The sequence below is a fragment of the Hipposideros armiger genome, unplaced genomic scaffold, assembly GCF_001890085.2.
Source record: "Hipposideros armiger isolate ML-2016 unplaced genomic scaffold, ASM189008v1 scaffold_312, whole genome shotgun sequence".
NCBI lineage: Eukaryota > Metazoa > Chordata > Mammalia > Chiroptera > Hipposideridae > Hipposideros > Hipposideros armiger.
Genome location: NW_017731662.1, coordinates 1,645,893 through 1,709,217, shown reverse-complemented (window position 1 = coordinate 1,709,217; position 63,325 = coordinate 1,645,893). Strand labels below are relative to the sequence as shown.

General features: G+C 37.4%; 1 protein-coding gene across 1 annotated transcript; it reads left to right on the top strand.

Annotated features, from left to right (window-relative positions):
- Positions 1–5,183: 5,183 nt before the first annotated feature.
- NAMPT (nicotinamide phosphoribosyltransferase) lies at positions 5,184–44,551 on the top strand. The gene is made up of 11 exons (XM_019660160.1): positions 5,184–5,413; positions 14,252–14,408; positions 15,878–15,981; positions 17,942–18,070; positions 24,767–24,925; positions 25,500–25,636; positions 29,584–29,809; positions 31,624–31,743; positions 36,264–36,404; positions 38,035–38,169; positions 41,521–44,551. The coding sequence occupies exons 1-11, from the start codon at positions 5,357–5,359 to the stop codon at positions 41,629–41,631; spliced, it is 1,476 nt and encodes a 491-aa protein (XP_019515705.1). The 5' UTR covers positions 5,184–5,356; the 3' UTR covers positions 41,632–44,551.
- Positions 44,552–63,325: the final 18,774 nt, after the last annotated feature.

The window sequence follows — 63,325 nt, the reverse complement described above, 5'->3', positions numbered from 1 at the left end:
TGATGACATTCAGGACATCAAGGGTAATACAATGACAGCTCTGATGGCCATTCCAGAAAAAGAGTTCCAAAATTGCTTTGAAGGGTGGACTAGGCGCTGGCATTGGTGCATAGGTTCCCAAGGGAAGTACTTCACGGGTGACCATAGTGATATTCAGCAATGAGGTATGTAGTACTTTTTCTAGGATGAGTTGCCTGACTTCATATGTGTTTACTAGGTGTTTATACATTCTTATCAAATTGAATCATAACGGGATTGATTCCTTTTACTGCTCCCTCCTCAATAGCAAGAAACTCCTTCTGGCATCAGAATTATATAAGCATTCAGCAACTTCAACAACTCTCCTTTCTCTGAGGAGGGTAAAATGGTGCTCATCTCCAAATCATATGAAGTAAGATGGGAACAACAAAACATGGAAATGGAAACATAAGAAAACAAAATTGGAAAAGAGGAGGAAATATTTTAAATTATTTCAATAAAACCAGTCTTTTATTATTGTCTTTTTGAAACATAACTTATATACAATAAAATTTATCAATTTTAAGCACAGAATTCCATGAATTTTGACAAATGTATACAGTTGTATAATCAATACCACATATATCATTTCCATCACCCAAAAAGTTTCCTCATGCCCCTTTATAGTCAATCTGCTTGCCTTAACCCCAGCCTCTGATAATCACTGATCTTTCTTTCCTTATAGAATTTCTAGAATTTTATATAAAAAAATCATACAGTATGTAGCCTTTCATGTTTGACTTCTTAAAAAAAACAGTCTTATGTCACGGATTTGAAAACAGCTTATAGGTTAGGAAATTCAAGGAAAGTAGTAAGGTTCATCAGCCTAAGAGCCCACCTACTTTGGTTTCATCTTAAGTCATAATTACCCTCCCCCCAACAATTGAGTTTTATGTGCTAGTTATATTTTTCTCAAACTCATTAAAAATAATTATTGAAGTTAAAAATATTTATCAGGGCCGGCCGAGTGGCGCAATGGTTAAGAACTGGCTTAGGACGCCAGAGGGCCCCGGTTCGGATCCCACATATGAGGGCCAGTGACACTGCCATCTACAGCTAAGATGCTGAACAACAGCTCAACCTGGAGCTGGGCTGCCGTGAGTCGCCGGCGACGGCGTAGGCTGCAGCCCCTGTGGCAGTGGGTTGCCATGGGCTACCGTGTGTAGCCAGCAGCCAGCGTGAGCGGCCAGCAGCCGCAGTGAGCGGCCGTCCAGAAGCCGGCGACTGATCTGCCTCGCCCGGGAAGAGCGCAATGATGGTGCCAACTTGGGCCAGTGAAGCAATGTCCTCCACAACTAGACTGAAGAACAAAAGGACAGCAACTTGTCTCTTCCCCTTCCCCCAATTCCCCAGCACTGTTCCCATCCCCCAATTCCCCAATAAAAATCTTAAAAAAAAATATATATATATATATATATTTACCAGAATGCCACTAATATGCATGTCATATACCATCAGTGATAAGCAAGCCTCACTTAGGAAAACCCTGCATTAAAAGATCTTGACAACCTTTTATACTTCTAACAGTCTCATTCTCTCAGTCACTATTTTGGCCATGGAGTCTTAAACAAAGGGATCACCAGCAAAACTTTATAAGTAATTATAACAACCAAATCCCCACAAATAGCATCGTAACATGTGTATCCACATTTACTTTACTTCTAAAGATAAATTCAAACCTTTTCTTTTTGCTTTCTACCTTTATTTCCCATTTTATTTGGTTGAAATTTTAAAAATGTATGTTTAGATATAATGGAAACCAAAAATACAACTAATAAAAGTGGGAAAATTGAGACTTGTCATGCAGCATACAGAGATTGGGAAGACTTCTTGCAAGATATGAGATTTGAAGAGAATTTAACATCAGATAGATGATCAAGCCAGCGTTGCCCAGGAAAATAGTCAGGAGAGTGTAGCCCAGTCAGGCCATAAGGACACCATACAAAGTATACAAGAACATTTTGCAATGTACGTGTACTAATTCTTCCTATATGTGGGTTACAGTTACTTGGTCACTTTCATACTTTTAGACTAAGACTCAGCAGTTTTCTGTGTCTTTGGGTGATCGTAGAGGACTCAGCAGAGTGCTTCAGGTAGGGGGATCACTGGTAATCAGCTTCATGAAGAGCCTTGTCTTGCTGTAGATGAGGCCTTTTCCTTAGGAAATTAGAACTCTGGGAGGTCCGCAAAGGGCCATGGAAGTTTGAATAAGAAAAAGGTCTAACTTAATTAAGTAGTTCCCTTTTTATGTTTGTCTATGTGACAATTGCTTGGTAAGGCTAGAGGAAGTTATGAAGAGTGATGGATAGGATGGAGCATTGTCAGGTGTACAGGTAGGTGAGTGCTACACCTATTTCTCCAGAGTTTTTTACTGAGGTGAAATCAGGTCAGATTGGAATTCTAAGGCAACCTAGAAATAAGAAAGTGTGCCAAAGGATGTCTGGAAGCGTGTTTGGAAACAGGAATAGTGCAGTAACACCACCCACTTTGCCTGATCAAATGTATGGGTCGCAGGCCTTTCACAGCACTCTGTGGGATGTAAACAAGGAGCTGGATGCCCTGCTTAACCGGCTGTTTGGTAGGATTGATAGATTAATCCAGGGCTTTGAATAAAGTGAAGGGGCCTAGTCATTATCTGTCATGTTGTGGGGACTCATGAGAAACAGTTTCTCAGATTTTTTACATTGTACTAGATATACTATTTAAATACTAGCTGTTAAATTGTCTTTCAAGAGAGGTCATTTCAAAATGAAATCTTAACTTTGTATTTGATGATAACTTCATAGTTCTAAACCCTGATTAATTCAAAATTGGTCCTGCTTCAGCATGTAGTTACATACAGAGTATGCCTAATTCCATCTTAGGCATTTTGTGATTTTTCTACTGGTAACATGACTTCATTTTTCTTGTTTCCTCTGGAGATTGCTGTGAGAGTTTAAGTCACTAATATGTGTACAGGTCTTATGACTATTTCTACATTTAACAGGCCATGTCAATGTAATATTAACATTTTTACTTGCATTGATATTAAACTTTCTCACCTTAAAACTTCAAATTCAACTCAAATACTGCAATATCAAAGTATATTTTGCTTTTTAAAAAACAAAAATGCTACCATAAACAAAAGCCACTTTGTAATCAGAGTCCTTTTTTTCCCCTTCTGTATAAGGCAGCATAGAACAATGGTCAGTTATACATACATGGATTCCAGGAAGCTAAGCAAAAATAATCTGTCATTTAAGTAAAATAGGTTATGGAAATTTTAAATGAAGAAAAAAAGCACCAAATTGAGAGGGGAAAAAAGGATCATTTTCTTTTTCTGAGCTGCACTGCTTGAACTAAATTAACAAAATATCTCAAAATAAAATTTTAAAGTTATTTGATTTTAAAAGTAATTTTCCTCAGTAAACACAGGGTCAACCCCCAAAAAAAGTCTCTTTTGTTTTAAACCTTGTTGCTGAAAATAATTCTAAATGTATTATTATTTACTACCTAAATGAGTGTCTAGAGCTACCGCAACACTTCTGTGAATATTGACTGGATTGAATCTATCATGGATGGAGGCGATTATCAAGAATCTATACTGAGGGCCAACCCAGCGGCTCGTTGGTTAAGAGCTGGCTTTTGAGCGCAAGCTTTAAGCATCAGGGCGGCTGATTCAGATCCCACATTGGCCAGTGACGCTGCGCCCTCTACAGCTAAGATGGTGAACAACAGCTCAACCTGGAGCTGGGCTATCTTGAGTTGCCAGCAATGGTGTAGGCTGCAGTGCGACTGCAGTGGGCTGCCATAGGTTACCACCATGAGTGGCCGCTGGCTGCGGTCCAATGGCCTGCGACTGATGTGCCTCACCCGGGAAGAGTGCAATGATCATAATACCAACATGGGCCAGTGAAGCGACGTCCTCCACAACTAGACTGAAGAACAAAACGACAGCAACTTGTCTGTTCCCCTTCCCCTATTTCCCAATAAAATCTTTAAAAGAAAAAAAAGAATCTGTGCTGAATAAAAAACATAGTCTGGACCGAAGTTATTTTAATTAAAGTGTTACTTTTCTTGTGATGAATGTCTCTCAAGTCACAGCCCCTCCTCCCCCATAAATGAGACTTCCAATAACTTGCAAGACTGTCTAAAGTTCCTGTACCAGTTTTCATTAAACCGCTTTCTCTGGCTACTTGTATCTTGTAAAATCTAAATCTTAAAATTAAAAAAAAGCTGTTGACCACATGGACAAAGGGAATCTTAGTTTTACGCAAAAAACGCAACCGCGTGGGAGAACTGGGCAATCGGATAGTAACCATTTCGGTAAAGTCATCCGACGTCATTTCACTTTTTTCTGTATTTGGAGGTTGCCAACTCGATTCCCAGAATTTAAAGATTATAATCATGGTAAGTCAGTTTCGCACTCTGTCAAAGACTTGGGCTGTTGCCGTTTACTGCTCGGCAATATTAGATTCAATTAGGTCTTGTCTTCTCGTTATCTGTGAGGACTGAATTCAACCCCTGCCTTTCGGTGCAGGCTGTGTTCTCCTGGAAAGCCAAAACGTCCGTCAAAGGATCAAAGAGCTCGGTCACAGAGTTGAAGGAAAGCGGAGTGGACATGTCAGATGAAAGGGGCCCCTTAGACCTCATTCCTCACCCCAGGTCTTCAGATTTTAAAGAGATGGTTAGAAGAATCAGGAGGAACTAGAGGGATGGGGTCAAATGGCTCAATCCTTAATCCAAACTGGAGACAAAGGTAACTGCGCAAGGACAGGGAGACGGAGAGAGGGAGGCTCCTCAGGCCCCAACCGGGTGGCGTGACTTCAGGACTTGGAAAAAGGGGTGGGACTGGGTAGAACAGAAAGGTGCCCGGGGGGCTGGCGAACCGACTGATTGCAGGAGTGGCGAGGCTGGGAACGCCCCCTCCTGGCCCCGCCCCGCAGAGAAACGAAACCAAGGCGGGGGCCCCCGCAGCCTCTGGCTTCCCGGGGTGAGCGTCTCTAAGAGCGCGTGCCTCACGTCCTCCCCGCCCCGCCCCCTACGCTCTGCGCACGCGCGACCTCGCCCCGCCCCTCGCGTCCCCGCCGGGGTGATGGGGCGGGGGAGCCGAAGTGAGGAGGCTATTCGCATCTCCAGACTGCAAGCTCGCGAGCCGCCGCTAGCCGCTTCGCGTCACGACTCCCGGGTCCGCCCTCCTCAGGCCCCTCCTCCTCGCTCCGTTTCCCCCCTCCTCTCTCCCTCCCCCTCCGACCTAGCGTGGACTTAAGCAACGGAGCGCGGTGAAGCCCATTTTTCTCCTTCCTCGCAGTGACGGCTGGCAGCCCCTGGCACGCGGCCCCCCGCACTCTGGTCCGAGATGAATGCTGCGGCAGAAGCCGAGTTCAACATCCTCCTGGCTACCGACTCCTACAAGGTAGAGGCTTGGGGTGGGGGCAGGTGAGGAAGGAGGAGATGGCGCTTTCGGGGCGAGCGCGAGGTTGCGGGGCTGGGGGTGGCGGGTCTAGGGTTGTAGCGCGGGGCAACCCCCGAGGGAAGGCGCCGGTGGCTGCGCGGGGCAGGTGAAGCTGGCGCCGCAGTGGGGAGGAGGTGGATGGAGGAGGGATGGAGGGATGGACGGCAGGAGGCGGGGCCTGGCAGTGCGTGGTTGGGGGGCGCGGAGAGGGGCTGAGGCGAGGCGGGCCAAGCCGGCGCCGCCTGCCGCTGGTGCGCGGGCAGTCGGGGGCTCGGGGCTTTGGCCCACGCAGCGGGCCCAGGGTCGGGCCGCCTTGGGCGTCACCGGCCGAGCGCACGCCTCCCTCTGGAGTGCGGCCTTTTGGCCCCGGGCCGGGCTGGACTAGCCTAGGCGAGGGCTCGATCGAGGAGCGGGTCAGTTAGGTAACTGCCCCTAGGGCTCCGCTATGGAGGGACAGAGCTGGGTTTGAGAAGTGGGGTGTGCTCAGTTCTTGCTGGGCAGATAACGCCCCTTTTCGAGCAGGGTATGGATGAGGTCCTAGTAGGGGTGCCGGAGCAACTAACTACTTTCCTCTGCCTGTGGCCCGGGTACGGAAAAACACATCTGTCCCCGGTAGCCGTGCTGGATATCCCGTCCCACTCCACTGGGCTCCGTTGCAAACTGCTTTGCTCCTGGTGACCTCTTGCTCCTTATTGCAAAGACCAATCTGTCCATAGTCCATTTAGGGCCACTACAGGATTTCTGTGAAAAGGAAAGTGAAACACGAGGAGTTAAAGGAACTGTAGTTTTAACCCTGGAGAACTTAGCGAGAGAGAAATGGCACATTATGTTCATATGCGCACTGGACATTTGCACATATAGCTGCCCCGTTAATTTTATTTGAAACACACACATTAGTAAAGGAAAGAATGATTAGAAAAAATCCGGCAGTTCTTTCCCCTGGTTTCCAAATTATATGACATATGAATTATATGACTGTTCTTTGCTAAGCTTTGTTAGCCAAAAAAATGAAATGGCAGACCAGAAACCCCACTTGTGCAAAATAAATTTTAGGTTTTACTTCACCAACGTAATGGTTTGAAATACAATGGTGAAGCATAATATTCTCATGTCTTTGAGTTTTGTGATTTGTTTTTTGTTTATTTATTTACTTGCTTTTTCTTTCCTTAAATATTACAAGTATTTTGGAGAATCTCATTTTACTTAGGTTTTGTTTGTCCGTTTCTTCCCAGTTGGCTTAAGATTCTTAGAATAATTTAGATGGGTTATTATTTAAAATAGAACCAAGTTCCATTAATGAGTGGTCTTATAAATGGAATTTTAAAGTGGAAATCTACACTATTGCAAGTTCATGGTATTATCAGGTATGGTTTACTTGACCCTAAAACTTCCTCTGTGTTTTCTTAGTTCAATCATAGTGTTTTAATAATGATTAAACATTTTTAATAGTGATTTTTAAATGGTTTAATTCATAGTTTTTTCTTAACTAAATTTTTTTTCTTAACTAAAATCTTTAAAATAGTTTTCAAAAAAAAGTTTATATAGTAACTTATGATTTAATTAAAATGGGAAGTGCAGATGGATGTTGACTGGTCTAACTTTTAAAAACAAAATGGAATACAAGTTCCCTTAGTTTGTAGTTTCTCTAGCCATTATACATAAAGAATGTAAAATTGCTTTAACATTAGTTTCCTGGGATGCTTTAATTAGGAGAGTGAGTTACCTTCATGTTTTCTAAACTCCTAGCAGGACATACTTAACTGCACCATTAGAATTCACATCTACTTTTTATTCCTGTCTATTTTCAAGTCAGATTGGTATATTTACCCCCTTTCTATTGATAATACGAATTTTTTAGAAGATTTTCATCTTAGTAAGATTTTTCATTTTCCCCCCAAAAAATCCACTCAAGAGGATTCAGTCAGGTTGATATATCTTTATACCAGTGATTTACAGCTGTACAGTAGCTTGTGTTTCCCACACTGACATTTTAGTCTTTAAGTTTCATTTTTCTTATATTTTGTATTCCTTTTTTGCCTTTTTATCTTCTTGGGTAAAGAAGAGACAAATAATCTTGAGGTTAAAAGGAATGAAACATATTTGGAAATTACACGAGAATATTATATCCTTATCAGTACTTATAAACTATTGACCAATTAAAGTAGAGAACTAGTGGCTTTAGATGTGTTGGTAGAAGAGAGCAGACTATTGTTGGATGTCTTTCTAAAATTGAAGAAAGGATCGTTGGTTGTCTAAGGACTATAAAAAGGTTTTTTGCAAGTACATGGGATAGTGTCCAAGTGCATGACAGCATGTGGGTGTTTTGTTTTTACTTGTATCCTCTCCAGAGGGCTCGGCAATTTGGACCAAAGGAGGAGCATTTAAAATATATATCCCTTTTTGTAATCTTATGCTTTATTATACATAATAAGGAACTAGGACAACAGGTAAATACGGTTCCGTTTTCATCCTGGGTTATTGGTACAAATAGAAAGGACACTTAATCTTAAATATTAATCATCTTCAATCATTTTCAAAATGGCTTAAAGCAAAATTATCTACTGGATTGTATTTACAATGTGCTAAGCTAGCTAGGGAAAGGTGCATTTGCACTGGCCTTACCCATTGCAGTGCTTAAAAAGCATTTGGAATTTTTCGTAGAGGAGACAGGTCATTCTTTTCACTTATCTCTGGGATAGCCATTGATCAGTTTCCAAATAACAGTGGAGCATTAAAAGATATATTTCTGTTCCATTCTTCCTTTCTCTTCTACATAGATAATGTTTGTAACAAACTACAGCAGAGACTAGTTTTAACTAAATTTCTGAACATTTTACCTAATAACCGGTTAAAATGGAAGATGTTGCCAATTGAGCTGTAATTGAAAAAATATATAGTGCACAAGCAACTTATAGTCTAAGCCACATCACACATTAGTTATGAACTGTGCTGTCCAGTGTGGGTTGCTTCACAAAAGGTCATTTGTAAACTGGTTATCTAGAACTCAGCACATTTTTATCGTTTTGATAAATATTGGAGATCTATTAGGTATTCTAAAGACATGTCTCTTACAATTCAGGATGGGTGAAAGTTGATTTTAGAGAATTCATGAAAGGCTGTATAATTTCCGTATGGTGATTAGCACCCAAGGCAGCATTTTTTTTTTATTTTTTTTTTTTAGATTTTTATTGGGGAATTGGGGAGAGGAACAGCGCTGGGGAATCGGGGGAAGAGGAACAGATAAGTTGCTGTCCTTTTGTTCTTCAGTCTAATTGTGGAGGATGTTGCTTCACTGGCCCAAGGTGGCACCATCATTGCGCTCTTCCCAGGCGAGACATATCAGTCGCCGGCCTCTGGACGGCTGCTCATGGCTGCTGCTGGCCGCTCACGCTGGCTGCTGGCTACACACTGTAGCCCATGGCAACCCACTGCAGCAGGGGACTGCAGCCTATGCCGTCGCCAGGCGACCCATGGCAGCCCAGCCCCAGGTCGAGCTGCCGTTCACCATCTTAGCTGCAGAGGATAATGTCACTGGCCCTCATATGTGGGATCCGAACCGGGGTCCTCTGGCATCCCAAGCCAGTTGTTAACCAACACGCCACTCAGCCGGCCCAAGGCAGCATTTTTTTAAAAGGGAGATTTTGCTTTCTTTTTAATGGCAGAATAACAAATCTGAAAAGTTTGGGCTTTTTGGAGGGAAGGATTTGGAGATAGATGATGATCTCTTATAGCCAAGTTAATCCTGCCCGGAACTTCAGCAACCCAGTGTCTTCCCCTGAGCTGTTGTATTTGTCATAGTTGCTTCCCTTTCACTGCTTCTAAGTGGACACTTAAGTATTGTCACAGTGGCTCTTATGGCAGCCTGAGCCTTGTGAGGAGTGGGGTACGCCATGGTTTGTATGTCAGAGACTACCTGTGCATTCTTATGATGCAATTTTTCCAGTAAGTGTTTTATTATAAGTTATAGGAAAAATTCAGGCAATAGAAATAAAATCAGATATATATATATATATATATATATATATATATATATCATGAAAATACTTCATAGGAAAATTTAGGTCCATAATAATTGTGTAATATCTTGCAAAACAAAAGTAGCAGAAGCTGGTGTCCTCATTGTCAGTTGATGAAATCTCTTTTCAAAGTGTAGGGAGAAGGGTATAAGTTGCCAGGAACTCTGTGTCAGGAGGCTTAAGGAAAGAGACAATATAATGATTATAGCTGGTTTTACAATTTCTCCCCTTCCCCAAAATAATATAATCCAAAAATCTTTAAGCTGTGTTTGTAAAGTTGTTATTGCTTCAAAAGCCAGTATTCTCCTGGGGAAACAGAAGTATTTCCATGGCTTGAGAAATCTTAATATTGATAAGAAGGAAGAATTCAGTTGTGTTTTTTGCTGTTTCTAACACATTAGCTTGGAAGAGACAGAAAATTTTAGAGTTAGGCTGAGTGGATCCTCTTCTGAATGCCCTTAGGTATTGTTAAAATATTGGTTTGTAATTATTAGCAATTAAAATAATTGTAGGGCTGGTGAGAAGCTCAGTTTTAGTTAAGAGCTCGAGCTCTGAGCAACAGGGTCGTCGGTTCAATTCCCACATGGGCCAGTGAGCTGCCTCTGAGCTGCCAACAGGTGGCAGGATGGCTCAGCTGGTGAGAGCACATGCTCCTAACAAGGTTGCAGGTTAGACTCCCGCGTGGGATGGTGGGCTGTGCCCACCCACAACTAAGATTGAACACAGTACCTTGAGCCGAGCTGACCTGAGATGATGTTGGGTGGCTGGATGGTGACTGGACTTGGAGCTGAGCTAGCTGTGCCCTGCACAACTAAGACTGAAGGACAACTTGGCTGTTACCCTTCCCCAATTACCCAATAAAATCTTTAAAAAAAGAAAAAAAAGAAAAAAAATTGTAGCTGGAAAAGTGGGTTACTAGTAGTTGCCTTTGGTTGTGTGATCCCATTGTGGGAGGAATGCTCTTGGAATGATCAAATCAACTGTATGGAAAGCCCAGAGAAGCTCAGGAGAAAATTAGACTGCTCTCACAAAAAAGCTTTATACAACTTAAATATTGCTCATACTTCTTTTTAAATGTCATACCGGGGACAAGGATATTTAGCCTTGGGATTACAGTTTTTAGAAGTTTATCTTTTCGTAAAGTAAGTCAATCACGTAACTGAAATTCAGTTTTATTAAAGAGCTACATTTTCCTGTGTGCATGTACTGGCCGTGCTCTATTATCTACAGGAAGGACATGCCAGTTTAGGAAACATTGTTAGGGGTAAGGTTTGCTGAGGATATTGTGAGAAATTTGCTGTTTTCTCTTCATCATGTCAATAATTTTAAATTTCTTGTAGAACGCTTTTCTAGAGTAATAGAAGTCAAAGCAGTGCTAAACAACATGATTTAAGCGCTCCCTTTTTGTAGTTCACTTTAATTTTGAATACTATGAAACTTTTTGTCGGTATTAACGTATCTGAAACAGAGCTCTTGATTTCCCTACCCATTTCTTCTAAGGCTTTCCCCATCTCAGTATACGGCACCATTATTCACTCAGTTGCTCAAGCCAAAAATCTAGGAGACATCTTTAATTCCTTCCCCTCTTTATCCTCCAGATGTAGTTTATCAGCCTAATTCCCCTCCCTCCAAAGACATTGAGCCAGTTCTCTCACCTAACCTAGTCTTTGACAGGATCTTACCTGATGGCCCTGCTTCTACTTTGGTCACCCTGTAATCCATTCTCCAGCTCACTACCAGGCTGATGCTTGTAAAATGTGAATTAGGTCATATTCACTCCAGCTTAAAACATACTTAAGGCTTCCCATTGCACTTGATATAAAATTCAGACTTCTTGATGTAGCCTGTAAGCCTTACATGATCTTGTCTCTGCATCTCTCTCTGACTTGTACCATGTACCTCCTCCTCCCCATTCTCTAAGCACCAACCACTCTGACCTTCATTCTGTTCTGTCCCTTAAGTCAAGTTATTTCCTATATCCTTGTCATTTAGGTCTTGCTCACACATGACCATTTCAGAGAAGCTTTCCTGGCCTCCTATTTAGTCTCCCAGACCGCCTCTAGCCCATCATTTTCTTTTAATTTTTGATAGCCTCCATTTAGATCTGAAATTATTTTGTTCGTTTATGTAGTATTCTCTGGCCTTTAAGCCCTGTGAGAGTAGAAACCATTTCAGTCTATTTACTTCCAAGTACTCAGTGCCTGATAGGTACCGAATATACACTTGTGAATGAATGAACTATTTATAAAATAATAATTTATTGATTTCAATTTCTGCTCTATCATCTCAATTTCTGGTTAAGGTTCCAAGGGGTTCAGAGTGACAAATTTAGCAGAAAGTAAAATGAAGAGGACAGGAAACCTAGCAAAACTAGAATTACTCTAAATCATTTATTGGCTGTATTTTTAGATTACTATTTACTAAGAAGCTCTGTTTAAAATTTTTTTCTCTTAAAGCAATGTTATATGTTAATATTAATAGATGAACATTCTAGTTTACTCTCCTATACAAGTATGGGATGTTAGTAAGTAGGTTGTTAATAGTAAATTATGTTTCGTAGTTAATTGCCTGAGAGTTTACCTAGATGACTTAGATTCTTTAGCTAAATTTTAAAACAGTTCTCTTTAAGTTTCTTCAAAGAAGATTTTAGAAGTCATACTTCATTTCTAATTTAGCAGCCTAGACAATTTTGTGTTTTTAACGACATTTATTTTCAGAGGAGGCATTCTGAATATTTATGCACAGGTTTTAAGTATCATAATTAAAGTACATAGCTAAAGTAAAGCTTTAAAATTATAAACATTTAATTATTGTCCAGAACTGGAACTGTATTTGTAAGATCGAAAATGTTTAGTATACTTTTAGACCAACATGGAGTTAAATAGTTTAGGTACATTTCCATGTAGATTTTGACTGCTTGGTCTACTCAGAAGATAAAAAAAAAATTCATTTGCCTTCTAATACTTTTAAATCTGATGTAGAAAAAGTAAGTTTATAAAGATGCACCATTAAGTATCTGCACTGTAAAGGTCAAACTATTGATAGTCACAACTATGAACCTGACTTTTATAAACTTGTGTGATGTGATCCAGACCCTTATTCAAATTTTACTTCATTATAATTGACTTTTATTCTGCCTCACTGCTTAGTCCCACTAAAGGAGTTGGGGTTATTTAGATTGTAAACTGGACATTTTCATTTTTATATACATGGTGTGTTTTTAGGTGGTGGTATCTTTTTCTAATCAGTTTTTTTAGTTGGAATAGTAATCATTTATTACTAGGGTATCATTCATGTATAGATTTACGTTCTTTCTGCATTGTAGTGAATTTCCTAATAGATCTAATTGCTCTGGATTTTGTATTAGCTATTTCACTTACCTACTTCTTAAATCTTCTTAAACTTAACAGTGGTATCTATCTCAGGGTTCTAACCTAAAAGACACTGCCATATACTTCTAGGTTTTGATAAGGCCTCCCTATACCTTGTAGTGTATGGATAGGTACCTGTTGTACCTGAGCAAAACAGCAAGTTCTTAACTCTGTTGGCTGACTTAGGCAATCAGACCTCATATTAATATAAAGATTCATCTCCAAGGTTGCCTGTCAACAACACGAGGGTGCTATTTTTATAGTTACAAGTTGCTTCTATTGGAGAGGCAACTAAAGTAGTTTAAGCATTTGTGATATATTTTATATATTTGTGCTAAACTACTAAGATTTTTTATTAAAACCAAGTTTTACTGGGATTAAGATTATACAGCCAAACAAGGAAAATGTTGGTTTTTCCTAAACTTGGGATCAGAGCTAAACAGGAAAATGGTTTATGTTCATAATGGTAATTCATGAAACTTGGTCTGTAAAGATTTAATCCACCATTACCCCAATTAACTACCCAATAATTGTAAGCTTTAAGACATTATTATTCCTACTCTTTCAATTGGGCAAATACACATTATTCATACAGTTACTTTTTATTGGTAAAATGTTTTAAACACAATAAAAATATAATAAAATTTAAATTATAATGAATACTCATTTTTTTTCTTAAAACAAAGCAGATAAATTTTCAACAATGACTCTTACCCAAATTCATGGAAAAGAAATTTGTGAGACTACCTCTTCATACATTTAAACTTACAAGGATTTGATAGTGCATTGTATAGGCATTTATTTCCTAACTCAGGTAATTTAAGCAAAAGAAAGATTACAAACGAGATTTTATTTTTTTTTCTCTGCTTTTGCTTTCATTCAGGTTTTCAGTTTCACTATAAAGACTAGAAGAGAGATCATTCTCACCACCTTATATACAGATGGAGAAGTAGAGCTATGGGAAGTCGCTGACTATTGACTTCACATACATACCACATTTAGATAGCAACAGTACCAAATTCTACTTTCAGTTCATTCTTTTGTATTGTGTGTATGCCCCCAGGAAGCTGCATCTCTCTTCTCCTGAAAGAAAGACGTCTGTTCCCCAAGATCAAATGAGATACCGGTCTTCTTACTTGTGTTCCAAATGCAGCTTAAAGGCCTTGTACTTAACCTTAAGCTCAGTCTGCTTGTTTATAAAATTTAATACTCTCTTGTGGCTTTGAATTTAAGGTACTGAACTATTAAAAGTATCTTAATAAGTATGATAGTTATTTTTTGTAAGCCAGGAAAAGAAGCTGATCAGTAGCAAATAAGTGCAGTTTCTCTGGTTTTAAATAATTTCAAGTCCTTTCTTTTGTAATTTGTAGTCTACTGGTCTTTTCTAACCCAAGTATCTCTCTTTTGTATAGGTTACTCACTATAAACAGTACCCACCCAACACAAGCAAAGTTTATTCCTACTTTGAATGCCGTGAAAAGAAGACAGAAAACTCCAAAATAAGGAAGGTGAAATACGAGGAAACAGTATTTTATGGGCTGCAATACATTCTTAATAAATACTTAAAAGGTATTATTTGTACTAGTACATTTAAAATACTGCTTTTATATAACTCTTAATAATTTTCCTCCTATTTTGTTATATTTTATTATTTCAAGTAACTTTTTGAATAGTCTAATTTTGATATTTAATTACTTTAGGGGTGCTTTTTGAATTTTTTTAAACTTAATTTCAAATCATTAAATCTTATAATTTGGTGTATGTGCTTGGTGTTCTAAGCGTGAGAAAGATTTTCTGAAACATAAGTTTGGGAATAAGTTTAGAAAAGGCACTAATTTTCTGGGGCTAATATGGTTTGTTAATAGACTTTAGTCATTAATTCAAAGAAAAGGATTTGTTGTTATTGACAAATAGGGAACTCATTTTGAGTTATGGCAACAATTATAACTAGAATATTTTTATGCTAGTCAGTTTTACCTTAAAGGCCTATTTTTTCCCAGCTACCTCTAACTGTGAAGTTAGTCTCAAATGCATATTAAAGCAGAAAAATCCCCAAGATAATTTCTTTGCTTTCTTACTTGAAAGTATTGTACTGTTGTTTCTAGGGGGGGAAACAGTTCCCATGGGTTTTATATATTTTGGAAAAATTTCGTCTCTGACCTTTTCAAATAAAAATAATCAGAATTGAATACAGATTAAGTTGAATTTTATGCAAATAATAACCTTTTTCCATAACCTTGGCAATTTTAAGACCAGGTAGTTCAGTTCCATTATACTATTGAAAACCTTCTTGGATAGCAAAAGTACTTCTTTGCAGCAAGACTACCCGGGATATTTTAAATGAGTTCACTAGCGATGTTATATAGAGAAAGTTTCCAAAGACGTCACACTTTAGTTCTACAGCTTAAAAGCTTCATAAGATGTCAGTTATTATTATTTATAGCTAAAATATATTGATTGCCTATTGTAGGCCAACCTTATTCTACATGTTTCATAAATGTCTTAACTCATTTAGTCCCCCCAGCCACTCAATAAGTAGGCACCCTACTATTATCCTCATTTTACAGATGAACAAAGTTAATTAAAAGTATATTTGGGGGACAAAAATGTAGTAATTGTGAAAATTACTGGATTATCAGCCCTGAAGACATCCTTTAAAGTGAGAAGGTTCACCTGGAAAATCATCTGTATCAAAGGCTTACTCAAATTTAAAGAGCATAAAAATTAATAGAGATAGAAAGCATGTCTTCTTGGAAGTTAACTTACTGTGGTTTTTAAAACTTATTTTAAAACACGTTAATAAGTTCTTCTATTGTACATTTACTTTTCAAATAAGAAATTAACATACTTTGAATGAGCGATTGAAAGTGCAAATTCCGTTTCTGTCTCTGCTTTTGACCCTGGGTGAGTTCTTTAACCTCTCAGTTCTTGCTTTATTATCCATAGAATGGGTGAAATAGCTAGAGGCATTAGTCCTGTGACAACTCAGCAATTGACAGAATGCTTTTGAAAATCAAAACCGAAATGTATCCTTTTAGGTAAAGTAGTGACCAAAGAGAAGATCCAGGAAGCCAAAGAGGTATACAAAGAGCATTTCCAAGATGATGTCTTTAATGAGAAGGGATGGAACTACATTCTTGAGGTAAAAAATGGTTTCATGTTTTGATATATTTTGGTTTTGCTTTTAGTTCAGAATTTCTTGCAGAGGAATTTGAATAGAAGATTAGATGTTATAATTACAACTCTTTTCTGTCTGTGACCCAAATATTATGGCTATTTTAGACATTCTTGTGAAAAGTTAAGAGTAACATTTAAAATTATTTTTCTGGTGGCAAATCATTAGTATCTAGAATCTACAGCAGGTCTAAGTGATTTGTTATAATGAATTACGATTTAAATAACTGGCACTTTTTTTAGGAAGGTGATTTAGTCCTTTCTTTCAAAATACACTAATTAAGAAAAGGGCAGAGTTATTTGGTAATTTCAAAATTTAGGTCTATTTTCTTGACTATAGATTATCTAAGAAAACAGATTCTGTTAGTCTATCACAACACAATAATGCTATGTAATTTCCCTTACTGAATAGTTAGAATGGTTTGGTGCAGATCCATGAAGTTGCTTTTTATTCTTTTGTACTGTAATATTCATATCTAGCATATTTGGATCTATTGCTTAAATTTTGGGCATCCAAAGACATGGGAATTAAGTTATAAGAGTCGAATGTCCTCTTTATTACAAAGATAGATTGGGAATGAGATCTATTGGCATCTTTCCATGTTAAGTGTTAGTTAATTTACTTCTAAAAACAAATGTCTTTTCCATTGTAGACTATTAAACATGAAATAATTAGAAATACTATAACTTTCATGCCTATATTGTAATATTGAGTTTTACTATTTGGTACTTATGGGTCTTTGAAGAAGTCAGGTAAGTACTCTGTGTTATATAGTTTTCCATGTCTTAAGTAAGGTTAGTAAAATCTATTGGGTAACTCCTGCACTTACCCCATTTGGTATGTTGTGAGGACAATAATAATGGATAAATTAGGTGCTATTCTTACTAATATAATTCCTAGTGGCCAAGGTGATAAACCTGTTGACTTTATGTTCAGAGAATCTTAGGGATTCATAGGTTTTCTCAAGATAATCTTGTTTAACCCCATTTTACAAGCATGGAGTCTGAGACTTAGAAATGTTAAATGACTTGCCCAAGGTCTCTTATTTACTTTTGAGTACAAGCCAGGACTTCTAAGGCAGTAGTTCTCTTTGTGCTATATTTTGACACCTTCATTGCTTCTTACTAAACAGATTGTTCTTTTATCTAGTTAACTTGTACCAAATCACAGAAATAAATTAAGAATTTCTGATACAACTTGCCTTCCTAGCCAAAAGTTAGCCACAGCTTTTAGCATTAAAAAACGGGAGGCATAATTAAGTTTCTAGTAGCATACCATGTGGCAAATATAGTCTCAACCTAAGAGAATTGTGGCGCTGGGTATTGATTGCCAAAGCTCTAGAAAGTATACTTAATGTTTGGCCTATCTACTACCAAAATGGTTTCAGATGTCCTACCAGAATAAAGAGAAAACCTATTAAAGGTTCTTCTACTGGCAGGGATCTCTCTCTCGCTCTCTTTTTTGTTTGTTAATGTGTTTGTTTTGTTTTGCTTTAATAGTAATCCCTTATTTTGTCTTTCGGTCTTTAGCCTTTCTTTTATGAAAATGACCTACTTAGAAGAATGATGGTGTTATGGTGTTCTTGGAATATGTTGGAATAAACTCATTTTTTTTTCCTAAAGAATACACTTTTTTCTTTTGAAAAAGTGGGGGGAGAAACCTTTTTGTGATCTGTTTAAAATTATATGTTCTAGTGATAAATGTTTGTAGCAGAAGCACTTTGACAACAAAAAATTTTAAAATTAATATCAGTGCCTAAGCAGTTAAGTAATTTTATATCAGGATGAGGATATTCTGACTAGATTGATGACTAACAATATAATGACATCTATAATTACAGTTCTATCAAAATAAGTTTAGATTCTATAAAATACAAAAAAAACTTATTAAAACAGGTGAATGAATAAATTCATTACTCTTTTACCAGAAATATGATGGGCATCTTCCAATAGAAGTAAAAGCTGTTCCTGAGGGCTATGTCATTCCCAGAGGAAATGTTCTCTTCACTGTGGAAAACACAGATCCAGAGTGTTACTGGCTTACAAATTGGATTGAGGTGAATTATTTTGTTTTGTTTTTAACTCTTATTTAATGTTAATTGAAGATGTAAGAAACATTCAACTGGATTCTAGTTTAAAAATTGCTGCCAATAAAGCTATGTAATCTTCTACAATTGAATAAATTTTTCCAGTCCTCAGTTTCCTCATCTGTAAATGACAGTTGGACTAAATAATCTTTAAGGTTCCTTCCAATAAAATCTAATATTCTGAGATTTTTATCTAAAACAAATTATTAAGAATTATTACTGTTAGCTCACTTGGCTTCCATCTTATTTGTTTCAATCCTAAATGTGTATTATCATAGAGGAAAATTAGAAAACCAGCAAAGATGTACGAGTTCTGACAATTAAGTTCATAAACTCACCCTAGAAAAAGTGCTATATACCTCATTGCTGAATATCACTACAGTAACTTTCGAAGTACTCCCCTTTGTAAGCAATGCACCAATGCCAGCACCTAGTCCACCCTTCAAAGCAATTTAGGAACTCTTTCTGGAATGGCCATCAGAGCTGTTGTCATAATATCCTTGATGTCCTGAATGTCATCAAAATGTCTTCCCTTCAATATTTCCTTCATCTTCAGGTAAAGAAAGAAGTCATTGGGGGCCAGATCAGGTGAGTAGGGAGTGTTCCAATATAGTTATTTGTTTACTGGCTACAAACTCCCTCACAGACAGTGCCGTTGAGTTGGTGCATTGTCATGATACAAGAGCCATGAATTGTTGGTGAAAAGTTCAGGTTGTCCAACTTTTCATGCAGCCTTTTCAGCACTTCCAAATAATAAACTAGTTAACTGTTTGTCTAGTTGGTACAAATTCTTGTGAATAATGAATAATCCCTCTGATATCAAAAAAGGTTAGCAACATCATTGTGACTCTTGATTTGGACTGACAGAGCTTTTTTGGTTGTGGAGAATTGGCTGACTACCATTGTGCACTTTGACACTTTGTTTCAAGGTCATATTGGTACACTCATGTTTCATCACCAGTGATAACACGGCCCAAAACATCGTCTTGCCTCTCCAAAAGGTTTTGGCAAACTTCAACTCTCCTTTGCTTTTGTTCATCGGTGAGCTCCTTTGGGACCATTTTGGCACACATCTTTCTCATGCCAAGATTTTCGGTTAAGATTTTCCTAACTGTTTCTCTATCGACGTTTACTTGGTTTGCTATGCTTCTCACAGTCAGGCGACAATTTTGACGCACAATTTGATGAGTTTTTGCAATGTTTTCATCAGTTCTGCTCGTTACTGGCCACCCTGACCTCTCTTCATCAGGGACTCTCTCTCTCTCTCTCTCTCTCTCTCTCTCTCTCTCTCTCCTCAGAGAATGCTGTTTTCTTCGTGGCATTATCCCCATAAACTTGAACTAACATGCCCCTGATTTCACTTCCACTCTTGCCAAGTTTAACAAGAAATTTAATGTTTGTTCGTTGCTCTAATTCAGGTTTGGACATTCTTGCGACAGCACACAAAAAAACACGCAACTACAATAATGAATGCCACTCAGCAAGACACCGCCACATGTCGCCACAAACACAGCTGTGAGACACTGATATATACCAATGAAACCTTACCGAGCTGTTTATACAGTGCTGCCAGTGTAAGCGCACAGTGGCAAGTTCGCGCACTTAATTGTCAGACCTCATACTCTTGGTTGCTTAGGTATTTTATGGCTGTTGCGTTCCAGTTAGACTGAAGGAATTTTATTCAGATTTTTAGTAACTGCTTTCTTCATTCTTATCTAATCAGTTAAGGAACTAGGCTCTACCACTGTATTTAGGTATTTCTCATTTAAATACATTCAAAATTCATTGATTATTTTGTTGAATTTCTAAGCCCAAAAGAAGGCTATATTACTGACTCTGAGTTTATATTAAAGCTTTTTTGTTTGTTTTCCTTGCATCTGTACCCAAACAGTCATATGTTTTTTCATGATCATAATTTTGATATTGATAATCTACAGTTTAGATTTTATCTATAAGAGGAAATAGTCTCAAAGGTGACCATAGAAATACCACCTTTCTATTTGAGAGGTATTTACTTAGTGTTTAGAACTGACTCCATCTTATTGTTTATTGGTTAAATTAATTTGTTGTTATATTGTAAAATAATATATTTGAGGTTCATTTATAAAGGGTGGATAAAATTTAGAAAAATCAAGAGGTCCAAGAATATGTTTGAAATTCATTTTTGCTAAATTGACAATAAATTTAAATTTTTCTTATTTGACTCTTAATGGTCCATCAGCTAATAGGCTCAGAAAATAATGTATAGTTAACTAAAATAAAGATTTTAAATAGTTTATTGCTGTCCTAAAACTTTGAATTAATTATGAACTTAAAGTTTAAAAAAGTATGTTATTAGTTTTTGTACAATTGTTATAGTATTTGTACTGGCAAATATTTGATTTTGAAGGGATGGTATTATAAAAACACAAGAATAGAGGAGTTCTTAACCACATCATCTAGTCTATCCTTTTACCTTCAAAACCAGAAGAGCCTAAATAAGTATATCTTATTGTAAAAATAATCATCAGTGGATAACCTTTTTACACTTTTTTTAGGTTTCTGTTTTGAGGATTTAGTCAATAAGTACTCTTCCCTTGTGTCTAATTGAATTTCCATAAAGCACATATTTATGGACATAGAGAACTAGTTCCAGTCTGCCTAATTTCATATACGTTTTTATTTATCCTCTTCAGAAAGTGAAAAAAAACACTAGCCTTAAAAAAAAAGAGAGAGAGAAAAAAACCTTTTTAATATCATTATTATTTTCTATTTCACTAGAAAACCATAAAGTAAAAAATTTTATATAGAGATATATTAGAGCAGTAATTTCTTAACAAATATATAAATATTTTTAATTTAAAAATGTAAAATTAAATGTAAAATCCAATGTGAGACTGTTAAGATTTTGAAGGAAAAAAATGCAAAATTCCTTATTTTTATTTGCTTATAATCTGAAGCAACTTACATCAAATTTACCTTCTATTCTATTAATATATTTGTAAAAATAATTTCAGGTATTTTTATCTAGGCACAGAAATTTATGGTCTGACACAGTCATTTATAATAGTTTCTGGCAGATCCATGTTTTATAAAACAATGTGTTTACTGTCTCAATACCAGGTCTCCAGAAGAGACATCTTCATAGTAAATTTGCATCCTTTGTGGGTTTTTATGTATGGTTACAGGAGGTTCATCCTACTCTACTCATCCCCACCCCTCGTTTACCACCTTGTGTGTGAAATCTGTTACCAAAGCCAATAAACTTGTTATTTACAAACATGACGATGTTCTTCAGGCAATCCTTGATTTAAAACATTTTAAATAATAGTACTAAATAGTGCTCCTTCCAGTTCTGTCTCCCAGTGTATGTTCAAAGTTATTAATCACATTTTTTCATTGTTATCACCATACACTGATATTTTCTATATACTGAATTTTAAAACCCACTAAAATTATTTAGTTGCTTTACTAGTTTCAATATTGGTGCTAGAAGAAATTTTAGTCCTCAAATCAGATTTCAAAGCATATTTAAAAGAGCCTAAGGGTTCTACAGAGGTGTCTCAGACTTATGAGAGGCTAAGGTATGAGCATATTGGGCTGAACATAACTGTCTCTTCCAACCAAACCTTTTCCTGTTAAGAAGAAAAGTTTACTTTAAAAACCATTACATCATCAAACGTTCTCATTTTACAGGGGAAATTAAGCCCTGAGCGGTGAACAGAGTAGGTCCAGTTTCCTTTCTACTATACCACACCATTTCTTAGGCATTAAAATTCTTTATTCTTGCACAGTAACATTATAATAAATACATCTTAAAGTTTGCAGGTTCATTTACTTTAGTCTTAGTTTTAGTTTTTTAGTCTTAGTTTTTCAGCTGAAAACTTAAATCTTGATTTGTGTGGGCAAATTGCTGTTTTGGAAAAGTTTCCAACAAGACCTTAGATTAACGCAAACTAGCTTGTGTTTCTTTTCCCTTGCTTATACCTATAGTGATCATTTTTAAAGGAGACTGTTTTTACTAAGAGTAATTTAAGCTGATTTTGTTGGACTATGGAAAAGAAATGGTGATATGAAGGATCACTGTGTCTCATAGTTATTTCTCTCCTTCCTTGGCATTTTTCAAGGGGTAAGGTCAATCTTCTACCTTTATAACTCAACTAGAGTTGTTCACATTATGTTTTATCTTTCCCATACTCATAGGTAGTATCGATCTAAGTTAAATTAAATTGTGAGAGTTAATTGAATTAAATTCAACAAATGAACACTGATTGAGTACCAGCTAAGTACAAAAAAACGCTGGGCACAAAAATTAAAGAAAGATATGTCTTATATGAGGGCCTTCGGGGAGGAGCAATTCATTCTTAAGCAGCCACTAACATTCTTACTAACAGTAAGTGCTGAATTGGTAGCAGAAAAATAGGTAATTCTGTCTAAGAAATCATGAAATAGAAAAAATAAATAAGATATAATAAGGGAGAGGAAGAGCTTAGGAAATGGCACAATATTCTTAGAATGGCAAATAACCCAAAGGGAGCTGCAGCATAAAAGTGGAAAATACAGTAGAAGATAAACCTTTAGATGGTAAACAAAGCAAGACTATAGAAGGCCTCAAACTTCAATATGAGTTGGCCTTTTCCCCCTGTGGGCAGTAGATAGTCATTACAGGATTTTAAGGAATGACACAACCTGAATAAAACTCTCGCTTTAGAATGATAACCAGTGAAAGTATGAAGAGTAAGTCAGAGAAGCTAAAGATCAGAGGTAGGGTAATCATGGGCATTGGCAGTGGAATCAAAAGAGTAATTTCAGAAGCGGAATGTTAGAGATTAGATGTGATTGGTTATAGAGTTTAAGTTAGGAGTTGCATCAGTTTTCTATTGTTAACAAACTATCCTAAAATAAAACAGCTATTATTTCTGTGATTCTGTGGTTGACAGGCTGGTTCTCTTCTGGTCTTGCTGGACTTTTGTGTCTTCATTCAGCTGAGGATTCAGCTAGGACAGGACTGTCTAAAATGGCCTTACATCCCTGTCTGGGGCTTCACTCAGATAGCAGGGATTACTGGGCCTCTCTCCATAACTTAGGATTCACAGTGTGGTAGTCTCGAGATTCTAGGAGAATGAGAGTACAAGCTGCAAAACCTCTTGAAACAGAAGCTTGAAAGTCATACATGTCCTCTGCCACATTCTATTGGTTAAAAGCAAATCATAAGAATAGTACAGAATCAAGAGATGAAGACACAGATTCCTTCTCGAGAGGAGCTGCAAAGATTTGTGGCCATATTTTGTCAGTCATAGGAGTCTAATGCTGCAGGTTTTTTCTAAGTGACCAAGTTGGGGAGTTCAAGGTTAAATAGTCTCTCTATTTGTTTTTATTTATTTTATTTATTGATCTGGTGTTCAGTAAAAACTAGTTTTGTAAAATCTAAGCCATTAAGTAGCTTTTTGATTGTCAGCACCTCTTTAAAACAAATTTGAGGCTGCTTCTAATAATGGATTATCTAGTTTGTAAAATAAAAATAGAAAATTGTGATCCTAGAATGGAGAAAGAATGAATTCCCAAGCCATAATAGTTAATATGGTTGCCATGATTAACCCTCTGTCGGTGCAACTGATCTCACAGATTCATTGCATACAAATTTTTAAATATCTAAACAGTTAAGTATCGTCATCACTTCCATATCTTCCCCCTCTACTGTAACCTATCTCCAGTCATGTTTGTGACTTAGTACAGTAAAGACATATTTCATAGCTGCATCTTTGTGTGCAATGAATCTGTGAGATCAGTTGTGCCTGACAGAGGGTTAAACATCAGACTTACTTTGGCGTTTCCTAGCACCCAAGGAATAAAAGGAAACCAAAGGACAGTTCTTATCAGAAAGTAGGAACCTAGCAGTTCTTCCATTTCCTCATTTGGGAACTTATATAATAGGCACTAGGTTATAAAAGAGACAGTGGCCTTGCAATTTTACAACATACGCAGAATGTTTCATGTGGCCTTATAATGACTTTTGATAAAAGCCAAGGACTTAAAGCAAACTCAGTGAATAGAATTCTCTAGTGCTAAGCAAAAGTATCTCAAGTATGTAACCTACCAATAGTCATAGATCCAAGGAAAAATTAGATCGAAGGCTACCTGGAAGAGTAAATGAATAACTTTAGACCCATACTATTCCAGGTGTAGTCCATGGGCCAGTGCTGGTCCATGAACTATTTGATGCAGGTTCACATTAATTACAGAAATCAAGGGTAAGCATTTAGAAACTTTTATGGGAATTGCTTCACCATCCAAGTGTGAGTATATTTTATAAAACTATTGATCAAAAAAAAAAAAAAACTATTGATCCATGATAGATTGAAAATCTTTTTACAAGTTGGTCCTTCATCAGATAATCTTTCTCAACATTATTTGCTTCTTTGGAGCTTTGGGAAGAATTAGATAATTTGACATTCTCTACTGTTAAGGGCCTGGTATGCTTTTCCTTCGTGTTGCTGCTTTGAGAGCTGAGCTATGCACTGTATCTGGAATACATGTGTAAGCATCCTGTTATACAGTTGAAATGTCTAAATGGTATTTCCAGTAGTATGGCAGTCCAGGACATATCTCCAGAGAAAGCTAGGATTTTCTTCAGAAAGAACCCAATATTTTATGTATTAATATATGTGGTTAATTTTATTACTACAGACTATTCTTGTTCAGTCCTGGTATCCAATCACTGTGGCCACAAATTCTAGAGAGCAGAAGAAAATATTGGCCAAATACTTGTTAGAAACATCTGGTAACTTAGATGGTCTGGAATACAAGTTGCATGATTTTGGCTACAGAGGAGTCTCTTCCCAAGAGGTAAGAAACTGTGAAATGAACCTCGTTGAATAAAATGTGGATTGTCTATAGATTACCATTATAAATTTTCTGGGAAATTATGAGATTGATGTTGGTTTTATGCCGGCCACCTTTTGAAATTTCAGAGATTCAGTGAACAGATATATATTAACTACCTACCATATGTCAGCCTCTGTTCAAAGTACATGGACCATAACCTTCAACAAATGTCCCTATCCTTTATATATCGGATGGATAGATGGGCTGACAGACAAATGAACAGACAGGCAGACATAATAAATATAGCAGATGTCAGATAATGCTACAGAGAAGCACCAGGCAGAGTAAGGGAAAAGAGGGTGATGGGAAATGGGGGTGGGTTAATATTAAATAGTTCTCTCTGAGGAGGTAACAATTGAATCCTTAAATATTTACGAAAAACTGGATCTTTGTCATAGGAACTATTATCTGATAATAGTTAACTATCTCTCTAAGAATAACCTGAAAATAATTCCTTATGAGCTATGTATGCTCTGTACCTCAAGTATGGGTTTTCTTTTCTTTTTTGGATTTTGATTTATGGTTAATTTTCCAGACTGCTGGCATTGGAGCTTCTGCTCATTTGGTTAACTTCAAAGGAACAGATACAGTAGCAGGAATTGCTTTAATTAAAAAATACTATGGAACGAAAGATCCTGTTCCAGGCTATTCTGTTCCAGCAGCAGAACACAGGTAAATTCTGTTTTCATCCTCCTAGTATCCAAACATTTGTTTTCTAAAATTGAAAGTTTTCTAGAATTGAAAGTTTTTTCACTCATTGTATTTGTAATTCAGTGATGTTTTGCTTAACTATAGAGCCATGTACTTCAGTAAATCTTCATGAATTTAAGCAGTACAAATTCAGTATTTATACTTTGTGTAAAGATTAGTATCAGGGAGGTAGATCACTATCCTAATAGAAACAAGTTAAGAGCTTTTTTCTTTTTTCAACTCTTATATTGTCATATGGATTTTATATTAAGGACTTTTTCAACTGCTCAATTGCCATATGCAGATATATTTTACTTGTTAAATTAAGTCTAGACACGTCACTGTAAGACCTGGTCACTTTTTCCCCTTTCCCTGCTCTTCTGCATGACCTCACCTATCTTTGCTTAGAAATTGTCATCTGGACCCAGTACCCTCATTTGTAGATGGTCACCTAAGCCCTTTTGATGGACGGAAGAGAGTTCAGATTCTTCTTGTGCTTCCTTATCTGATCTTACTAAATCATCTCGTTAAACTAGAAGGCAATTCCAATTTTAGGCAGCAGCTGTTCTGGTCCTAGAGTTAACTTTATTGAAAGTCAGTGGAGTTTTAAAAATGTATGCCAAACCTTATTTCTGGTTCTTAACAAAATTTATTTACTGTTTGAGGAAGTTTATTAAGTTCTCATACTTTAATATTGCAGGGTGCCAAAACTAGCACTTTTTTTAGAATAAAGCTGAGCTTTTATTCAAGGCAATCTACTGAGTGCTAAAAGGGATAGAAATATTAAAAAAAAAAACTGACCCTGTCTTGGGTATAAAAATGATACACAAGCATCATTTTGCTCTGTTGATTAAATATTGGGTTGTCGGAAAAGTCATGATGTATTTTTTCTGTTTTTCATTGCAAAAATGCGTCATGACTTTTCCAAAAACCCAATACTTTAAAGAGGTACAGGTAAAGTGTTCTAGTGGTGCGAGGTGGGAGAGGAAAAGAGTGTATTCCACTGGCAGGATCAAGAAAGATTTTATAGATAAAAGACAAATAAACAAGAAATATAAACAATTTTTTTAAAGATTTTATAGAGATGGTATGAAGTCTTGACTTCTTGAAAGAATGGTAAAATTTAATGATAGTCGTGGTGGAATCCCTCATTCTCTAAGTAAATATTGATTGCGCGCCTACTATGGGTCAGGCATTGTCATGAAAGAGCAAGAATGAAAGAGGAGAGTGGAGTGTGCTTAGGGAATCAGGGGTGAAGCATGGAGATTTTGCAGGCAACATAGGGTAGACTGGGAAGACAGGTTTAACAAAGGCCCTCAAACCTGTGCTAGGTTATTCTAATTCTGTTTTCAAATGGGAGAGGGCCTTAAAGTTTTTGAGCAAAGAAGCGATGTCGGAGAAATATTTTAGGAAGATTATTTTGATAGGCTATCCTCTGAATTGAAAAAAAGAGAGAGAGAAGGGAGGAGGCTTTGCAGGAAGGTATTGCAGAGAAGGTATTTGAGAGATGACAGAGTTCAGAACCAAGTGGCTAAATGAATAGAAAGAAGTGGATAAATATGAGCAGTGGCTTGGGAGATGAAATTGCTAGAACTTGATCATTTGAATTGGGGCTCAGTAGAGTAGATTCAGCTACCGTTTATGAGCATTGCTGTATTAGTAGGGCCTTGTTGAATACTTCCACATTTAAGACGAGTGAAACTGGGAAAATTTATCAACAGATTAAGGTTTTGGGGTTACAGTGTTTTTATTTGGACTAGATGTGTGTACATCTTTTTAAAACTTCATGTAGTATCCATATATTAGACTCTTGACTGGTTTTGTTTCAAAGTAATATGAGTATGGTACTATAAATCTCAGAATAAAGATAACATCTTTAGGGCTTTCATGGTAAAACAATGAAAATCTGTATAGTCACATGTTATTCACTGCACTTGTAAATTTTCAATTCCTTAATATATAAGATTATTCCAGATGTTCTTAAACAGAAAAATCTTAAACAACAGCATAGTATAGTGACTAGAGCTTTGGACTGAAAGTTGGGAAACCTTAGCAACCCTTACAGCTGATATACTGGGTGGCCTTGGGCAAGTCACTTAACTCTCTGTTCTTCAGTTCCTCCATCCAGCCAAACAAAAGGAGGAGCTAAAATTTTACATCTCCAACATCAGAAGGTCATTGAGGATTAATGAGCTAACATTTAAAATAACTTTAAAATAGAACCCTAAAATTTAGAGCACTGCCATTATTGTTATAAATATTATAACATAACAATATTCCTTAAGGGATATATGAATCTGGACTTAGAAGTATTCAGTGTCATAACTTTTCCCTCAAACTTCGGAAAGATACCAAATTTAATTTGGTACTGGAAGTTGGAATAATAGGATGAGTAGAATTCATTGAACAAATATTTATGATTTCCATATACCAAATACTACACTAGAAGAACAGGTGTGACAATTGGCATGACCTCTAGCAGTAGGAGTTTGGTGTTCCATTACAAAGTTCTCCAGTACTGGTATTCTTTGAGTTAAGTTCTCTTCCTTATAAAGAAGACAATAGTAATTCTTGATATGAAGAAAAAGCTTCTCTTCATCCATATATTAGTTTTTCCTTAGCCTACAGATACTTGCATGAAACAGAGTTGGCATCATAGCTACTGGCAGCATCTGTAACTGTTTAGAAGAGTGTTCACCATAAAATGAGTTCTGTATAAACAAGTTATTTGTCCATTTCAGACAAGAGTGGTCCCTGGGCAGCTAAGTCTTCATTACCCTGAATCATACATGCTCTTGTCCCCAGTGTACCACTGACAGCACGAGAAAAGTTTACTCCAGTCCTTCAGAAAAAAAATAAAATGACAATTTCAAACATAAATTCGTATGGTGCTTCAGTGAGTTTTGAAATAAACTTGTACCTACATGGAGTTCTATAATGAATGAGTGGGTTGTCCTACTTTCAATTATTGTGTTGTCGAAAAAGTCATGATGTATTTTTTCTCTGTTTTTCATTGCAAAAATGCATCATGACTTTTCCGACAACCCAATATTTTATTTAGGAAAATGGGGTAGAGGCAAAGACAATAAAATAAGGGAAAAAACTTGCTTGGCATGAGGAAATGGCAACAATTTTCAAATTCATTATTCTGTTTAAGAATTTTAAATATTATGTATTAGTTAATCAACAAGTATTTAAGTTACATTTATTAATCTATTCAATAAGAAGAACCATATTGAAGACATTGTAAAAATCACTGTAACCATTCTTGCCTTATAAAAACTCACACACTTTATTGCCCATCTTAATTATTTTTTGATCAAACTAAATATTAACATTTTTATTCCCTGGGCATGTATTAATTGGTAGTGGATAATCTGTAAATGAAATAAATGACTACCTATTACTGGCCATTTGAAGATATTACAGGTAAAGAGTTGACTATATGTATGGATATAGTATAATATGAGTAATTGTCATTAAGTGTAAGGTTTGAAAAGGAAAAAAGATCAAACAAATGTCCCTGCTATTATTGGTATATGGTTTTGAAAATGCACCGAAGGGAGTCAAGTACTAGCAAATAATGGGAGCATGTTCATTCTTTTAACATCTTAGCATAACAAATAGAGTGCATTCAGCGGGTACTTTTTTAGCTCACTGATTTTAAATGAGTAGGTTCAGGAATACCAAAAAGAAACAGAACTATAGTTGGTTCTACATGACTTAAAAGCTAAAACAACCATTGGAGAGGAATACAAAAAAACTGTCCAAGGGGCCCAGATATTCAACTAACCTGATCTGCATTCATTAAACTAAATCACTCACCTTTATTGCAGTGTCGACGGTGTAGCATAGTAAACATGAGATATGATTCAGGAACAGATAATGTGTCTGCCTAAGTAAATCTTTATTTTCATTTTGTTTTCTAGTACCATAACAGCTTGGGGGAAAGACCATGAAAAAGATGCTTTTGAACATATAGTAACACAGTTTTCATCAGTGCCTGTATCTGTGGTCAGCGATAGCTATGACATTTATAATGCGTGTGAGAAAATATGGGGTGAAGATCTAAGACATTTAATAGTATCAAGAAGTACAGAGGCACCACTAATAATCAGACCTGATTCTGGAAATCCTCTTGACACTGTATTAAAGGTAAATTTTAATACGTAACTTGATTATTAAAATGCCTATAGACCAGCTACATCAACACTTACTTTTCATTTCATTTATACATACACCACTACAGAGGTGTCTCAACCAGTCACCTTATTTTAGAGTTGCAGCCCAGAGAGAATAATAGATTTGCCCAAGGTCACACATTCATAACAGGATACCTAGAGTTATGGATTATTTATATATACTGTCAAATAGACAGTTAAGTACTGTTAAATAGATATTTTCTTTTCTACTTACTTTCAAAATTAATAGCATTACCATTTTAACCAATCTTGTGAATTGGTTACCAAGTTTATGGTTTGTTTCTTTTCCTTTATCACAAATCATTGCTATACCTTTGAAGTTTTTAGTGCTAAAGAAATACATATATACAAGGTGGTATGGAATTTTTAAAAATTGAAAATACTTTTCAAGTAGTGATTTTTTAGAGATACTGTTGATTCTCAATGTGGCAATACTGCATTTTTTTAGTGTTCAGGACTTGGTTTGCCTTCTTTGAAAAACACCAATATGAGCAGTTTATTTGACCTCATTATTAGAAAAACATTGTGTTAGGTGCTTTATTTAAGCTGTGTCATTTAATCTCTGAAATATTATAGATACATATTATATTCTCTTTTTTATAGACAAAGAAACAGGCTTAGAGGGGTTAAAGTAACTTGCTCAAGGTCACACACAGAACACAGAGAATGAGCTGAGTCCCCGTTGCAGTTTTTTCTGACTGTCGCCATCCCGCGTTAGCACGCTGTTTCCTAGCTAATGGTTACATGATAAATTACTTATGCCTGAAGAAAGGTGTGGTGATCACTTCCAAGGAATCTAAGGAATGTATTTACTGATACATTAAATATTGGGAAAAGCTAGAAATAAGTCTTTTCTTTCAGCAATGCAGAGGAGTCAATAAGGAGGGAGGGAATAGAGAATCAAGGCGATCTTTTCCTTTCCTATTAACTAATAGGCCAATCTGAAGGTCTTATCTTAACCTGAAATATTAACAGATTTGGTTTTAGCAAACTTAATAGGTTTCATGTTTTCCCTGTTGCCTAATAAAGATGTGTATACCTAGTTTTAAGAATAAACTGAGTCATCAATATGGCATTTTCTCATTGTTGGAATCTTAAACCAATTTATTTAGGAAAAGGGAGTGATTATTGGGGAGAAAAATTGTCTGATAGGTCTTTTGTATTTCTGACAAAATTGAAATCAATGTTTAGGTATTTCAGCTGCTATAAAACTTCTAGTAGTTAATGAATGAGTGGGTATCATTCAATTTGGTTTTAAAAATGGGTGTCATCTTTTAATGAGAACTTCAGAGAAACTCAGTGTTATATATACTTCATTTCCACCTTTGTCTACATACCATCATTTCTCTGAATTTTCTAATTCAAATGGATTTATATTTGTTATATCAAAATTAAACCAAACAAAACTATTGGGCACAAACAGAATAAATCCAAATCAAAAGTATAATCATGTGTTTTTTAAATGATGCTTTCTATACCTTTTTAAACTATTGTATTTATTGTATTAAGCTCCTAAAGTTAGAGGTTTTTTTCCTGAATCTGTATAATTTGAAAGATGGAAAAAAATCTTAGGCTTTGCGCCACTTTACCGTATAAATTGACTTGATAGAAAATAGCATGCCTGTTTCTATCATAATCAGTGTTGTAAAATTTTTTAAGTAATTTTATTAATTTTATATTCTCAAGATCGTCTCGCAAAGCAAAATCAGTTTTATACTTTTTTCCAGTTTTAGTTATTTTGTTTTGGGTGTGTATTTTTCTGTACAGGTTTTGGATATTTTAGGTAAGAAGTTCCCTGTTACTGAGAACTCAAAGGGCTACAAGTTGCTGCCACCTTATCTTCGAGTTATTCAAGGGGATGGAGTAGATATTAATACCTTACAAGAGGTAGGTGTTTTATATTAAATGTTCGAATAAGGTAATCATAATGAAGCTCCTTTTTATTAGTTCGATAAACACATTAATAATTTCAGTACAATTGTGGTTTTTTTTCATGTTTATAATGGTACATGTCTTTTCTGTTAATGCTTAAATTCTATAAATAGTAGTTAAAGAATAGAAATACCAGGCCAGCTGAGTAGCTCAGTTGGTTAAGAGCACGAGCTCTGAGCAACAAGGTCACCGGTTCGATACCCACATGAGCCAGTGAGCTGCGTCCGAGCTGAGCTGCTGCTGAGCTGCCAACAGGTGGCAGGATGGCTCAGCTGGTGAGAGCACGTGCTCCTAACAATAAGGTTGCCGGTTTGACTCCCGCACAGGATGGTGGGCTGTGCCCACCCACAACTAAGATTGAACACGGCACTTTGAGCTGAGTAGCCACAAGCTGCCATCAGGCGGCCGAATGGTGACTGGACTTGGAGCTGAGCCAGCTGCATCCTCCATAACTAAGATTGAAGGACAACAACTTGGCTGTTCCCCTTCCCCAGTTCCCCAACACCGTTTCCCTTCCCCAATAAAAATTTTTTTTTTTTTAAAGTATAGAAGTACCAACCAAACCAAACTTACTATTCCCAGTCCTCACTGGCCACCCTAAAGAAATACCACTATGACACAAGAAAATGCCAGTCAAGGAATGTTCCTTGTATATGAAACAAAAAGTCTTAATGCTGCCCAAATAGGTCTGTGTTAATAGAATGGAGCTTCACATGCTCGAACAGTGTGAAACTCAAATGGTATTAACATGTGCTTTTTCAAAAATTATAAAATGGTTTGTCAGCTCTTCTAAATTAAGCACTGACTGTCATCACTATTGTTAGATTTAACCAAATAGTATGTTATATTAAAACTTTCGCCTCTTTTGTTTTCAAATAAGCTTCTGATGAACTATAATTTCATTTTAACGAATCCTAAATACTCTATATAAATTAAAGCTATCACTGGAGTCATAATGTGGACTGTTTGCTATTAGAAGCCACTGAAATTTTAATGCATACCAGTTTCCAATGGTATCCACTTGTATAACGCAAATTATCAAAGGATATTTCTGTTGAAAGTTTGGTGTGGTTAGAGTAAGGTCAGTACCCAAATTATAAATAGTTTGTTTTCCAAAGATTTGTTTAAAAGCAAGAACTCCTACATATAACAGACATGACGTCAATGGTTATGTGCATTTAGAGCTACTACAGGTGGTATCCAGAATAGATACCTTGGAATAAGAAAAGTGAGGTTTCTTCTACCACCTCTCCCAAACTGCTTTGCCTGATAAAAGTGGAAACTCCCCCAAACTCCTCTAAGGCATTTGGTATTGGGACACATTAGGGGCTTTCATGTGAAAGGGAGCGAAGAAATAGAAGAAAAGTCTGCAGTGAGGAGGAGGGCCTGAGTATAGAAACCTCCGCTGGCATATGGAATTGCTGTTGTCTCCTTAGCTCCTCTGAGTTAAAGGTTTCTTATCTTGGTATCAGTTAAGAACTATTACCCATTCCTTCATTTTACGCAGTTTAGCAGGTACCCTCACACACCCTTTATGCCCCTTTCTGATGAAGAAACATGGGCAGGGTACTTTACCAATTTCAGAAAACCCATTAGCCCCATTCTCTTCACTGCTAAACCTGCCCATCCTTGTTCCAGTGGTGAGCTCTTTGAGTTGTTCAATCAGGTATTTGAATTTCCCTTTAAAAATACCTAAGCTCTCAGCTTTCTTTTTTTTTTTCTTGTTTTAAATAAACTTTAAGAATGTATGTGCATTTTAAAAGTTGAGAATCAGTTCAAAACTTGAACTTTTTTAGTTAAATATTGAGACAAATACTCTGGCATTGGTGAAACCTTAAACAGAACAATCAGAATGAACAGTTTGTGTAATGCAGATGCACTCAAGTGTTGGTTTACCTAAAGGGTGAGACCTCCTTTCTTCAAATTGGAGGTGGGTTAAATAAGTTCTTAGAAACAGGAAGAATTCATATAGTGGTTTTGCTTTGTACATATACCAAATCAAATGCCTTAATTTTGACAAAATGTAAAATGTATTTAATTTCAAACAAGTGACTGTCGGCCTCACTGTTGGATTGCTGTACAGTCAGCCTTCCTTGTGGCATCCCGTGAAGTTTACAGTGTAAGCCTGCTCTAGGTTTGTGTATGCCAAAGTCAGTCTGCTTATTTAGGAAAAAAGGCAAAAATCTCTTGTGTTGGACAAAACACAGAAGTGTCTCTTTTCTCTTTCTGTTTATATCTCTGTTAGGGATTCAGTCATTCACAACATAAAAATGGCACTGAATTCTCAAAATTGGCAAGATTTCTTTGCAAGTGAAGTTCCACATATTTTAAACACTTTTTTTCTTCCCCTTTAGCTATCCTGTTCTTTTCCTAGAACCCTTTTCTCTACTTTGCTAGGGAATTTCCCCTGATCCTCACAGCTTTGTGAGGATCTTAATAGAAGACATTAGTTTTATGTAAATCTTAATGATAGGAACACATTAGATAGGAACACATTAATTTTTTTAATCTAAGTGTAATGTGTTGTACTCTTAACAGAACAATTCACTAAACTTTAAATTATCTAAATTGTGTAGACTATCTTAAAGAAACTGGAACAGAAATATAGAGATATGGCATTAGGTGATTACTGTTCTTTGTAATTTCCTCATTCTTAGGCTCCCGAGGTATATCTAAAATCAGGCGACAGGTCTGAAACTATTTTCTCTGTTTTTTAATCAAACCACCTTACCTTCCATCTACCTGTGTCCCTTTATTTTCCTCCATTTTTCTGTTCTATTCTTTGCATTTCTTCCATATTGAAACTCACTCTTTTGGAACATGCCTTAATTTCATATTTTATAAGGTTTTTATTATTGTTTTTTTGTTGTTGTTGTTGTTTTTTAGCTGAGCCATCCTGCCACCTGTTGGCAGCTCAGCAGCAGCTCAGCTCGGGCCGGGAATCGAACCGGCGATCCTGTTGCTCAGAGCTCGCACTCTTGAGCGAGCTCTTAACCAACTGAGCCACTCGGCCAGCCCAAGGTTTTTATTATTGTTGTAGTTATACTTTGTTCACAGTTATTTCAATGAAAAATAAATCTGAATTTGGTGCCTTTGGGTACTTTTAGTTTCAGGTGTAATAATAAAGACATGAGACTGGATTTATGTACAGTTAAAGGAATCACTTTAAAATAAATTGTATATGTTTCCATCTTGATTCCTTACATATAGCAGTAGAATTCGATGGTTGGGATTTAAGAAGATTGCCTTTCTAAATGTGGGTTTGTTAAAAGGTGGAGGTCCTTAGAGTTTATATATTTTTATCTTGCAGTGTTGAAAATAATAGATAATTCAGGTTGAGACCCTTAGTATTTGAGGGGAATATGGTGAATATATATTATTAATGATTCACATAGAACTGTTAAATTTCCTTATGATTTTCTAATCACTTCTGAAAGTTTTGTTTCAATAAAATGGAATCAGACTTTCTAGTTACTTCCTTTTGACTATTCTCATGAAATTATAGGAATGATTACTAAATTTCACTTGCCACCTTCTATCATACTGGGTTGTCAGAAAAGTCATGATACATTTTTGCAACGAAAAACATAGACTTTTCCGACAACCCAATAAAAGTGATTGAATGTGTTAAATAAAACAGATGCTGGGTAAATAAGTCCTGTTTAGGAAAAAGAAATATAAGTGACATTGATAATAATGTAGCTTAATAAATTACCGTAACTTTTAAATTATATGTCCCTTGAAAAAACTATTTTAGCTACCAGAGCTGAATGTTGATGCAGGTTTCTCTAGCTGGCTTGTAGGTAGATAATCATTCTGCTAAAATGATCCAGTGATAAATATTAGCACCCAGTCTTAATTTTGCTTATGGCGCTGGATACCAGTCACACAGTAAAATGACTCTTCCAGTGTCTCAACTGTTACGTAGGAGGTAGTGTTTTATATTTTGCTACCAATATCTGTTGATTTTTAAATGCCCCATTACATATGACATGTTAATTATGACATGTGATAACATGTATTGAGATTTATTAGGGATGATTAATTATTCTCAGTGTAGTAATTTGGGGCAAATGTCTAGGTCCCATTGCTTGTGCTACTGGCATCTGGGCAATAACTTCAAGAGACAGATAAGAGTTTACTCAAGTACCTTAGGTATTTGTAGCCAGTTTTTTCTCACTGCCTTTTATTTCTTTCATTTCCCCAAGCCTAATCACAGTTACGATACCACAACAGCACAAATTTAGTAACTTTGAATGAAATCCCTTCCTTCCACACTTATCCCTCAGGCTGCCCTTTTTGGGGTTGGTGAATCTTTTAAAACAGGAAATGGTGGGACATAATTTTACATAGGCCTTATCTCATCATTTACTGTTATAAAATGGCTTATTCATAAATGTGGCCCATGGAAGATTACCTCTTTCCTCTTCTAGGTTACTTACTTTTTGTTTGTTTTTTATTTTTTAATCTTCTAGATTGTAGAAGGCATGAAGCAAAAAAAATGGAGTATTGAAAACGTTGCCTTCGGTTCTGGTGGCGCTTTGCTACAGAAGTTAACAAGAGATCTCTTGAATTGTTCCTTCAAGTGTAGTTATGTTGTAACCAATGGCCTTGGGGTATGTCCTTTAACTTTTACCTTCTTTATGTATCTCAGTAGAATGTAGTTATTGAATGCAATAGTCAAAGGATAATATGGTCCTGAACTATTAATAAAATTGTTGGATACCACTGACCTTGACTCAGAAACAATGAAAGAAAAGAGACATTAGGTGGGCCGGCCGAGTGGCGCATTGGTTAAGAGCTGGCTTGGGACGCCAGAGGGCCCTGGTTCGGATCCCACATATGAGGGCCAGTGACACTGCCTTCTACAGCTAAGATGCTGAGCAACAGCTCAACCTGGAACTGGGCTGCTGTGAGTTGCTGGCGACAGCATAGGCTGCAACCCCTGCTACAGTGGGTTGCCATGGGCTACCATGTGTAGCCAGCAGCCAATGTGAGCGGCCAGCAGCCACAGTGAGCGGCCGTCCAGAAGCCGGAGACTGATCTGCCTCGCCCGGGGAAGAGCGCAATGATGGTGCCAACTTGCGCCAGTGAAGCAACGTCCTCCACACCTAGACTGAAGAACAAAAGGACAGCAACTTGTCTGTTCCCCTTCCCCGATTCCCCAGCACTGTTCCCATCCCCCAATTCCCCAATAAAAATCTTAAATAAAAAAAAGAGACATTAGGTAATAAATAATGTGACTTAAGAAGAAAAATAAGATGAGAGATTATGTAAGAGACATAATGCAGATCAGGCATTTCTCACTGCTTCAGTACATAACTTTGAATCAAAAAGCTGGCCATATTTGAGTGGGATTGTCAGCTAATCTAGCCATCAAACATTAAAGATGGGCAAGTACAAGTGTAAACAGTACCAAAACAGTGTTTTAGGAAGGCGAAGAAGTATGAGGTTGGAGTTGTGATGCCAGAATCATGTTCTAGTAGCCTTAGAACATGAGAACCCAAGTAATAGGCAGCTGAACAACAATCCCACTGGATCTTCATATGCTCTTGAGAGTCTGTGGGTCAAAGGGTGAGAGGGGGGGATACTAACAGCTCTCAAGAATACCTGGGTTGGTCCTCGGCTTTACTTCACGTCCATCTTTCTTTGGAGAGTTCTGGGATTGACCCATCTGTTCTTTCAAAGCCATCACTAGTTGCTCCTATTATGTTTTGCCTCCTACCTTTCTGATCCTGAAATAAAAGTTCTACTCTCTCCAGGTTCTCTAGGTCTTTTTGCTTCTGACAGTAACAGGGATAATAATAAAAAGTAACCGAAGGGAAAGGTTATGGAGTAGGAAAGCCTTTACCTTAGTAAAATCCTAGTCCCCTTGCAATGGGTTATATAATTGAGTTGACATAGCGTTTTTGGGTTTTTTTTTAGTAACATGCTTAGATGAGTTTAAAAACAATTGTAATATAAAAGGAGATACTTTAAGGATCACATGTTAACCTCAGAGACTTCCTAAAATGAAGTATGAGGTATGTGCAGTGGTCAGAAAGGATAGCCAAGATTTGGATTTCAGTCATCTCTTCTTTCCTAACAGAGGACTCTGGCAACAGGCCAGAGTGGATTGGCTTCATTATACCTATAAAATGCCTTAAAATGTATATGTAAATTATGTATATGCTTTCTTTTTAATGGAGTTAAATGACCATTTCTGATGGTTAGTCTTCTTTTTCTCTTTCTTAATTTGGATTCCAGGTTAATGTCTTCAAGGATCCAGTTGCTGATCCCAACAAAAGGTCCAAAAAGGGTCGATTATCTTTACATAGGACACCAGCAGGAAATTTTGTTACACTTGAGGAAGGAAAAGGAGACCTGGAGGAATATGGTCATGTATGTATCTGCTATTGGTTTGGTTGATTTGGTTTTTGTTGTTTTTTAACAGTAGTAGTTTGGCTCTCCACACTAAGAAAGGAGGCTTTTATGTTCTATTTTAATTTTAAATTATTTTCAGAACAATTTTTTTCTTGGAAAACAAAGCAGTTTTATTGTAAAATGTACAATAGCTGACCTCACCTACCAAAATAAAATAAAAAACCTAAGTAGCTAGATCATAAATATGAGACCTATATATACATTGGATGAAATACTTTGTAACATTCAAAAAAAAAAAAACCATTTCCACATAGTGACCAGCAGGGCAGTGACTGATGAGTTTCTGAGTTTCAGCAAACTGTATTGATCTTATTCTCACTGCCAATTAGCAGGGAGCGTTTTCTGAAGAGGAATAGCTAAGCATACTTAAAGGATGCTATTCTTCGACTTCTCATAGCTATTTCTATTATAGTAAACTTTGGTGATTTTAATAGATAAATGAAGGGCTATCCAAATTGTAGCATGTTGTTAAAGATAATTCCATTTTATCTTTAGATAAAAAACTTAATAGAACCCAGTTTAGATGGTTTTCTTTAGTCTCATTTGATTCTCACAGCAACTCTGGGCTAAAAAGGCAGATTATGTTATTTTAATAGTGTAACATGTGAGAAACTACGTGACCTGACTCGTTATATAACTAATAAATGGTGACACCTAGATTTAACCAAGTTTTCTGATTCAAGTCAACCAAACTGGAAAAAATTTTAGTATGCTAAAGTAGTCTATATGAGCTAATGGTCTTTAACATTTAAAAGTACATTTATATAAAAATAAATAAATTACATTTATATTTAAAATTTATAAATTTCTGTTTTTTAAGCCACTGGATTGAAAAAATTACTCATTTTTAGAGGGATACTACTCATGAATATTCATATTCTCAGAAAAGTTTACATTAAACATAAACACATTAATTTATTACTTTAGATTCTTTATACTATATCAAATATTCCGTTTGTTACTTTTATTATATTATTTTAAGATTTTGAGCCAAAATTAATAAAATAACATTTTCCTGTTATCTTTAAAGAAAAATATGTACGTTCCTAAACAAACTTTTTAAATTAGATCCCTTTGGAATAAAAAGGGGGCTCATTTCTTTACAAATAATGGAGGGCTTGCTTTACAACTATTTATCATATCCCACAAAAAAAAAAGGGCACAATATCTTCCATTGGAAGGTGTCCATTCTGCAGTCTCAGGGGAACAACTAATCTGTTTCTTTTTTATTGCATTTTAGGAACAACTGAAGTACCCAAAGGGTACTTTCAAGTTCCAAATTCTGATTTCCGTTAGGCTTCCACAGCTCTAGGAGTTGTTCCTCAGTCTGGCAGTTTTCATTTCCAACTATGTTCATATTAATAAAACCCCCAACTTCCTTATCTTGGTACTTATTAATGATTTTGAGGACAATCTAAACGATATTATAGAGAAGAACATTATCTTGATCACTAATAACAGTAAAACAACATTTGCAAGAATAATGTACAAATACTGAAGAAGGCAGCAAGTGAATTAAAGGTTAAAGAGAAAGGGGAAAAAATGACTAATGCAGAAATTAATTTCAAATCAGTTTCTAATACTTTATGCATTGTATTAGAATGTGAAATAAGAGTGGGGTCCTCCTACCAAAATCTCTCATACATTAGGAAGGTGGACACTAAGGCTTCTGGAACATAATGAGGAAAGCTATTCTTCCTCCACATTTCACTGCCTGTGAATAATTATGCTTGATTGTCCCCTCCCGAAAAAAAGACTATGAGTGGAAACTACATTCACTCCTCCACTTCACCCAACAAGTTCGTAGAATACCTTCTCTGTATTAAATATCAGGGTTGCAAAGATAACCTAGGTTCCTTTCCTCAACTGACTCATAATCTTATAACAGGCAAAAAAAAAAAAAAAAAATCAATGTGAAAAACAATTTTTTTGTTTGTTTGTTTGTTTGTTTGTTTGTTTGTTTGTTTTTTAGCTGAGCCATCCTGCTACCTATTGGCAGCTTAGCGGCTGCTCAGCTCGGGCTGGCCCCGAACCACTGTTGCTCAGAGCTCAAACTCTTGAGCGAGCTCTTAACTAACTGAGCCACTCGGCCGGCCCGTGAAAAACAATTTTAAAAAAATAAATTATATCCCTTTATTTAGCCTGTTAATGTGGTTCTTTTAGTGGCCTTCACTTAACTCATAGCTATCAAGACTTCGCTGAATTAGTTTATCCCAAATGGACTAAAGTTATTTTAGATATAGTCATAACTATTACTTTTAAAAAGGCATTGATTTTAAGAGTATGTGAATGATATTCTAGAGTATTTGAGGCAGTAATCAATTTATAATCATCTAAGCATTTTGAATAGGAATCACCATTCCTCAGATTTTATTTAATTTCATGAAACAAAATGCTACAGCTAGAGCAGTGTGATTTGAAACAACACAATAACAAAAATATTAAATGTCATATGTATCGCAATCTTCAGACTAGGTAGAAAAGCTTATGCATGATAGATTACGTTTGATTTTTCAAAAAAAAATTAGAGGCAGTTAAATTCTTTAATGCGACAGGAGTGGCTTTACCAGACCCAAAAGGGAATTTAGTCCTCATTTCTTAATTTATCTTTATTACCCTCCCATGGATCAAATGGATTACATGTATCAGTGACTCTTGGAATATACACAAAGTCTCTTTAAATCAGTCATTATTCATTTGTCAAGAAATCAGTAGCTACTTCTGTTTCTGATTGGGTTTGGTTTCTTGTTTTTCAGGGGTGTTGGTTTTGAGGCCAAAACTCAGTGACTAGGAAATTTAATTAAATTCCAGGTTGATGAGTTTACTGGTATTGAGTCTGTTGGCTAGGAACAAGGGAAGGTCTGGCAGGTTTTCCTTGCCGCACTGTCAGTTGTGATTATCAGTGACAGCCATAGTTCTGGGCAGCCAAGCAGTAAGCATCTTCCATTGGAAAAAAGAGATGGGTCTGTTAAGTTGTTTTGTTTTTCCTTTAAGGAAAACTGTTTTAATAATGTATTGGGTTGTCGAAAAAGTCATGACACATTTTTGCAATGAAAAACAGAAAAAATATGTCATGACTTTTCCGACAGCCCAATAAATAATTAGACCATTCGTGCTCACAAATGTTAAATGTTTCTACATAGCCATTTGCTCTCTGCCTGCTCCAGCAGCTTTCTTTGTGTATAAAATCATTTTATACTTTGAACACCATCAACATCTCTGTGTATTTGACTAATCAGCCTAATCCATCAAAGCATTACTTAAGTATTTTCCTTGATAGTCTAATTATTAAATATTATATTTGTACAGGATCTTCTCCACACTGTCTTCAAGAATGGGAAGGTGACAAAAAGCTACTCATTTGATGAAGTAAGAAAAAATGCGAGGCTGAATAGCGAGCTGGAAGCAGCGCCTCATTAGGCTTGGCTTTGTGACTGGGTCTGTGTGCCTGCCGGTGTGTGTGTGCGTGTGTGTTCATGTGCATGCACGCACATGTACACCTGTGTGTGTATGTAATACGTGATGTTTATTGTACAGATGTGTGGGGTTTCTTTGTGTTTTATGATACATTACAGCCAAATTATTTGTTGGTTTATGGACATACTGCCCTTTCATTTTTTTCTTTTTTTTCCAGTGTTCAGGTGATCTCAAATTGGGAAATGCACTTAATCATGTAAAAGATTAATGCTAAAGTAAGCTTTTTAGGGCCCTTTGCCAATAAATAGTCATTCAATCCGGTATTGATCTTTTCACAAATAACAGAACCAAGAAACTTTTATATATGACTAAAGATCACATAAAACAGATTTGCATAAAATTATCATGATTGCTTTATGTTTATATTTAACTTGTATTTTTGTACAAACAAGATTGTGTAAGATATATTTAAAGTTTCAATGATTTAACAGTCTTTCCAACTTTTCATGATTTTTATGAGCACAGACTTTCAAGAAAATACTTGAAAATAAATTACATTGCCTTTTGTCCATTAATCAGCAAATAAAACATGGCCTTAACAAAGTTGTTTGTGTTATTGTACAATTTGAAAATTATGTCAGGTCATACCCTATAGAATTACTAACCTCACTGCCCCTTGTAGAATATGTATTCATTCTACATTAAAGAAAATAATGGTTCTTACTGGAATGTCTAGGCACTGTACAGTGATTCTATACATTGGTCATTGTATTGTACCAGTGAAATGCCAAATTTGAAAGGCCTGTACTGCAATTTTGTATGTCATATATTGCCTGTGGCTATAATATGCACCTCAAGATTTTAAGGAGATAATGTTTTTAGAGAGAATTTCTGCTTCCACTATAGAATATATACATAAATGTAAAATACGGACAAAAGTGGAAGTAGTGTATTTTAAAGTAATTACACTTCTGAATTTATTTTTCCTATTCTATAGTTGATATGACTTAAATGAATTACTGGAATGGGTAGTGAGTGTACTTATTTTAAATTTTTTGATTCTGTTATATTTTTCATTAAGTTTTTTAAAAATTAAATTGGATATTAAATTGTATGGACATCATTTATTAATTTTAAACTGAATCCCTCAATAAATAATACTCCAGCAAGTTGTTAAATGAAGATAAGTTATCCCCAATGAAAAGCATGACAACATGGGTTTGGATAGAAGGATCTTAACTAAAAGCAGAAAGTTGGCTAAATTCAAGGTGTTCAACATCAAAACGTCCTAGAGTGATTAACTGCTAGATTCTAAGTCAGTCCTCACATCTGATTAGAGACCAGTTTTATGGTTTTCGAGATGATTCTTTTATATTTAGGTCTGTTCTTCTAAGGCAGGGGTTGGCCAGCTGTGGCCCACAGGCCAGATTTGGACTGCTCGTGTTTTTTGTAGATCTTCCCTGCGGCTGCTTTCTCAGGATAGCAACAGAAACTGAGTGGTTGCAATAGTGGCCACACGGCAGCCCAGAAAGTCTGAAACATTTACTATCTGGCCCATTCCAGAAAGATTCTCCACCTCTGTTCTAAAAAAAGGAGTGTGCCTTGAATTTTAAGAGAAATGTTGATTTCCAGGGAAGGGAGGAGGCTAAGTTGATACAGTTTGTCTCTTTTGTCCTTTCTTTTCTCATTTAAGAATCTGATATTGGAAGACTGATTTAGAAAAGCTTTAACAACATGACATTAAATGTGAATTTTTAAAAATTAAAAAGCCATAAATCATCTGTTCTAAACAACTACGTGAGAAAGTATTTTATCAGTAGAACAATAATGAAAAGTGAGTTACCTTTATTAAACGTCTTTTATAAGCATCATTAAAAAGAATATAGGTTTTTGCAGGTGATTCTAAACGCTGTTTAATGAGAAATAAGCATTATTCACTTTTAATAGAAGTTTTCATCTTGTAATTTCTGGTAGAAAATAATTTTAAGCTGTTATTCTTTTAATGTGTCTAAGTAAAGATTAGTAGTATTAAAAAGAATACCTTTCTTCACAAAATGTGCTTAAGGGGCTTACAGAGAATTAAAAGAAACTATATTGCCAATAACAACTTTGAGAACCACCCATAATTTTGATTTTATTTAAACTTTGGAATTCACTACAGACAATATTCTTTTGTGTACTTTGAATTTCAGCGATTTCCTAGTATTTAGAGGAGTTTTATTTTAAAATTTCAGTGAATGTTAAAATCTGTACATTTGTACATGGCCATAGATTGGGGATGGAATGATTAGTTCTGTTAGCTCTTAGCCAGTTGGAACTGATGAATCCCGAATTTCCATCACTAAGCACTTAGTATTAGGCCATCCCCATCTGAGTAGCAGTGGTTAACATAGACATCAAATAGAACTCTGCTCTGTGTCACCCTTAAATCAGTCTAACTAGTCCAGACAAAAGCAAATGGCATGTGTTGGGTTTGCTTAAGTCACTAGATTTACAACCAATACCAGTTTATCCTCTTCAATTCATAATATCATGAAGTATTTGTATTTTAAATAGGAGATAGGAGTTCTGTGTTAAGACTCTTTATTTGTACTCTATACTTAAAGTAAAATGGTTTTAATAATTATCACTTATTTCCTTTCTTGAAATAAATTGTTACGAAAAATATTTTATAATGAAATCCATCTTGGAAAACTAGAAAGAGAAAAATGGCAAGGTATTTATTGTTCTGTTTGCCACAATTTAGAATTCAACAATTAAAACAAGTATTTTATAGTTTTACATTCCTTTTTAACCCATTCAGTGGAGAATGTGAGCTTTTCTCCAAAATTGTATGTTAAATCAATTCTAACATGTTCAACATCAAAGATAAACATGTAATAAACATGGAAATAAAGTTTAGCTCTATTAGTGAAATGTAAAATTTGACTGTGTGCTTCAAATAATGGCATTTAGAGACTTGCCCTTTTTAGATATTCCTTCAGTTCAAAGAATTAGAGAATAAAAGAGAGAAGTATTAGAGATGACTCCTATTTTTACTATGTGCATCTGTATGATTGGCAGTACCTCTTACTAAGAGAGAATATTAGAAGGAGACCAGATTTGGTGGGGGGGGGGGAGCACAATTCCTATATACAGAGTTGAGATGCCTTTGAGACATTTAAATGTGGGTATTAGGAAGGATACACAGATTTAGACACAGAAGGGTCTCAAGGTACGGATTTGATGTATAGATGATCACTGGAGACACAGGAAAGGATACTTCTCTAAAAAGAGTATGGAAAACAGCCTGGCAAACCACAAGCCAAATCCAGCCCACTGTATATTTTTGTAAGGTTTTACTGAAATGAAACACAGCCATGCCCATAGTTTAATTATTGTCTTCTGCAGCTTTCATACTAATATGGCCGACTTGAGTAGTCGTGACAGAAACCTTATGGCTTGCAAAGCCTAAAATATTTTACTCTACGGTCCTTTAAAAAACAAAGCCAATTTCTGCCATAAAGAGGACCTAGGACAAAACCATAGGAACTCTTGGAAGTTAAGTGGCAAAAGATGAAAAGCAAAGGAGACTGACAAGTGTAGATGGAAGGAAACCAGGAAGAATAAAGTCATGAAAGCCAGAGGAAGGGAGATTTTCTGCACAGATGTTGAATGCTGCTAAGAGATGAAATAGAGTGAGGAATTAAAAGCATAGATTGGATTTAACCTAGAAATAATTGGTGGCTTAGAGACATTCCCTTCCAGGTAGTAGAAGAGGCAGATGTCAGAAAGAAGCTATTGTACTTTACACAACGGTGAATTTGGGGTTTCAAAAGGAGAGAATGAAGCGATAGTGTGTCTTCTTTTCCCTTTTCAGCTACTGCTTTATCTCTGAAAAAGACCCAGGAAAGAGGAAGAAGTTGAGGATAAGAGTCAACAGGGAGGGTGATGGTGTTGGGTTCTAAAGAAGGTGGAAGAGGATGGGGTGCAAAGCCCTGGTGGAGGGATTGGTTCTTGGATGGGAGGGGGTGCTTTTATTCTAGAAGAAAGGAGGAGAGGATAGGTGCATGTGCAGGCTTTGGTTTTCTCTGTGAAGATTTTGGAGTTGGAGTATTTTTAATGGAGTTTGTAAAATAGTTATTGTGGAGAATAGAGTGACCAGAGGTGTTGTAGGACCATAGAACAGTGTGGAGGACCCAACTCATTGGTGATTGAAAACTTACAGTAAAAATTTGCCTATTAAGATTTTTTAATTTCCCTCCCTAGTAGCACCCTGATGCCTGGGTCAGACAGAAAATGGGAGATACTTGGGGTTTTACTAGATAATTTTGAAAGAAAAATATGATAATTGAATAGTTACTAAAATAATTGAGTTGTTGAAATAATGGCCCTACAGTGTATCTAAACTGAATAGGTAAGGACATGAAGGCATCACAAAGCATTGGGAAGACAGAATCCAGTGGACAGTCTGATGACAGCTCTAATCTGTTGGGAGTTGTTGAACAAGCATGTTTAAAATGACAAGAAACGCTAGTCTGAGACCAGGTGCTTGGATTTAGTGATTTGAGAGGAGCAAGTTCATGGTGTAGTATGATCCAAGGTGTGACTTTGCAGTGGCTAAATGAAGTAAAAATCATTGGAGACAAGACAAGGTCAGGAAATCTGAAAGGACAAGTGGGTTGTGCGGTGGACAATAAAATCCTCCCGGAAGATGGCAGAAGTTGTACTGGAGAGGAAAGATACATCAGGTGCCAAAGTGTTCCGTGAATGAAGGGAAGGGACCAGGAGGGGGTCAGGAGGCAGCAACAATGAGGGATGTGAGCCTCAAAGGGATCAGGCAGTGGAGACTCGGCAGGCAGAGGGAGCTCAGCCTCCTGGAGGGTCCAAGCGTGCGTGACAAGGGCAAACTGATTAAAAAGTGTTGTGTACCATTACCAACAGTTTCATGTCCTTTACCAGTCACTCAGACCATATTTGTTGACTTAGTGAAGGAAATGAATAATGTAGATCAAAAATTCCTTGGCTTTATGAGACTGATGCACTACCTACTGCGCTAACGAGGCACCTAAAAATTCCTTGGTTTTATTAGCTTGCTACAAACCCCGTTTTCACTGATGCAGGCCCAAGTGTCCTAGCCTTTAAATACATTTTACATTTTTATTTTGTTTTGAATGTTTTAAGAATTACATTTAATTTTTTAAAGAGACCAGCCAAAGCATTCTGCAGCCTGTTAAAATCAGTCACCTCCCATGTATTTAGGCTCTTACCACCTAATTTTAAATTATGGTTTTATTTTATTCAAAAGTTTCTCTAATTGTTCCCCAGAGACACTCTATATTTGGTTCACAGTTCTTCATTCCATTAAAACTTATTAAAATATTTAAGTTATTCCAGCTAAGTGAAATATGTTCTTGCAAGGAATTTTAGCATCATGCAATTTATCAACTTCACCTAAATTTTTTTTAACTAACATGAAAATGGGTCCTAGATTATCAGGAAGTTGCCTGCATGCCTTCACATGGGCTGATTGACCCATCACCTCATTGGCATAGAGGACTCTTGGTGACTTAATTGGTATATTCACAAGGGACCTGAAGCTGTTACCACTTTTCAGGGCTCATGTTGCTCTCTTGGTGAGAAGGGTAGCCTGCTGATTGATTTGGCAAGTTCATAACATAATCTCTGCAGAAAAAATATAATTTGGTTTATATTGATTTATGTTCATAGTGGAGGAAAGAGGCATCATTCTTTGGTTGGAAACAAAATTCAATTAAAAATAGTTATCCTGACCAGCTTTTTTTTAAATTTAATTTTGTAGTTAGCTACTGAGAAGCTACTTCTTTGACTTAAACTGGTGATGACATGCTGTAGTTTTTATTAATCCTTTAGCGTTTGTACTTCTGAGCCCTCCTAATGAATTGGCCACAAGTTGAATTCTGATTAGGTCTTCCTGAATAGCCTGAAGATTTCTACCAGATTTCTGAGCCTGGGAAAAACCAACTCTTATCTTCAACTTCTCCCTTTCTATTCCTTTCTCCTCAGCCAATAAACATGTTTGTACTTCTCCCATCGTTTAAAAATAAAGTGCCTCCCTTGGTAACACCAGCGCTGTTCTCCCATCTCTCATTCATATCCAGGCTTCACGAGCTGTGTACATTTCCTCTCCATTTACTGCCTCATTTCTCCAATCTGGTTCTCAGCCCTCATTAAAACCAGTGACCTCTTGATTACCAAATGAAAACATTGAGTTCTTATCTTACCCGAGGATCTCTCCTGTACTTGCCACTAATAATTCATTCCTTGAAACTACTTTGTCTTCTATGTTGTAACATCTTGAGTCCCTCCTCTTCTCTCTGGGGCTGTTTTTCACTTACCTTTTAAATGTTGGCTTTTCCCATTTATCTCCATATTTATCTTGGCTGATCTCAGCCATTCACATGGTCTCGGCTGTCACCTCTCTACTAAAGCTTCCATACATATCTGTAGCCCACACCTCTGAATTTCCCTACCTGTCTAGGATGCATTTCCACCCAGATACCTACTCAAACTCAACAAGTCCAAACTTCTATTCCTCCTGACTGACTGCCTCATTTGCAGGTTCAACCAACCACCGAAGTGAGACTTCCCTCTCCATTATCCCACACATGTAATCAACTTCACAGTACTATTGATTTACCTGCTAAATAATGTTGTAATCTATCTTCTCTCTAACTCCCATTTCAAACTCAAATCTCTTCCTGAAACAATATAAAAAGTATCTATATAGATTTTCTATCCTCAGCCCCCTCTCCCTCCCACTCTGCTACCAGTTCCCCACTTAAATCATTTGCTGCTACCTTAAGCCTGCGGGCTAATGCTCAAAATGCAGCCTATCCCACAAAACCCTCCCTGATCTGGCGCGTGCTACACAGATAACCTCATGTCTTGTCCTTTGTTTTCTCTGCCATCATCACTGACTTGCTCTGCCTCACACACACATGCACGCAGACATGTTACACCATTTTCCGTTTCTCTGCCTTTGCGTATGCTGACCCCTCAGCCAGGAAAGCCTGCCTCTGGCTAACTCATTGTAGGTGATTAGGTGATGCCTGTAAGAATGGGCTCGCTGCCATCTCCTCCTCACGTGCCCTTTCTCTAGCCTCCACAGGTACTGAGTATTTGTAAACAATACTCCCAGTCCATGAGTCTGGCGGCATAGGATGGTGTTTTATTCATCTATGTCTCCAGCATTCAGCATAGAGTAGACAGTCAAATGTTTGTTGAATAAATGTCATTAAGATACACACTTTTCTACTGTGTTTTGATACCCTCTATAATACTAATACCCCAAACATTTTAACAAGTGTTTCAAAAGAGTGGACATTTTGGGCCGGCCGAGTGGCGAAATGGTTGGGAGCTGGCTTGGGATGCCAGAGTGCCCCGGTTCGGATCCCATATATGAGGGCCAGTGACACTGCCCTCCGCAACTGGGATGCTGAACAACAGCTCGACCTGGAGCTGGGCTGCTGTGGGTCGCTGGCGATGGCGTGGGCTGCAGCTCCTGTGGCAGTGGGTTGCCATGGGCTACTGTATGTAGCCAGCAGCCGCCGTGAGCGGCCGTCCAGAAGCTGGCGACTGATCTGCCTCGCCCGGGAAGAGCACAATGATGGTGCCAACTTGGGCCAGTGGAGCAGCGTCCTCCACAACTGGACTGGAGAGCAAAATGACAGCAAATTTTCTGTTCCCCTTCCCCCAATTCCCCAACGCCGTTCCCATCCCCCCAATTCCCCAATTAAAAAAAATTAAATTTAAAAAAAGATGCATCTTGTTAAAAAAAAAAACTGGACATTTTACTAAGTTTTTTTTAAAGATGGATAACTTTTAAAGCATTTTCACATAAAGTCTTTATGAAAAATCCTTACAATAAATTCATGAGGTAAGGTGGTTTCTTTAAAACATAGATTAGAAAACTAAGGTAAAAAGAAGATAAATTATCTGCCTAAGAGTACCTTGTATGTAGTTCAATAGTTCATAATTTTCCTTGGGTCTTAGACCTGTGAGAATTTGCTTGAAGCTATGGAACCTCCTCATTTGAGAGGAGGTTCAAAAAAATTCTCATTTGCAACTAAAACAATGTGCAGATAACAAGGGGGCTGTTCCTCAGACCACATTGAGAACTCCTCTAGTCAACTGCAGAGCAGAGATTAGAAATCAGGGTGCGTGCTCCTAAATGCCCTTACCTCTCTATTTGAACTTCTAGTGGTGTTCTTGGGAATTTTAAGATTTTAATCACCTTAAATTATTTTTGGAACAAGGCAAAGTAACTATAATTTTAATTCAACTCTTAAGGTGGTCTATGAACTTCATTGATGCAGAGTCCAAAATTGGTGGCTATTTTAAATGCCTTTTTTACAGACAAAGACACAGAAGCTTAGGAAGTAAAATTAAGAAATCTGACCATGTGCTGTGGGAAGATTAATAAGAAATTCCACGGGGGCCGGCCAAGTAGCTCAGGAGGTTAAGAGCGCGGCCTCTGAGCAACAGGGTCACCGGTTCGATTCCCACATGGGCCAGTGAGCTGGGCCTGAGCTGAGCTGCCACAACTGCTTACAGGTGGCAGGATGGCTCTGCTGGTGAGAGCACGTGCTCCTAAAAACAAGGTTGCTGGTTTGACTCCCACATGGGATGGTGAGCTATGCCTACCCGCAACTAAGTTTGAACACAGCACCTTGAGCTGAGCGGCTGCCGATGGGCAGTCAGATTGCGACTGGACTTGGAGCTGAGCTAGCTGCGCCCTCCGCAACTAAAATTGAAGGACAACAACTTGGCTGTTTCCCTTCCCAATTCCCCAATAAAATCTTTTAAAAAAAAAAGAAGAAATTCCAGGAATCTTCCATGCAAACTAGAAACACCAAACTTTTGATAAAAGCTTTCTTTGTATTTTTATGACTGGAAGATTCTGTTTCCATCTATGTAACCAGGTTAGGTGATTCTGATCACATTCCCACTGAAAACAACAAAAACTAATGGGTAACTTTTTATTTAAAATATTGGAGGGGTCTTTGAAAAGCTGTGTCTGATTACGTCACAGAAATGGCAGCATGGGGAGTGCTGCTGAAAATCTCCCCTGGAAGTTACAAGTTGAACAGCTACAATTCAGCAAAGAATAACTTTTAAGCAACACACAATTATGTCTGAGAGATCCACACATGGAATCACCCGAAGGTGGGCAAATTGGGCGAGCAGGGGAGAAGAGAAGGGCGAAGTGCAGAGATGTGGGCTGGGGGCCACCGGATGCAGCCTGGAGCTCACTGCAGTCTTGGGAGAGGGAAGAATCCAGGCTGCAGGCATACTCCCTGTTGCCTACACTCCTGCCTGAGGGATCAGCATATATTACGGCTGAACTCAGTGTTCAGGGCAGAGACCTCGGAGCAAAGGCCGAATACAGAAGGGTGAGAACTGTGGGTCAAACCCTCACTGCCAGGCAGAAAACAGAACACAAAGACACGGAGCCTGGCTGACTATCCCCCACCCTCCCAGAGCTTGTCCCACCCCCACCCGCCCAGTGTTAGAAGAAGGCTCCAGAAGAAACGGTACCAGTGTCAGATTAAAGAACAGAATATCTACAACCCCTGAAAACTGGAGCGACATTCCCACAGCTGCAGATGTACAGCGCAACTAATTCCAGCGATAGGGAAAGAGCTATAGGGGCCAGACAGCTGTGGGCTGGTAGTTGCCATTGCCCAAAGCCACAAATGCACCCGCCGCCTCTCACAGCCCACTTCAACCCCACCTTTCTGGGTAGATCCCTGTGGGGGCCACCAGAGCTGTTGACACACAGGGACTTAGCATGGAGCTGGGGCTGCAGGGGCAGCATTGGGATTTCAGAAGCTCAGAACTCTATTGCTATCCACATCCTCCCACAGAGGTGGTGCCCTGAGACCCAGGGGACCTGCTCACAGAGGAGAAGCCCCTTCCATCACGTGAGAAGCCAGAACAACACAAGAGAGAACACCACAGCATGAGAGAAAATAAAAGGCTGCAGTGGGAGCCTTTCAGCAACACCTACTGAAAAGCATAAGAAAGACCTCTTCATATCCAGCTGCTGCAGAACCCACTCCTGTAGAAGAGAAATAATAATTCATTAATTGCCATGAGTAACTACAGTAACAAGGCAGCTCAGAAAGAAAATGAAAACTCTCCAGAAAATGAACTTAAAGACATGGAAATATGTGACTTAAATGACAGAATTCAAGATTGCAGTTCTGAAAAAAATGAGATGCAAGAAAACACAGATAAGTAGTTTAATGAACTCAGAAACACAATAAAAGAACAAAGAACTTTTACCAAAGACATTGAAATTTTAAAAAAGAACCAAAAAGAAATTCTGGAGATGAAGAATTCAATAAAAGAAATGAAGAATGAAATAACCAGCTTAGGTAATAAAGCTGACCAGATAGAGGAAAGAATTAGTGATATCGAAGATAGGAATCTGGAAATGACACAGATGGAATAAGAGAGAGACTTGAGAGTTAAAAGAAATGAAAGAACTCTACAAGAACTTTCTGACTCCATTTGAAAAAAGTAACATAATATACCAGAAGGAGAAGGGAACAGAGTACATATATTCAAACAAATAGTCAACGAGAACTCTCCAAACCTATGGAAAGAACTGGATCTTTCAATCCAAGAAGCAAACAGAAACCCTAATTACCTCAATTCCAACAGGCTTTCTCCAAGGCACATTGTATTGAAGCTGTCAAAAATTAATGACAAAGAATTCTCAAGGCAGCCAGGGGGGAAAAAGCAGTAACCTATAAGGGAAAGCCCATTAGACTGTTATTAGACTTTTCAGCAGAAACTTTACAAGCCAGGAAGGAGTGGAATCAAATATTCGAACTATTGAAAGAGATAAATTATCAGCCAAGAATAATATATCCAGCAAAGATATCCTTTAGATATGAAGGAGAAATAAAGACCTTCCAGACATATTGAGGGGATTTTCTAACACACAACCTGCATTACAGGAGATACTGAAGGAGGCTATTCAACCTAAAACAAAAAAATCAAAAGAATATAAAACCATGAGCAATATTACAAACTGACAGAAACAGGAAATGGCAACCCCTACACAAAATAGGGTACTATACACTTAAATATAGCATAAAGGATAAAGAAGATAAAAACATTTAAAAACAAAAAATGAAAACCACAACTTGCTACTGCAACTCAGAAATCAACTCACAGCATAAGTAGGGATAACTTGTGACAAAAAAACAACAACAAAAAATATAAAAGGAGAGAGTAAAGGTCTTTATCTTCAAAGGGGAATGGAGATAAAAAGCATGCTGAATAAAAAAGACTACTATATATATATGAAACTTTCCTTTACATAAAATTAATGGTAAACACTCAAAGAAAAAAAAAAGCCCAGAACCAAGATATATAACGTAAAAAAGAAGAAACAGAGAGAGAAATCACAGAATACCAGAATACTAAAATAACAGACAGCAACAAAAAGGCAAATGGAGACACTGAGATACAAGGGAAAAAAAGCCAAAATGAATATAGAAAATCCTCCTCATATATTAATAATCACTCTAAATGTAAATGGACTGAACTTATCAATAAAAAGGCACAGAGTAGCAGATTGGATCAAAAAACAAAACCCAACCATATGTTGCCTCCAAGAGACACATCTCAGCTACAAGAACAAATATAGATTCAAAGTGAAATGGTAGAAATCAATACTCCAAGCAAATGGTATCCAAAGAAAAGCAGTTGTAGTCATACTTACATCAGATGAAACAGATTTCAGGATAAAAAAGGTAACAAGAGACAAAAATGGACATTTCGTAATGATAAAGGACCATACAACAAGAAAACATAACTCTTATTAATATATATGCACCTAATCAGGAAGCACCAAAATTATACAAAGCAACTGCTAATAAAACTAAAGGGAGAAATTGACCAAAACACAATTATAGTAGGGAACCTGCATACAGCATTGACAGCTATGGATAGTTTATCCAAACAGAAAATAAGTAAAGAAATATCAGCCCTAAATAACACATTGGGTTAAATGGACATAATTCAGATTTATAGGACTCTTCATCCTAGAACACCAGACTATACATTCTTTTATAGTGCACATGGAACATTCTCAAGGATAGACCACATGTTGGGACACAAAACTAGCCTCAGCAAATTTAAGAAGATTGAAATCATACCAAGCATATTGTCTGATCACAAGGCTTTGAAACTGAATACCAACTGCAAAAAGAAAACAGGAAAAACCACAAATGCATGGAGGTTAAAAAACATGCTTTCAAAGAACAACTGGGTCAAAGAAGAAATAAGAGGAGAGATCAAAAGATATGTAGAAACAAATGAGAATGAAAATACATCCTACCAAAATTATTGGGGTGCAGTGAAAGCAGTAATAAGAAGGAAATCTATATCATTCCAGATAAAACAACCTAAAATTACACCTTAAAGGACTAGAAAAAGAACAACAAATGAAACCCAAAGTCAGCAGAAGGGAGAAGATAATAAAAATCAGAGCAGAACTAAATGAAAGAGAACAAAAAGACAATAGAAAAAATTAATGCAACAAAGAGCTGGCTCTTTAAAAAGATTAATAAAATTGAGAAATCCTTAGTTAGACTCACTAAGATAAAAAGAGAAAAGACACAAATAAAAAAGAAATCAGAAATGAAAGAGAAGTTACCATGGCTACCACAGAAATACAAAGAATCATACAAAAATGCTATGAAGGACTATATACTACCAAATTCAATAACCTAGAAGAAATAGACAAATTCTTTGAAACATATAGGCTTTCTAGACTGAATCATGAAGAACTGGAAAATCTAAATAGACTGACCAACAGTAAGGGAATTGAATCAGGCATCCAAACCTTCCCAAATGCAAAAGTCCAGGACCAGATGGCTTCAGTAGTGAATTCTACCAAACATTCAAAGAGGATTTAACACCTGTCCTCCTCAAACTCTTCCAAAAAATTAAAGAAGAGTCAATACTCCCTAACTCATTTAATGAGGCCAACATTATCCTGAAACCAAAACCTGGTAACAGTAACACAAAAAAAGAAAATTACAGGCCAATATCTCTGATGAATACAGATGCAAAAATCCTAAACAAAATTCTAGCAAATTGAATACAACAATGCATTAAAAATATTATACATCACGACCAGGTGGGGCTCATCCCAGTGGCACAAGGATAGTTCACCATATATAAATCGATCAATGTGATACACCACATAAACAAAATAAAACATAAAAATCATATGATTATATCAATAGATGCAGAAAAAGCATTTGACAAGATACAACATCCATTTATGATTAAAACACTTAATAAAATGGGTATAGAATGAAAATACCTTAACATAATAAAGGCCATATATGACAAACCCTCAGCTAATGTCATAATTGTGAAAAACTGAAACCTTTTGCTCTGCATTCAGGAATAGGACAGGGTTGCCCCATATTCTCCACCTTTATTCAACATAGTATCTGAAGTCCTAGTCAAAGCAATCAGGCAAGAGAAAGAAATAAAAGGCATCCAAATTGGGAATGAAGAAGTTAAATTGTTGGGTCAGCTGGGTGGCTCAGGTGGTTAGAGCATGAGCTCTGAGCAACAGGGTTGCCGGTTCTATTCCCACATGGGCTAGTGAGCTACGCACAAGCTGAGCTGCCAATTGGGGGGCCAGATGGCTCAGTTGGTTAAAGCGCGTGCTCTTAACAACAAGGTTGCTTATTCAATTCCTGCATGGGAGAGTAGGCTGCTCTCCCCCCACCTCCCCTTCCTGGCAACTAGATTGAAAGGGGCGACTAGACTTGGAGCTGAGTTTGCGCCCTCCACAACTAAGATTGAAGGACAACAATTTGACTTGGAGCTGATGGGTCCTGGAAAAAACACTGTTCCCCAATTAAAAAAAAAAAAGTTAAAAAAAAAGAAGTTGTTACTTTTTGCAGATGACATAATTCTTTATATAGAAAACCCTAAAGACTCCACCAAAAAACTATTAGAAACAATAAATGAATACAGTAAATTTTCCGCCTACAAAATCAATGTACAAAAATCCATTGCTTTCTTGGACCGGCCAAGTGGCGCGATGGTTAAGAGTTGGCTTTGGACACCAGAGGGCCCTGGTTCGGATCCCACATATGAGAGCCAGTGACACTGCCCTCCACAGCTAAGATGATGAACAACAGCTCAACCTGGAGCTGGGTTGCCATGAGTTGCTGGCGACGGTGTAGGTTGCAGCCCCTGTGGCAGTGGGTTGCCATGGGCTACCGTATGTAGCCAGCAGCCAGCATGAGCGGCCAGCAGCCGCAGTGAGCAGCCGTCCAGAAAGCCGGCAACTGATCTGCCTCGCCCGGGGAAGAGAGCAATGATGGTGCCAACTTGGGTCAGTGAAGCAACGTCCTCCACAACTAGACTGAAGAACAAAGCAACAGCAACTTGTCTGTTCCCCTTCCCACAATTCCCCAATAAAATCTTTTAAAAAAAATCCATTGCTTTCCTATATACTAGCAATGAAATTTCGGAAAAGGAAATGGAAAAAACAATTCCTTTTGCAATTGGAACAAAAACAATAAAATACCTAGGAATAAACTTAACAAAGGATGTGAATGACCTATATGCTGAAAACTGTAAGACATTTTCAAAAGAAATTGAAGAAGACACAAAAAATTCAAAGGCATTTCGTGTTCATGGATTGGAAGAATCAACATAGTAAAACTGGTCATATTACCCAAAGCAATATACAGATTTAATGAAATCTCTATCAAAATCCCAATGGCATTTTTTAAAGAAATAGAACAAAGAATCATCAGATTTGTATGGAATCACAAAAGACCCCGAATAACCAAAGCAATCCTAAGGGGAAAAAAAATGTTGGGGGTATCACACTCCCTGAGTTCAGCTTGTAATACAGAGCAACAATAATCAAAACAGCATGGTATTGACAGAAAAACAGACACACAGACCAATGGAACAGAATTGAAAACCCAGAAATAAACCCACATAAATATGGACAGATAATTTTCAACAAAGGAGCCAAAAACATACAATGGAAAAAAGAAATCTTCTTCAATAAATAGTGCTGGGAAAATTGGAAAGCCATGTGCAAAAAAATGAAACTAGACTGGTATTTGTCACCATGTACCAAAATTAGCTCAAAATGGATTATCAAAGACCTAAACATAAGACCTGAAACAATAAACTACATAGAAGAAACCATAGATACTAAACTTATGGACCTTGGGTTCAAAGAGGATTTTGACCTCAAAGGCAAGGAAAGTAAAAGCTAAAATAAATGCATGGGACTATATTGAACTAAAAAGCTTCTGCACAGCAAAAGAAACCATCAACAAAATGAAGAGGCAACCAACCAAATGGGAGAAGATATTTGCAAACAACACCTCTGATAAGGGGCTAATATCCAAAATATATAAGAAACTCATATACCTCAACAACAAAAAGACAAACAATCCAGTTAATAAATTGGCAGAGAACATGAACAGAAACTTTCCCCAAACATACAAATGGCCAACAGATATATGAAAAAATGTTCAACTTCACTAGCTATTAGGGAAATGCAAATCAAAACCACAATGACATATCACCTCACACCTGTTAGAATGGCTATCATCAACAAGACAAATAATAACAAGAGTTGGAGGGCCGGCCAAGTGGCACATTGGTTAACAGTTGGCTTGGGACGCCAGCTCTGAGCAGCAGGGCCCCAGTCTGGATCCCACCTGAGGGCCAGTGCCGCTGTGCCCTCTACAGCTAAGATGGTGAACAACTGCTCAACCTGGAGCTGGGCTGCCGTGAGTCGCCGGCTGTGGCATAGGCTGCAGTGGGGCTGGCCGGCAGCTGGCGTGCACTTTCGTGAGCTGCCATGAGCCGCCATGAGCGGCCGTCCAATGGCCGGCGAGCAACTGCCTCACCCGGGAAGAGTGTAATGATAATACCAACGTGGGCCAGTGAAGCGACATCCTTCACAACTAGACTGAAGAATAAAAGGACAGCAACTTGTCTGTTCCCTTCCCCTTCCCCAATTCCCCAATAAAATCTTTAAAAAAAAAAAATAAATAACAAGTGTTGGAGAGGTTGTGGAGAAAAGGGAACCCTCATACACTGTTGGTAGGAATATAAATTGGTACAGCCACTATGAAGAACAGTTTGGAGGTTCCTCAAAAAATTAGGAATAGAATTACCATATGACCCAGCAATCCCTCTCCTGGGTATCTACCCAAAAAATCTGAAAACATTTATCCATAAAGATATATGTGATTCGATGTTCATTGCAGCTTTATTTATGGTGGCCAAGACATGGAAACAACCAAAGTGTCCATCGATAGATGATTGGATAAAGAAGATGCCGTATATATACACAATGAAATACTACTCTGCTATAAGAAAAGATGATATACTGCCGTTTGTGACAACATGGATGGATCTTGAGATTATTATGCTCAGCGAAATAAGTCAGACAGAAAAAGTCAAGAACCATATGATTTCACTAACAAGACAATAAGAAATTACCACATCAAAATCCAAGAAAATGGGACCCTGAAGAGAGAACCAATCACTGAAGGTGCTTCTGTCCTGGGGCATTTACCAAATCTGGGGACTCTGATCTTCAGTTTTTAGGGCCTGACAGGACATGGTGAACAGAAATCAAAAACACACCCCACCCCAAAGGGCTACAGTTCGGGATGAGAATGAACCAGTAGTAAACCCACCCCTACATCACTAGGGCACTGCAGGAAAAGTTGCTTTAGCTCTGGGCAGACCAAGTTAAGAAAAATCTCTAAGAAGTTTTCACTGCAAACAAGCCCTTATACCTATTTGCAGTCCAAATTTACACCCCCCTCTGCGTTACAAAAACCTCAAGCTATAAATTTAAAGTGGACTGTTAAAATGCCTGACAGAGTGTACATCCTCTCTGAAAGGATACTGACAACCTGAGCCTCAAAAAATTCCCAAAATAACTTCCTAAGGAAAATGAGCAACTCACAAAGTTATCACCCAAAGAAAGAAGACACCATGAATGAGGTCAGTAGAAAGAATCCACAAAAAGTGCTGATATTGACAGTATGAGGCATTGTAAAATAACTGTGCTTAACACATTTCTTAAAAATAGCTTGAAAATATCTGTGAAGAATAGGAATTTTTTTAAATGACTTAACAGATTTGAAAAAGGCATTCATAGAATTTGTGGAAATAAAAAAATACAGAAGCTGAAATTAACAGACTACACAGCCGTAGGGGAACCAAGGGAAGAGAGGTCAGAAGGAGTTATTCAGAATGAAGCACAAAACAAATGGACAAAATCAAAAAGAAGTTAAGCAACACTGAAGAGTAAAAGGGCCTAATGTTATCAGAGCTACAGAGGAAGAAGGGAGAGAAAATGGGGTAGAAGCTATATTTGAAGAGATAAGCGCTCAGGATTTACCCGAACTGATAAGAAGCAACAATCAAAAGATTAAAGAAGCTCAGTGAATCCCAAGCAAGATAAATTTAAAAATCCACACACAGGCACATTATAGTGGAAGTCAACAGTAGCAAAGAAAACCTCTTCAAAAAACAGCCAGAGGAAAGACAAAAGAGGTTCTAAAGGAAGAGGTTGACTGCTGAATTCTCAACAATGGTACCCAGAAGACAATGTCCTAAAAGGAAGTACCTGCCAACACAGAATCTTATTCCCTCTCAAAACACTTCTCAAGAATGATAAAATAAAGACATTTTCAGATCATCAAACTGGAAATTTGCCACTAGCATACCTGCTGGAAACGAAATTCTAAAGATGAGGGAACGTGGAGCAATTAAACAGTGACTATGTATGGGGAAATGAAACAAATTGACTGTATGAAATAATAATGATGATATCTTATGGACTTAAATTAATATTTAAAATCTACCAGTACAGCGTAAGTCAGGAGCAAAGTAAATGGAATTAAAAGTGTTCTAAGTCACTTGAATTGTCAGGAGGTGGGTAAACTTACTGATCAATTTTAGACTTTAGTAAGTACGTAAGCTGAACTAACAGGCATAGGAACAAAGTATATTACTTTCAAACTAACAGGAAAAGGTTAAAATTTTTCAAAAGATCAAAAATGAGAGAAAAAACAATTGGGACAAATACCAAAAGTAATAAAATAAATGATACATTCTATATACATTACATATATGTGAATAATACACATATATATCCTACACATATACACATAAAATCAGTTAAAAGATAAAATTATTTGGGTTTTTTTAATCTATCTGCTGCTAACAAGAGACATGTCTAAAATACAAGATGCAAAAAGGTTGAAAAAAATTTTAAGTTAATTTACTGAAAATAATTGCTGCTCTTTTCCTTTAAGTCGGATGACTTGTTTGCTCAGGGCTCTGATGGGGCAGGCTGAAACAACATGTTGCATCACTGGGCTGCAGAATGGAGCCAACAGTGTGTGTCAGGAGGAAAAGGGCGTTGCAGCCACGTGCTCGCAGCTTTATTTACCACGCTTTGGGGTAATATGTGCCTTGGCAAAGAGCTCTTTCCATCTCCTCTCATCGTGGTGATTCCCAAGAAGCCACATTTAGGAATGTCAGAGGACACTTTTGTGCTGGGAAAGATGGATTCTGAGAAACAGTGCCTGCTGTCAATCCTTTTGCTGGACTCTCTCTAGCTTCCAATGTTTATATTTTTCACACTCATGCTCTGTATCTCTGAGGGTTAGGTCCATCCCCCTTTGTAGGTGGAGCAGGAGAGGGACAGGATGAGAACGATAAGGGGAGCTTTTCTGAACCACATCATTTACTGCTGAACATCTATCTACCAGCCAGGATGTGACAGCGGAAAGGGCCTGTGCGATTTGGATAAACCATCAGATAATTCTTAAACGCCCATCATCTCTGGTTCAGAAGCTCGGCACTGTGTAACCCACTACCCAAATCCTGGTGCAGGACTTATCCCTAAGCGCTGTATAAACCACAGTACCTCCATGCTAAAGCAGCAGCAGCAGCGTTCTCCCTTCTGCTTCGAGAGCGAGGCACAGCCATAGACGGCCAGGAAAGGTTCTGTGAGGTTTATACAACTTGTCATCACCCTGGCCTGCCTGAGGGAGGAAAGCTCTCTGAATTTTTTCCTATAAGGAGCCAAGAAAAGAATGATTTAGCTCTGGGGAAAAGACACATTTTGTATTGTTTCCAGGCTCTGCAAATCTATTCACATGTTGAAACATGTCCTTTCCTCTCCTTTTCATATAACCTGGAAAAACAAACCTTTAAAGAGGCTTCTAGCAACAATTTCCATGATCAAAGAGTTCTAGGTGTATATTTTTTTGTGTTATCCATATTCTCTACAATGGGGCACATATTATTACTGTTGTTACAAAAAAAAATGACAACAAGCAATTTTTGATAAATGGAATTACAAGTGCTGGCTCCATAAGTCGAAACAGTGGTGTGCCCAGAACTCCTCTGGAAATGAGTTTTTCCCACTGCTGCTGGAGGGGTAGTTAGGAGAGCTTTCTGCTGTTGAGGACCACGGGCCCACTGAAAAAACTGAGAACCACGTGATTAAAAGGAACTTAATTTAGCTCTGTGTGAGTGTGTGTATGTGTGTGTGTGCGTGTGTGTGTGTGTGTGTGTAGATGATAGATAGATAGATAGATAGATAGATAGATAGATAGATAGATAGATAGATAGATAGATACTTCATTGCTTTCCCTCTCAGCTAGTTTTGAAACTGGGAACAGATAACAAAATAATATATGTATCACAAATAGCTAAAAAGCTATTTCAGGGGTGACCGGTTAGCTCAGTTGGTTAGAGAATGTGCTGATAACACCAAGGTTGCCTATTCAATCCCCGTTGTGAGTTGTGCTCTCCCTAAAAGAGTTAACTATGCTATTGTAGCATGAAAGCAATGTGTGACCAATGACCATAGCTGTTCCCCAATAAATTTTTAAAAATTAAAAACAATAGTTTTAAAAAAAGCCATTTCAATCCCATATTATGCCCAGGGACACTTTAAATCTCGATAGGTAAAAAATTTAATTCATTGGATAAAACTATTTCTTCAGCAGGTCTTTATATGTTTCCACCACCAGATACCATGCTCTGTGAGGCAGGAGCAATGCTGGAACTTTTGAACTGTGCATCCCAAGGCCTAACATAGGCTGTCCCATGGAGACATTCAACAATTACGTGTTGAGCAAGTGAAGTTTCATAATCATACAGCTGTCACTTCTGCCTCACCCCTCCCCCACTGTGTAGCCACATCTTCTTCTCCACCTGACCCTGCTCCATACTCCCCGCATCCTCATTACCTGGACTCAAATGCTGGAGCTTTCAATGGCTTTCAACATAACGAATGATTGATGGGAACTGCTCAGCCATTCAGGTAGCCCTCTCTCATCTGCATATTGTGGGGGATTCCAGGCTCATGTTTCCTTTTGCTTCCCCCAGAAAAGGTCCAATGAACTCTCTCCCCACCAGACTCCCAGAGCTACTACAGGTAGTTAGGAAGCTCTCCTCAGGAATTGACTGTCCAGAGGCCTGAACTCCCATGGTAGTCAGAATTCCCTAAACAAAATCTCTGGTCCTCCAGACCATAATTTGGGCTTGTTTCTTGTTCCTTTTAGATCACAGCCCTCAGTAAAAAGCACATTTCACACTGCAACCCTGTCACACACACACACACACACACACACACACACACACACACACACACTTGTGTTGCCAAAAAAAATGTATACAGGTGGACACTTTGGTCAGCATTGCTCAAGCAGTAGTTTGCTATAACCAGAAGTGTCTGGACGCTGATGGTAACCACTTTGAGCACATCTTGTANCAACACATCTCTTGAGAATCTTTTAAAAAGGAAGAAAACGTCCAGATCGAACTATTAAACAAATAAACTAAGTCAAGATTTGAGGAGACCGTGACTTAGGCTGTGTTCTCTCCCTCTCCCTTTGCTCAGGGGAAAAGAGAACCACCACTCAGGTGGCGACACAGGCCGGTGCAGCCTTGTGCTCTCAGCATTCCCGCTCATGAGCTGCAGGCCCAGAAATCTCTCTCCACTCACACACATTAGAAATCGCCCCTCACAGGTGGTCGTATCACTTTCCCCCACCTGTGAAGCACACTCTCCTGGCAAACACTTTGAATCAAGTTGTGTTTTGGTTTTTGTCCTTTTCATTTTTTTAAGAAAAAGCTCCTTGGACTCTATTGATCAGGATTTTTTTTTTTCAAGAATGCTAATCCTCTAGTTCCAAATTAACAAAACACCTCTTACTAGCCAACTACAAGCCAGGTTTCAGCCTACAGCACTAATATTCCTTAGACCAGTTAATCAAAAACGATGTGAAGGGCTGCTAATTGTAGGGACAGAATTCTGTAGGGAATAAGTCTTTGAAGGGACAGAAATCTAACTACACAGGGATTAGTTAAACCTACTCCGTGCCCATTCCTCCATGGGCCTCAGCACCAGCCAACCCAGGGATGCCTTCAGGTCAAGGCCACGCTCACAAAAACTCTGTGTGTTAGGTGTTATTGCCTCCAGTTTGTGGGAAGAACACTGAATTCAATAACGTTCAAAGTCACTTTCACTTAGCTAAATGAGTGTCTGATTCAAACCAGGTATATCGAATCTCCAAACCTATGCTTTTCAGGGCAGCGAAGAGAAAGTTTGCTAAAG

Excerpts from the sequence above, each read along its gene's own strand:
- NAMPT (XM_019660160.1), top strand. The coding sequence starts at position 5,357 with ATGAATGCTGCGGCAGAAGCCGAGTTCAACATCCTCCTGGCTACCGAC. Across the intron at positions 25,637-29,583 it reads GTTCCAGCAGCAGAACACAG|TACCATAACAGCTTGGGGGA; the intron begins GTAAATTCTGTT and ends TTTGTTTTCTAG. Across the intron at positions 29,810-31,623 it reads CTCTTGACACTGTATTAAAG|GTTTTGGATATTTTAGGTAA; the intron begins GTAAATTTTAAT and ends TTTTCTGTACAG.